This window comes from Vipera berus, assembly GCF_964194415.1.
Source record: "Vipera berus genome assembly, chromosome: 1".
Lineage (NCBI taxonomy): Eukaryota > Metazoa > Chordata > Lepidosauria > Squamata > Viperidae > Vipera > Vipera berus.
This window is the reverse complement of record NC_138202.1, coordinates 321529051-321601139: the sequence shown is the minus strand read 5'-3', so window position 1 is coordinate 321601139 and position 72089 is coordinate 321529051. Positions and strand designations below refer to the sequence as shown.

Here is a 72089-nt window from a genome sequence, read left to right as displayed (position 1 = left end):
ATGGAGAGGACCTCCGGGTTTAAATTAAATTTAATGGGGGGGGGCCTTGTACTTGCCCAATGTTCCATCGAATACGTCTACAAATTTTTTGCAAACGTATTCCAGGTTCTTGGGTTGAATTGAATTGATTCCCCCTAACCAGATTCCTAATGCCCCGAACCAATTAAGCCCTACCAGACTAGCTCTTCTGCCCTCAGTTACCGGTAGTTCCAATGGGCGTTTAAATCCCTTAAAACAAACTTCTATGGTGGCCTTGCTTTTTAATTTAATTGGGGCCCATTGGAAATCTGTTAACTGAATTGGGGTGGGTTTGAGGTGAATCCGGCGGCCGCTCTTTTCTGCAATAGCAGACAATGTTTCCCAAGAAATTATAGATACAACAGCCCCCAAATCGATCTCCATCTTGCAGGGAATTCCCTGCAATAGGACTTTGATTCTCACTTTAGGGCCTAGCATCTGATTTATTGTAGAGCGGCCCATGGATACTACCTCCTTTCTCCGGTTAGTGGTTAGTGCCTGGGGCCAAAGGAGCTCTGTGCCGCGAAGCGTAAAGGGTTTGGTACCTGGTGCTCACACTTCTAAGTCATGGAGGCTGTCCCAGACCCAGCTGCGGCAGAAGGCCTGGATGTGACCCATCTTGCCACAGGCGCGACACTTTCCACTGCGGAACCTGCACGACGCTCTTGAGTGGTTTCCCCCGCAGATTCCGCATTTCTGCTCCGCGTCTCTGCGACTGTTGTTTGTGTCCTTCTGTGATCTGGTTGTTGTTGTTGTTGCTGACCTTCTTTGCCTTCCTGCGGTGTCGCGGTGGTCATTTCTGATTGGTGTCCTCTCAAATCTTTTTTTTTATTGAAAAGTTTTAACATACATTTTATCTTTAACAATCCCCCCTCCCCCTCCCATACCCATCCCTCCCTACCCCTCCCCCCTTCCCCCCCTGACTTCCCAAAGCTAAGTACAGGGTATAAAAACAAATAAAAACAATCATAAGCATCCAAATGCTAACAACCACAAACTCTAAAATCTATCACTCTCTAGCTCATATAGGATAACTACAAACACTATTACTATTAAATATATAAAAAAAGAAAAAAGAAAAGAAAGGAAGACTTATTCAAATGCTACATGAAACTTTTTAGTCCCGTATTTGTTCTGGATATACTCAATCCATTTTCTCCACTCCATAATGTAACGTTCTTGCGAGTGATCTTTCAAATAAGCCGATATCTTTGCCATCTCTGCCAGGTCTGAAACCTTTAAAGTCCATTCTTCTATAGTCGGCAGTTCCTCCTTCTTCCAATACTGACCTATTAAGAGTCTTGCTGCCGTAATTAAGTTCAACATCAACTTAGTGTCCACAACAGTAGCTTCTGTAATTATACCCAACAGAAAGAATTGCGGACAAAACTTTATCTTTTGCTTGAAGATCTTCTGCATATTCCACCAAATTTTTATCCAAAAGGCCTTAACCTTTTTGCAGGTCCACCATATGTGAAAATATGTTGCATCTTCGTCACCACACCTCCAGCATTTGGGCTGATAGTTCGGATACATACTTGCAAGCTTTTTAGGATCTAAATGCCATCTATAAAACATTTTATAAAAGTTCTCTCTTAAGTTTTGAGCTTGTGTAAATTTTACGTTCCTCACCCAGATCTTTTCCCACGTGTCCATTGTAATAACTTCTTGGATATTTTGGGCCCATTTTATCATGCAATCTTTAACAAGTTCTGTTTCTGAGTCAATTTCTATCAATGCAAGATATATCCGTTTAATATGTGCAGGACCCTGATTTCTAATTTGCTTTATCAGATTCTCATCAGTCATTGTAAAACCAATTTTCAGATCTTCTTTCCACCTGGCCCGTAGCTGAATATATTGAAACCAAGTTTGAATAATCTTCTCATCTCGCAAGAGGTTATACGGCTTTAAACACCAGACATTTCTTTCCAGACTTAAAATCTCCTTATACGTAGTCACATCATGTTTAAAACCAACATTTATATTTTCTATTGCGTGTTTTGGAATTGCCCACAATGGTATCTTACAATCTAACTTATGTCTATACTTCTTCCAGACTCTCAACAATGCCTGTCTTAAAATATGCACTTTGAACACATTATCTACCTTCTTATCATACAACAAATATGCATGCCAGCCAAATAACAAGTCGTGGCCCTCAAGATTTAATAATCTCTCTTGCGTCAAATTAATCCAATCACTTATTCCTGCTAACGCAGCAGCTTCATAATATAATTTAAGATTGGGCATTTTAAGGCCACCTCTTTCACGAGTATCCTGCATAATCTTAAGTTTAACTCGTGGCCTTTTCCCTGCCCAAACAAATTTATTGATACCTCGCTGCCATTCCTCCAGATTAGCATCTTTCTTAAGAACCGGTATCATTTGAAATAAAAATAAAAATTTAGGCAGGACATTCATTTTCACTGCTGCAATTCTTCCCAGCAGAGACAATTGCAGTTTTTCCCAACTCTCCAATTCTTTTTGAATTTTTCCCCATAACTTTTCTTAGTTATTTTTATATAACTTTATATTAGAGGGTGACAAAAACACCCCCAAATATTTGACCCTTTTAACAATCTCAAATCCAGTTAATCCTTCTAAAAGGGCCTTTTGCGATACTGTCATATTTTTGGCCAGAATTTTAGTTTTTTGTACATTAACTTTAAATCCAGAAACCTTCCCATATTGTATTATTATCTCCATCAGGTCCACAACAGAGTTTTCCGGCTGGGTCACCGTAACAACCAGATCATCTGCGAACGCTCTCAATCTATAATCCTGATCTCTAATTTGTATACCCTTAATTCTTTCCGAGTTCCGTATTTTTACCAATAATATCTCCAATGTTAACACAAATAACAAAGGCGATAACGGACACCCTTGCCTTGTGCCCTTCTCAATATTACAAGCTATTGTTAACTATTATTCGGGCAGTTTGTTTTTGATATAATGCCCTAATTGGTTGCAAAAATTTATCCCCAAAATTCATTTTATCTAGAACTTTCATCAAAAATTGCCAATTCAATTGATCAAAAGCTTTTTCAGCATCTAAAAAAATTAGCGCCGCAGGGATCTGGTTGTTCCTTTCCAAAAACTCTAACACATCAACTATATGCCTCACATTATTTTTCATTTGCCTACCACTAATAAACCCAGTTTGATCCCCATGAATCACCTGTTGCAGAACCCTCATCAGTCTATTAGCCAACACCTTAGCAAATATCTTATAATCTGTATTTAGAAGTGATATCGGTCTATAGTTTTTAACTTGAGTAGCATCTTGATCTTCCTTCGGTATCAAAGAGATAAAAGCAGTTCTCCAAGACGGAGGCACCTTTCCCCCTCTCTGAATTATCTGAAACAGCTCCTTTAACGGCTTTATCAACTCCATTTGTAGATTTTTGTAGTAGACCGCAGTCAAACCATCCGTACCTGGTGCTTTATCCAACTTCAATTCCTTAATTGCTGTAAGAATTTCTTCTTCTGTTATCAATTGGTTAATCTGCTCTTTTTGTGCCTGCGTAAGTACCGGGATGCTAGCATTCTCCAAATATACATCAATATCTTTTTCATTAATCTTCTCCTTGGCATATAATTTAGAATAAAAGTCCAGAAAGGCCTCCTTAATAAGATCCTGTTGAAACACAACCTTTCCCTTATGTTCAATTTTATCTATATTAGAAGCCCTCTGCTTTTTCCTTAGTCTATAAGCTAGCCATCTACCTGGCTTGTTAGCATTGCAAAAAGTATTATGCCTAGCAAACCGCAAATTGGTTGCCACTTGGTCAGCCATTAATTTATCAAATTGTCCTCTTAATAGCTTGATAACCTCCTTAGTCTTCGCATCCAATGGATTCAAAATCAAGGCCTTTTCTTTTTCCCTAATTTCATTCTCCAATTCTTTCCTTCTGGCTTCCAAAGTACATCTGTGTTTATTATTCATATATATCAACACCCCTCTCATATAGGCCTTGCTAGCATCCCAAACCATGTCCATAGAAGTATCCTTATTCATATTAATTTCAAAAAAAATCCTTCATCCGCTGTTTACATTCTTCCACATTTCTCTGATTTCTAAACAAGTTCTCATTTACACGCCACGAGCGCCTATCTCTATTGTCCTTATTGATCTCTAACCAAACTGGACTATGGTCAGAAATAGCTCTTGCACAGATCTTTACCTTCTTAATCCTAGAAAAAAAGTCATTGGTCAACAGAATAAAATCAATCCTAGAAAAAGTTTGATGTCTATCAGAAAAAAAAGTATAATCCTTTTCATGCAGGTGAATGTCACGCCAAATATCTCGCAGTTCCAAATCATCCTTCATTTCAAAAAAAGATTTAGGCAATTTGGCATGACTCGGAGAGCGCTTAAAAAGACCAGCCTTATCCATCTGTACATCCAAAACACCATTCCAGTCCCCCATAAAAATAAATGATTTGTAATCCAATTGGGTAAGCTTTGTATGAAGTAAGCTAAAAAAATCAGCTTGCTGTTGATTAGGAGCATACAGTCCAACTAAAAGCGTTTTTTTGCCTTCTAGCAGCAAATCTATCATAAGATATCTACCATGTTTATCTGCTTCAATTAGTTCCGCTGATAAAGTAGTTTTAACATAAACAACCACTCCATTTTTCTTATTCATCGCAGAGGCAACAAATTGCGTGCCCAATCTTGAATTGGATAAATACTTTTGGTCCATAACCCTAATATGCGTTTCTTGCAAACATATAACATCAATCTTGAATTGTTTTAAATATTGAAAAACTTTCTCTTCTGTGGTGAATTTAGTCCATTAACGTTCCAGGTTAGAAATTTAGTCGCCATGCGTGGCATCCTGAAGCTGTTGGAGCAGATCTTTAATAGCCCCTCTGTCTTCTTTGGGCCGTGCTCCTCCCACTGCTTCGCTGTAAGTATGCTTTGAGAATTCCATAAACTTCTGTTGGTCTTGCTCTTTTGTTTGTTTTGCTCGTTTTAAAGCGGCCCGTGTCACCCTCTGCTCTCCAGCAACAGCCAACGAGGTTGTACTTTGATCCCCTCCAGCACCATTCTCCTCTTTCTGTCCACCTTCAGCCTCTTGAGATTTCCCTTCTCCAAATCCCTTTGCAGCTTCCAAAAGTGATAATGGGGTCGCTTTTAAAACATTATTGTAGAAATCACGCGCCTGTGTCACAGTAACCAGATGGTATCTTTTGCCTTCATGCATCACCACCAATCTGACAGGAATCTCCCATCTAAACTTTATTTCACGTTGCTTAAGTTCTTGCACAAGAAATGCAAAATCCTTCCTTCTCCTTAGAATCTTTGGAGGAATTTCTTTTAAAACCAAAACTTCTTGGTCAGCAATCACAACTTTAGTATCATAAGTGGCTTGAATAACTTCATCTCTGGTTTCTCTCTTTATAAAATAGACCACCACATCTCTAGGTAGCTTTCTCTGTCTAGCAATCCATGAGTTTACACGAAAAACTTTATCCATGCATCCCTTTATTTCAGATGCTGACTGATCCAATACTGCTTCCAACGCCTCAGAAATCAACTGCTTTAGGTCTTCTTTAGGATTCTCTTTTAAGCCTCTGATTCTGATAGCATGCTGCATCTGATGATACTGGACAAGACTCAATTCTCCGTCCATTCTATCCCTTAAATCTTCATTCTCCAGTACCTTTACTTCTAATATAGCATTCTTTTGACTCAAATCCTCCACTTTTTCATCCAAGCTTTGCACACATTCAGCCACGCTTTGCACTGTAGACAAAATGTCTACCCTCATCGCACTAAACTTCTCTTCCATCCTCTCCTCCATTACTTTAAACTTCTCTTCTATCCTCTCCTCCAATTTCTCCAATTTCTCCTCCACCTTTGCCAACTTGTCACCCAGCATTTCTGATATTACCTGGGATTGTTTTTCCAAGGCATCTACTAGCTCTTTCGATGTCAATGCAGCAGGAGGAAGGAAAGCTTGCAACGATGTCTGTTGCACCGGGGAAGTTCCCGCACTCCGAAGAGTTTTTGAGGGAGGTTTAGCCGCCATCTTTTCACTTTCACTTGTTGCGCACTTTCACTTTAGGTTTATAAAGTCCATTAAGCTAGAGAATAAGAATAAAAGTCCTCTTCACCTTGACCTCCTGTACCGCTCTGCCTGCTCCTTTTTATTCCAAGGTCTTTCCTTCTGGCAGGGGTGGTCGCAAACGCCTGGCTCTGCTCCAAAAATCCCGGAGCAGAGACGCTGAACAGCTGGGAGCAACCCAGGCTACGGGGGAGTTCAATCCTTCAGCCGCCCAAGCTTTAAGCTCAGGCGGCCCCGGAGAACTCAACCCCTACCTGGGGCCTCACCCCCTCCTCTTCTCCCGAGGAGGGGGCTTCAAATCCACCTGAACAGCTGATCGGCGCTGTTTCGGGTGAAAACAACTCAGCTGAGCAGCGGGCAGCCCGAAACGGCTGTCTCCGGCGCCGCGCCGCCACCGGAAGTCCGGTGTCCTCTCAAATCTTTGGCTTATTTCATCTATCTCGGTTTCAAATTGAAAGTCTCCCACTCCGCCGTCCACAAGGCTTTCTTGGTGAATAGAGCCACTCACGCCATTGCTATTACGGGCGGAGTCTCGTAGGTCAGTGTTCTCATGTGTCATTAAGTCATCCAGGACCTCTTGAAGGTCCCCGGTGGGCTTCGCGATCACCTTATTTTGTAATCGTTCATCCCTTAGCCCTAAGACTACTCTGTCCCGAATCCTCTCGTCCAGGTCGGCAAACTTGCATCAGCATGCAGCTTCTCGTACCGCTGCCACAAAGTCTGTAAGGGATTTGCCCGGTAACTGATTCCTACGCTCGAATTTCCTTCTCCAATAGAGCTCGGATCTTCTGGGCATAAAGTGTTGGCTCAGTCTTTTGTTCAATTCAGCGTACAAAACTGAAGCAACAGCGTCAGGGTGGCACAGTCCCACAGCTACCTTGTAAACCGCCGGTCCGCTGAGGGACAATAAAGCTGCCACTTTCTTGTAGTTGTCAGTAATGCCGTTGACTAGCAAGAATCCTTCTACTTGCCCCACATGATCTTCCCATTCTTCTGGGTGCCGAGGATCGAATTCCCTCATGCTGCCAAGCCATGACATTCTTCCGCCTTTGTTTGACGGCTTTTTAAATTTCCCACGGTGCGCTGCAGTCTCTCTGCTCTGTGCGGCAGATGCTGTCCGGCTTTCCTGGAGTACTGACTTACTGCGCTTCACGGAATCCCATCCTCGTCACCACTGTTGTAGTGTGGGTGACCATGTGGACACAGGAACGAGTCAACATAATATAAGATGCCTTTATTGATTACAAAATGGAACTGAGTCCCCAACCCCCCAGTGTCCTTTTATATCCGACTGATGCCCATGCCACCAGTCAACCCGGTTGCTCTAATTTCCCACCGGCCAGGTAACACCCAACCCGATGTTGTATATTTCCCGCCAGACAGGTTAACCAACCAGGACGCCCGGCCAGTACCACCTGGTGTTATGGTGGCAGTACTAGCCAGGCAGTTCTACATACACAACACAATGTAACTTTGTTTGCTTTCAATTTAGCAGATTGGGCAAACCCAGTCATCTGTGTCTCAAAGGTGCTTTTTCATGAGGCAACTGGACTTTCTTGTTTTTAATATGAAGACATTTCGCTTCTCATCCAAGAAGTTTCTTCAGCTCTGACTGGATGGTGGGGAATGGAAGGATTTATATTCCTTGCAGACAGCTGGCCATTTGCATTCTTTTAGAGAGTCGTTATATAAAGCCTTTCATTCCACACCATCCAGTCAGAGCTGAAGAAGCTTCTGAGACAACCATGACCTGGATGACTGAGAATCTTCCTAGACATCCACTCATCTGTGGTTTATTCAATAAGCTGTGGTTAATTGCAGTGTGTCCTTGATCCTATCAAAGGCTACTAGTATCAAGGAAATGTGCAAACTGTTTACATCAAGGCATATCAGAAGTGTTTTTGCATATTACACTGGAGAAGAATTTGGTATATCAATATCATTGATAGAGATAACTGATTTATAGTACATCCTCTGTTCAACTGGATAAAAGTAAATGTTTGTTAGCATCCATCAATTGGTGTTCTAATTTGATGAATTAGGACTAGGATACATCTATTTCTTAGTGTTGGCACAGTCTTAATTTCCATGGAAACAATCTAAGCAGCAAGCTTCCTTCCATAAAGATACAGCCTACGCTGCATAAACGTCATAGGAAGGAACAGTAGATAACCTTGACTTTCATTTTTCTTATTACAATGAATGTAAATAAAAGCCAGCCAGCTGCCATACAGATAGAAAAGACCTCAAAGGATAGAACTGTGAAGAATAACAAGTCAAGTACATGTATTAAGTCTTCCTTCTTATAAAAATAATTCATTACAAACACTAATGAATTAGATTAAAGGTCATAGTAGACTGAGTGCTCTGAAAAATGTGTAGGATTACTCCCACATGCCAACCCAATATTTCATTTAAAATGTTATAAATTGATACTGATTCAAAAGTAATAGGCAGAAGTGTAATTCAAGTGCAGTTTAGTGGTACTTAATGCTGGATAAATAAGTAGAGGATCCAGTTTTGTATTTACATTGGAAACAGCACTTAGGGAACTTCTTTTTCTTTTTTTGAGCTAGCACAGCCAACTCCTGGACTATTGCCCCACTAGTCAATTATCATTGTGCTTGCACATAATACACATAGAGGAGCTAGACTGAGGTCACACAATAATAACATCTTGGCTTTTCTGACTTTAGTGTCAACAGCCTTGGTCATATGACAGTAATGAAGACAGGCTATATATCACTCCACAATGGTTGAGTGGTATCAGAGAATGCTATAAATGACTTATGGGAAAATAATCTATAGGTCTGAGGGGAGATTATAGCTGAAGTAAAATAATCTAGAGTACCCTCCTTCTTCTATGAAAAAGAACTTGGGAAATATCAAAAATAATGAAGAAGCCAGAATAAGGAAAGGAAAGTAAGCTAAGTAAGCTGTTACAATAACAGATATGGGCTGCCATACATTGGGCTTCATAAATTGTTCCAGCTAACATTCTACAAACAAGATTTCCTTGGGGCTGATAAGAAATTTAAGTATTTTTCTCCATTTTCATATAGCCTTCCTCAGTTCCTTTAAAGAGAAACAGTAATTGGCCAAATTAATGAAATATGAAGCCATCAGTGGCTGTTAAATACAGAACCATTGAATTCAAAGTTTTCTGGAACCTATAGCAGGGGTGAGGGGGGTAACTGCCTTCAAAAATCAAACTTTAACAATGAAATAAAAATAAAACAAAACTTTTTAACCATAAATATTAAAATGCAAGCATTCATTGTGTAAGGAGATCATTGCAGAGCTATCCAGATCACATAATACAACAATTTGCAAATTAATTTTAAAAGTAAACTATTTAAAAAATACAATATATCTGGACAAATCACAAGGTGATTCTAAACTGCATGCCTGAAGAATCCTTTGACCAAAATAATACAAAATACAAAGAGGGAGTTCAAAATATTGTACATTACAAGAAAATTTTTTGAGAAGAAATGTCTTCATAAATATAACCTGAGATATTCAATTCCAAAATTTAGACAGAGAGAAAAAAATGAGACTATGCACAGCACAGAAATCAAAATGAAAATCTACTGCAAATTCCTGGCTATACATATTCCCCTATTTCTAGGGCGGTATATAAATCTAATAAAATAAATAAATAAAATAAATATTTCTACAGAAACAGATGATATCCTGAAGTAAAGGATTCTCTGCTTAAATTTTCTGGCCTTCTCCAGAGTTTTGGAGATTCCCACTTTAATCTGAAGTTTCTGGGTATGCCCATTCGTCACTCAGCCTCTCCCCACAGGTATATCCTGACCTTGGAAAAGAGCAAGCCTAGTGTTTCTCAGTCTTGGCAACTTTAGGATTTGTAGCCTTCAGCTCTCAGAATTTCCCAGCCAGCACAACTAAGCCTTTTCTATTTCCAACAGAGGAAAAAGCTGGGCTAATATGACTCTGCACATAGCGATGGACCATCTCTCACTTATAGTGACGGAGAAAGAGATACAGAATCTGAATCAACAGTGACTGAATGCTCAGAAAGTATTTTTCAGCCTAGTCAGGATAAGAAACTGAACTTTAAAATCTTTAAATTTAGGCTAGGTTGCCCAGTGTCAAAACTAAAAGGTAAAGGTAAAGGTTCCCCTGCACATGCGTGCTAGTCGTTTCCGACTCTAGGGGCCAGTGCTCATCTCCGTTTGAAAGCCGAAGAGCCAGCGCTTGTCCGAGGATGTCTCCCGTGGTCATGTGGCCGGCATGACTAGACGCCAAAGGCACACGGAACGCTATTACCTTCCCACCGTAGTGGTCCCTATTTTTCTACTTGCATTTTTACGTGCTTTTGAACTGCTAGGTTGGCAGAAGCTGGGACGAGTAACAGGCGCTCATTCTGTTACGCGGCACTCGGGATTCGACCCGCCAAACTGCCGACCTTCTGATCGACAAGCTCAGCGTCCTAACCCACTGAGCCACCGTGTCCCTGAGTCAAAACTAAAACACAACAATTATTGTCCTAACAAAGGAAAAGCAAAAAGTACACAACTTAACACTGAAGATGGAGTCAGGTTGGCAAGTGCTTAACGATCCACCTAATTTCTGCCTCCAGAGAAATCAGCAGGTAAATAAACTAAATAATATACCGTATATGAATCAGTAACAACAGAGGAGCTGAATGAACAGGCTAATTGCTGCAACTTTCTGTCTTCAAGCACAGCACTTTAAAAACAAGCAGCATAATTTTCATTATTTACAAGAGCTGAAGCAACTGACTGTAGCATTATTAAAATGATTCCACAATGTTCGTAATTCAAATAATTCTATAAGTCACAGAGGGATGCCAAGGTAAATTTACTTCAACTCAAAAGTGCATAGGAGACCAATAGGATATTTGCTCAAATGTTGTATTCTGAAAGAGCATGGCACGTGCTTCGGTCTTATTTTATGCTTTGAAAGGAAAAATAGAAAAATATATTTTTCTGTTTCTAGGGGCTGGAGAAGTATGAAGATTCCTAAAGTTGCACTTCCCCAACTCAATAGTTCTTTTTCAGCTGCCACCATGCTTAATCCATCTACTGTGGCCACTCCTTGCCAAGGCTTTTTCTGTTTCTGTTTTCTTTACCCACCTGTTTGGGCCCTGAGCAAGCAGAATAGGAGAATCCACTCTTGGACACCTGCACCTTGGAGAACTGTCAGAATTTCTGCACCCGTAAGAGCTCTCCTGTGCAATGAACTGCTGAACTGAATGGAAGACCTCAGCAAGACTCTGAATCTCAGCCACCATGGCTGGTATACATGGTTATGATTATTTTCATATTCCCCACCACCATCATAATGACTCTGGGCAGCTACAAATAACTCAAATTCCAAAATAACATAAATTACAGTGATGTTTATAATCATCGGCCAAGGCAAAACCATAAACATCATCAATATAATTATATCAATATATAATCCCATGGGTTCTGGCAAACATCCTGTCCACCATGCTTGGTGATACATCCACATCTTTAAGACCTTACACAAAGCCAACAAGGTCAGGGCCAGCCTAATCTCCAGGAGGAGGATGGTTGAAGGAGCAGGCAATACTACAGAAAAGTCTCTCCTCCAAGGTCCTGCCAGATGGCACTCTTTAATAGACAAAATCCTCTTTAATGCCTCTCCTGCAGGCAATCTCTCAAATAAATAGTTTAAGCAAGCTTCAAAACAGGTTTTTGTTTTTTTAAAAGATGCTGTTCTAACAAGAAAACACCTCCAGGCTAAGATTCATCATCCAGATTCAATCATGGTTTTAAAAAAATACTTTCAGCTTGGTTAGCCCGTGAGTTTTGTATCTCTTTCAATATAGTGTATAGTGGAGTTAATGACTTCTTAATAACTGAAACTCAAGTGATTTCTTTTCATTAGCAACCAAGCAGTGGTGGCCTTTATTATTGCTTCTACTGTGAATCTCTAAAGTGAGTCTCTGTGTACCAGAGACTCACTTTAAACGTCCCGAAGCAGATGCAGTACACAGGAAAAGCAAAAAGAAATAAAAGCTTTGAATACCTTAGCCTCCTAAATTACATATATTAAGCAATAACTCTGAGGACAAATAAACAAATGTGAGCTTTCAAGTACAGAAAAAACAATAATTTTGGCCAGAAAGAAGAAAATTAAGTTTTTTAGAACAGCAGCCAAAGAAGCCCTTGCATTTATTTAATTTAATTTAATTTAATTTAATAATATTTCTATACCACCCTTCTCCCGAAGGACTCAGGGCGGTGAACAGGGCAAGAATAAAAATACAAGATTACAAAAGTTAAAACAAGATTAAATAAATGCCCATATACTAAAATACATATTAAAAACCCAATAAAATAACAATAACAACCCCCCCAATCCCCTCATCAGGCCAGGCCAGCTTGTTCAAAAAAGTATGTTTTTAGCTCGCGGCGAAAGGAGCGAAGATCGGGCGCCGTCCGGAGCTCAACCGGTAGCTGATTCCATAGCTCCGGGGTGCCCACAGAGAAGGATCTCCCCCTGGGGGCCACCAGTCAACATTCTCTGACCGGTGGCACCCTGAGGAGGCCCTCTCTGTGGGAACGCACAGGGCGGAGGGAAGTCGATGCCGGCAGCAGGTGTTCCCTAAGGTACTCCGGACCCCTGCCATGCAGGGCTTTGAACACCATTACTAGTACCTTGAATCTCACCCGGAAGTCAACTGGCAACCAATGCAGCTCACGGAGCAAAGGTGTAACGTGGGAGTATCGGGAGACTCCCAACACAACTCTCGCGGCTGAATTCTGTACCAGTTGGAGCTTCCGGGTGGTCCTCAAGGGCAGCCCCATGTAGAGAGCGTTGCAGTAGTCTAGTCGAGAGGTCACGAGCGCGTGAGTGACCGTGCATAGATCATCCCGGCTTAGATAGAGCCGCAACTGGCGCACCAGGCGAACCTGGGCGAAAGCCCCCCTAGTCACAGCCCCTATGTGATCTTCCAAGGTGAGCCGTGAATCTAGGAGGACTCCCAAGTTGCGAGCCCTATCTACGGGGGGTAATAGTTCACCCCCCATAAAGAGAGGTGGAATATCCGAATCAACCCGGGATGAAGGTATGCAAAGCCACTCAGTCTTGTCGGGGTTGAGTTGAAGTCTGTTCCTCCCCATCCAGACCCGAACCGCCTCCAGGCAACGGGACATCACGTTGAGGGCATCACTGGGGTGGTTTGGGGTCGAAAGGAAAAGCTGGGTATCATCAGCATACTGATGATACCCAACTCCAAAACCACGAATGATCTCACCCAGCGGTTTCATATAGATGTTGAACAGGAGAGGCGAGAGGACCGACCCCTGAGGAACTCCACAAACGAGAGACCTCGCGGTCGACCTCTGCCCTCCTGCCAACACCGACTGCGAACGTCCCTGGAGATAGGAGGAGAACCACTGTAAGACCGTGCCTCCCACTCCCAATCCCCTGAGACGCCGCAGCAAGATACCATGGTCGATGGTATCGAAAGCCGCTGAGAGGTCTAATAGGACTAGAACAGAGGAATGTCCCCTGTCCCGAGCCCTCCAGAGATCATTCACCAGCGCGACCAATGCCGTCTCCGTGCTGTACCCGGGCCTGAAACCCGATTGGTACGGGTCTAGATAATCCGCTTCATCCAGGACCAGAGGGAGCTGATGCGCCACCACACTCTCAACAACCTTCGCAAGAAAGCGAAGGTTGGAGACAGGACGAAAGTTGTTCAATACAGCTGGGTCCAAGGCAGGCTTCTTGAGGAGAGGCCTCACCACCGCCTCTTTCAAGACGGCGGGGAAGCTACCCTCGTTCAAAGAAGCCGATATAACTGCCTGGAACCAGCTGCGTGTCCTCTCCCGGGCTGCATAGACCAGCCAGGAAGGGCACGGGTCCAATAAACATGTGGTGGTGCTCAGCCTCCCCATGATCCTGTCCACTTCCTCCGGAGTCACAGAATCAAACTCCTCCCAGGTAATATCGACAAGACCGCCCGCGTCCTGCTCGACAGACTCTGCCCAGTCAGAGTCCAGACCGGTCCGAATCTGAGCGATTTTGTCCGACAGATGCTGGTTAAACTCCTCGGCACGACCCTGCAAGGGTTCCTCCCTCACCCCTTGATTCAGGAGGGAGCGAGTCACCCTAAACAGGGCGGCCGGGCGATTATCTGCGGACGCGATAAGGGTGGCGAAGTGGTTAGACCTTGCCTCCCTTATCGCAGCGAGATAAGACCTAGTATAGGTTCTTAGTCGCAATCGGTCGGATTCGGATCGGCTGGATCTCCAACCGCTCTCTAGGCCCCATCTCCGACGCTTCATCTCCCGGAGCTCCGCGGAGAACCATGGAGCTCGACGGGATCTGCACCGGGTCAGGGGCTGCAGGGGTACAACTCGGTCAAGAGCCTCAGTGGCTGCCCTTTCCCAGGCTTCCACTAAAGCGTCTGCCGAGCTGTGAGCAAGGGAGGCAGGTGGGGACCCCAGCGCCGCCTGGAACTTCTGGGGATCCATTAAGCGTCTGGGGCGGTACCATTTAATTGGTTCCACACACCCACGGCAGGGGGTGGCAAAATGGAAGACCAGCCGCAGGAGATGATGATCGGTCCATGACAGGGGCATAACAATTGGGGAGCCCCCACCAAGATCATCTAACCACCGTCCAGATAAAAAAACTAAGTCAAAACTATAAGTTTCGGGAACTCAATCACCAACCCAGAGAGGACATCGAGAAGCTCAGGCAGGGCTGCTGCTATGTGACTAGGCAAAAGGTACACCAGCAGCAAGCCCAACTGCGCACCAGGGCCGCATCTCAAAAAGAGAGACTCACACCCGACTATCTGGGGAACGGTGGCCTCCCGCGGACACAAGGTCTCCCTCATGACAACAGCCACACCCCCACCCCTACCCTGAGCCCGAGGCCGGTGTAGCACCCGGAAACCTGGTGGGCAAAGGTCAACCAGAGGAATCCCTCCCTCTGGGCCCAACCAAGTCTCCGTGATGCAAGCCAGGTCCGCCTGCTCACCCTCGACCAAGTCACGGACGAGAGGAGCTTTATTAGCGACAGACCTGGCATTCAAGTACACCAGCCGGAGCTCAGGAGGCTGCACATCCTCACTCCCGGAACCTCAGGGCGGAGCCAGAGTGTCGGAGTGCCTCACTGCTTGTAAGCAGCGGAGAGGCCTTCCCTGAAAACGATACGGCCCTCTGCTCCTGCACCTGCTGCCATTCCCTAATGTCGTGGGAATAGGTATTCCCACGACCAGCCCTGGAGCCCCGGAGGCAACTGACCCCCGCTCCTCCCCCCCGCGATCTACCTTGGCACTGGCCTGAACAGAGGTTGTTGGACTGCCCCCCTTGTCCAAACAACCAAAAAGAGTACCCTCCCCCCTCCCTAGCCCCCTAAAAAATTTAGAAAGAAAACTAACCAGGGGCCTCCTGTTGGGTTTCCGTCGAAGGCCCCTACCCGTGCCCAGCCATCTCTCGGGGTCCCAATAGATGGGCCCTTCCTCGAGATCGTAAGCGGCTAGAAAGGCGGGTCGCACCCAGGAAGGGGGAGCACCCCTGAGGGCGAGCAAGTCCATGCAAGAATATTTAAGGAAATGCATAAGAAGTAGTCCAAATAGAAGGCAGTCCATAGTTGATGATCAGTCAGTAAGGAAGATCTAACAGAGGGTAAATAGGTGTCCCAGACCTCTGCCCAGCTGCTGCCACTCAGCTGGGTGAACCCCCCGGGCAGGCCGACCACCGTCCTCTCATGACGGCCACAGAGCCAATTCCCGGGGGGGGGATGGTGGTCTGAACAGCCACTCCGGTTATAGCATGCCCCCTAGAGCTCTCACCTCTAGGGGCAGCAGATGTATGTTCAAGCCACCCTCTCACGGTGGCTAATACCCAGGATCCTCTGAGTCCTTTGGGGATGATGTGTAAAGGGCAAGCCATCATAGTCTGGTCAGCTAACGGCGAGGTCCCCCGCTGCTCCGCCATTCCAGGAAGATGTACCTGACCACAACTCCATGGGCCCTCAGTTCTATAGTCATTGGGGCCTTCCAGAGTGTGATCAATAAAGTCTGATTCCCCCACGTCTACTGATTTCCCCGGAGCCCCCTCAAAATCCAGCAGCACCAACCAGATCCCAACAGGTGCAATGGAGAGCATAGATCTTCCAGGATCCTCAGGACTAACCAGGATCCACTGGGCTCCACTGGGCTCCACCGGGGTTAACCGGCTAACCCAGTAAATTTTGGGGCCACCAGGAACGATGGGGATGCCAGGCCATCTGGAGCATGCGGAACAGACAGAGGAGAAGGCAGGTCGGCCAGCACCCCCGCCGAGCCATCGGGGCCGCTGCCATTGCTGGAGTGCCGCTACAGACGCCACCGCCGCCATCACCGCTACCACCAGGGTGCCGCCAAGCCACAAGCGATCTAGAAGAGGCCATCGCCGCCGCGGATGGAAAGCGGGCCGAAAAGGCCCAGGCGGCTGCGGGACAAACGGCCCAAAGCCGGCCAAACCGCAGCAGTCGATGACAAAGTGGCCCAGAACGGCCCGGGAGCAATGCCGCCGCCGCCAGCGTCGCCGTCGCCATTGAAATGGGCCGAAGCGCCGTCGCCGACAAAGTCAAGAGCAGAGCCAGGCCAGACCAAGGAACGGCCCAAAGCAACTCGCAAATGTCTCCGTCGAAGCCAGCAACAGTCGGGAGCCATCCAAAGACGCCAGCTCCGTCGCCGCCGAAAAACACCGCCGCCGAAAAACACCGCCGCCGGCTGCCGAAAACGCCAAACGCCGCTGAAGGAAGCTCGGAGGCCGCCGACGCAGCGGAGAAACGCCGCGAGTATCCAGCCCGGCTAGTAGCAGGCCAGCAGCCCAGTGGAACGCCGACCAGGTTAGTAGGCAGCAAAAGCAGCAAAAAGCTTTTGTCCAGCTGCCTGAATCGCTGCCGAAACACTTCACCCCAACCCAGAGGGTATAAAACACCCCTGAGGGGCTCCTAGGATGCCTCTCTTTTTAGACTTACAGAGCTCAGCCTAACACGACCGCCTGCACGTCTGCACGTCCATTATGAATTCAGTGTATATATAATATTATTATGTTACTTAGCATTAGATTAACCCATAATTCACCATTTTGCTTACGCTCTACTTAATTAGCTAAAGAGGTATGCAATATATACATAGATTCTTCTTGCTGAAACAAAAAATTAAACAAATTTTAAATTGCCAATACACCCCAAGGTTTTGAAATCCGTAATGGGCCTGTTTAACAAACCAAAAAAGATTTGTTAAACACCTTGCATTATCTCTGCAGAAGAAAAAATCTCAAGGTCCCTAGAAATGAAGAAAAGCCCTTTGAATCAATTTAGCTGATTATACCACTGAATGCAAATACTTGTCAATACATGTTGAAGAAATGTCCCTTAACTTACCAATCTCATTACAACAAAAAGAAATTTACTGGTGTTTTTCACCTCTCTTCCCTTCCTTCCCCTCCAACTGTGGATAGATTCACACAATGATTTTGGTTAAGGAGGGAAATATACTGCATGATGATCATCACTGTATTATTGTATACAGAGATGAAACAAATATAATCCATCAGAAAAGAGGAGGAATTGAAATAAATGTTATATTTACATTACATACAGTAAGTCAGATTGCAGTTCTCCAGGAGGAATTTCTATAGCAGCCACTTTTCAGCAAGGAACATTAGTGACAGTAGCTATCATCTTCTCCTCCAGCATCTCATTTTATGCAATTTCTCAAAGCTTTCAAGAATTGAGAAGTTTTGCTGATAGTCATTTTAGAGCCTCTTTACTGAAAAGAGGTGATACTCAGATGTTTTAGCCCTATACAGTTGTCATGTTGTGTTGTTTTTAATAACATATAGACACCGACATGCATGCATATAAAGAAGCAAGTTGATTTATTTTGACATTTGGTGCTAAAGCTGGCCATTTTTTTTCCTCTTGATTGCTTTGCACTGAAGGCATGTGTGAACCCCTAAAAGGCTAAATCTGGGATACCTTTGGAACTATTTATTTGCAGAAAATTGCTTTGAACAAAACTGATCTTAGAGGCAGTTACGTATGTCCCTGTGCTGATTAGAAACCAGTGTGTGACTCAGAGCAAAATAAAGGGGGTCCGCATGACAGCATAATTGGTTGAGCTCAGGAGAAAGCTGTATATCTGAGATCAGAAAATTATAACTTCCAGATATTGCTCTATTACTGCCCAGAAGCTTCAGCCAACAGGTCTTCTGGCAGCCATATTTCAACAACATCTGAGGATTACAGGCTTTTTCCCTCTGCATTATTTCATTGCCACATGTTTCTACAATGACTGCAGTAATGGTCTTTATTCGATGTTCAAATTATTTATATATATATATATATATATATATATATATATATATATATATATATATATATATATATATATATATATATATATATATATATATATATATATAAAAACAGTTCTTGTTGCCATTTCACTGCTTTCAAGTTACAGACAAGCTTCCATGGGAGGGTCAAAATGGATGCAGGGCTTCCACTGTATGAGTGTGGCCACCATCTAGACTTTTTTGACTCCCCGACATTTGTCCCAATTTGCAAAGATGGTAGTTGCTTATTTTGTTTCTGTGAGATTTGGTATCTAATGATACACTTCCTCTGAATATGGAAAATCAATTCTTAACTATTATTGGTAATAATCACCTGGGCCATAGAATGAATGAACTAATAGTAGATAATAGAAGTAAGCCTAAGATAGAGCCAGTTGGGAAAGTCAGAAGAGCAATTCTCAAAGTGTGGTCTGGAGACCGCTGGGACATTCCACAGGAAGTCAGAAGTCACTCCTGATCCTATTGCTTTTTTGCCCACCTGTGGTCATTCTGTTTCTCTGTTTAGGTTTAAGTAAGGAAACATCTCTGAAATCATGATCCAGCAAGGCACAGGTTGTTTAATACATAACAAAAACAGTGGCTCACTCAGCCTGTCCCTTCCACATCTACAGAAAAACCATTGGCAATTCGGTTTGTGCCGGTAGATGATGCTAGGTGGGAATCCACCAATGACTGCCTGGATTGCATTCTTGATTGCATTGCGCTGAAGGCACCACTGACCAGCCTTGTTACAACAACACAGAAAAAGAAAGCAGTGCTTTTTCAGTATTGACAATATCCTCTTGAGTAAAGAAGAAGACACAGTCATACCACTGTGAGGAAGAGCCCTTCAGATGTTCCATCTGGCAAAACACTACTAGGCTATGAGTTGCATTTGGCAGTTTTTCCCCCCAATGTAATAACAGTCACAACACATTTTGTTTCCCTTCTAACCTGACCTTTAGAAAAATTAAGCAGTGGGACAACCCGTCTCCAGAAGCTGTGAATGCTCCAACACTGGAAGTTTTTAAGAAGAGACTGGACAGCCATTTGTCTGAAATGCTATATGGTTTCCTGCCTGAGCAGGGGGTTGGACTAGATAACCTCCAAGGTCCCTTCCAACATTATTATTATTATTATTATTATTATTATTATTATTATTATTATTATTATTATTATTTCAAGCTTTGTATGTTCTTCTCTCTTCCCTTGCAACAGCATCCCTCTTCTTCCCTGTCCTTCATTTCCTTCCCATTTCAGAATGGATTTCAGGTCAGGGGTGTGTGAAATCTGAAAACCAAAGTTAGCATTAATGAAGTCATTAAATAAAAACCATTCTTTTCTTAATCATCAATCAAGCCATGCCATTTTTAAATGATAGATTTGCTGAACAGGTTCTTGCTTAATTTTCTAATTTCCTGTGTTCTGGGTAAATTTTAAGCTGAGCAAAGGTGGTTAAGAAATAGGTGTTTTGTTTTTTAAACATACTAGACGGTGTGGAAATGGGCAGACTTACTTTAAGGTTGAAAGAAAAAGAAGAAACAGAACATTTTCAAACTTGGGACCTATTTTATCAATAGTTAGAGAAAAGACTTAGGGATTAAGAATTTAATTTATATTAGCGAATAAGATATTCAGACAACATATTTTGTTGAATGATTACTATTGAATTCTATAAAAAATTAATTAAGAAAACTTTATTTTAAAAAAGAAAGGTGTGTTTGGGGGTTTTATTTCTTTTTCCAAAACACTATATGGAAGAAAAAAGTACCTTGTTCTCTGCCAGAAGCATTGATCTCCGCTGTTATTTATTATCATCTAAATGCCAGCAACTCACAAAAGAAAGGTGACGCATTGAAGCTAAAATAAAAGCAGAAATAAACTAGAAAAGTGACAATAGGGATAAAGCTAGAATCATAAAACTCCTGGCAGCAGGAATATTTTTACCTGCCACTTAAAATGGGGGTACTTCTATTGAAAAACCAACTTGTTAGATCCCCCCACCTTTTGTCTACTACTATAAGCTGCTATACATATACATATAAAGGTAAAGGTAAAGGTTCCCCCGCAGATGCGTGCTAGTCGTTTCCAACTCTAGGGGCTGGTGCTCATCTCCGTTTCAAAGCCGAAGAGCCAGCACTTGTCCGAGGATGTCTCCGTGGTCATGTGGCTGGCATGACTAGATGCCAAAGGCGTACGGAACGCTGTTACCTTCCTACCATAGTGGTCCCTATTTTTCTACTTGCATTTTTACGTGCTTTCGAACTGCTAGGTTGGCAGGAGCTGGGACGAGTAACAGGCGCTCACTCTGTTACGCGGCACTCAGGATTCGACCCACCAAACTGCCGACCTTCTGATCGACAAGCTCAGCGTCCTAACCCACTGAGCCACCGCGTCCCCTGCATATACATATAGTACAAAACAAATCCTCAATCTCCAGGATTATCTTGATTTATAAAAATACCGCACATTTTTTTGTTATCAAAAAATTTAAATGGCCTAGTATTTTATTTAAAGTGTGTCCACCTATTCCCCCCCTCCCCCAAAGGCCATGATGAACATAGGTAGTAAAAGGATCTGGAAAGACAAGACAGGCTTGGAGCAACAGTTTGTCACCTGGTGACTGATTTGCAGCTATTTTGTGTTCACCAGTGCTTCTTTCTCTAGGGAAGGAATTCACTAATGTTGGAATTTCTATGATCACTTAAACAAAATATCTGAGAAGTACAGAGCCACCTTATATACTCTTGTTTTGCTGCTCCATAACAGGATAGATTGCCCTGAGAATTTTGATCGACTTGGATAACGGGAATAGGGTGGTATACAAATTCAATAAATAAAATAAAATAAAATAAAATAAAATAAAATAAAATAAATAACAAATCTTGGGATTCCAATAAGCTACTCCATCCTTAGCTGACATGAATTTTCTAGCTTGCAAAAATCACAGGCATCACATTCTGTATTCAGGGTTTCCTTGCCTTTAATCTGTGTGCAATTTACATAACACACAAATCTGGGAAATTATGACTTCTGTTCTAGCCTTATTACTGTTGCTTGATTTTCTAACTGCTTAAATCATTATGTAAAACACCATGTGCAAGCCATGACTGATTTCTTTAATTTTTTCCAGGGAAAGCCTCTCAGATGTACTTCAACTTGAAATGGCTTTTATAGAAACAAACACAAGAGACGAATAAATGTTTTCTTTGCCATTTGTAGAAGAAAGTAAGGATTATTTTTCTTGGTGTTTTTTTTAAAAAAGCCTTTTTTGTTAAAAAAAAAAATAGAGAAACAACAGTTATTTAAATGAGGCCTTCTAAAGGGTGTTTATATTAAAATTCACTTTCCCTTTGGTTGCTATAAGCTAAGAAAGTTTCCTCAATAGGATGTAATGGTCAACTACAACTTTCAAATTTGGTAATGGTGGAAGCAGGTAACTAATGGGAGTTGAAGTCCAAATATATGGAAGAAATGGTGGTGACCCTTTCAATACACCAATCTGGTGTCACTATTGCTGGACCTATGAAGAATTTTGCATTGTAGAACTCCCATACTGTGATGAATTATCAGTGCTATAACTTGGAGCAACTCAGTGGAATATGACCAGATCATGAAATGGCTCCTCCCATGTAAACTATTTTTGCCCGAAGGACTATAAAATATTTCAGTTTATAATGGTAATTCTTTTGCAAATTATATGACTTTCTTAGGTTGACAAGAATATATAAGTACATAGTAGAACTTTTATGCTACAGAAGAAATTTAATTGTACAATTATAAAGGGTACAGAATTAACCTCTGCAAGGTGATATGAACAATGGGAAGAAGCAAGACATCCCAGTACAGAAAAAGTTATTGGCTCTTTCTTAGATTGAAGAATGAAAGAAAATGGTGACTGATGGATGAGTATCCAGGTAGTAGTAGTAGCAGACTTTATTGTCATTTCAACAATATACAGTACAGTACACAGTGAAATGAAACAACGTTTTCCCAGGACCAAGGTGCTACATCAGACGACACGAATCAAAAAAAGAACAGAACACAAACTACACATAACTCTAAACTAAAAACTCCCGTCTCCTCCCGTGTTGCTGCTCCCGTCTCCTTATATCTTCAGGACTACCATTAAAAAAGGTGGAGAGGGAAATTGTGTCCACCAGGCCTTGCCTCCCCATTGGGCCAAGGGTCTCTCAGAGGGCAGGGTGGACTTGACAAATGCAAGTTATTTGTCTTTGCCACTGCGTTTACTCCTTCTGACTTGTGGTCAGCCTGGCTGACACGAGGTGAGCACACACGTTTTCCATGCTTCGCTGACACGGGTGAGCACTAGGCAGGAGTGCACATGGACTCTGCTTTTTTGGCAGGGCAGAATTAAGTGCTGCTCCCCACCTCCCACTCCTGGTCCTCTCTTACTTACAACTAGGAGATGGTGTAGTTGGGCAGCAGGGAGGGGTGCAAAGTTCCTGCCAACTCGCCTTCATTGCAGACAACTTACATGTGCAATGTTTGCCGGCCGGGTCTTTTGGCACACTCAGCAGCAATTCCTATTGGCTTTCGAAAGTGGCCAATAGAGGAAATAGCACAGCTTGTGCAAAAATTGAAAAAAATTATCAAAAAAAGGTGCCGGAACTCCGTTCTGAGCGTTCTATGAGGAAAAAAGCCCTGGGTGGAAGCAATGCATGCATGATAATGAGTTGGGAGTAAAACAAAGAAATGTAATGTTTCATTGATTGTTCAACGGCTTTATGGTTAAATGTAGAAGGAATGCTTGAGATGATATTAAAGATATGTTAGTTGGTAACATGAATCCGCATGTGCTCTTCAGCAACCGTTAGATTATATGATGCAATGAAAAGTATGGATCTGAAAATGAATACTTCAAAAACTAGGGTTTGATAATATTTGACAAGAAAAACAATATAATTTGTACATAAATGGTATCTAGAACAAATAAATGAATTAGTGTATCTTGGAAGAATCTATTAACATGGGGGAACAGATAAATGTTATGATATGCAAATCTTGCTAGGAAGTCTCTGGACACTGTATAGTCTGAATAGGTGCTAATTGACAAACCCAAAAGAGAGTGACCACTTTCAAAAAATTACATTGAGTTGGTTTGGTCACTTAGCAAAAGTTAAGGAGGACTGAATTGAAGAACAAATATATGAAAGAATGAAGATAGGGAAAAGGGAAAATAAAAAAACTGTGGTTGGGTGGAGTTGAGAGCGTCAAGAAAAGCAAGTTAGAAGTTTAAAAAACAAAGGGTAATACATGAATTGGTGTATGGATATGGTAGAAGGAAAGATTATTTGAATGTTAAGAAGATATGAAAAAAAGTGAATCCTGCTGGTGTAAACTCATTTTCATTATGTTTTCTCTCATACCTTTAATTTCTTTGGCTTACTATTTCTTATTCCTTTTCTGTACTCTGCTTATCCCACACCATGATTGGTATGAAGGTATGTGTGATTTGACATACATTATTCCCCATTAAAAATTACACACATAGTCACAACTACAAATTCAAACAATTATTAATACCTTAAGACATTTGATACCATCATAATACAAAACAAAATCAGTTAAGATCAACATTAAAACAATGAGAAAGTAAAAGCAGCAATAAACTACAGTAGCTGCACAGCAATACAGTAGTAACATATTATTAAAAGGCCCCAAAGGGTAAAATTGTGTTTGCCTGGTGCCAAAAAGAAAACAAGGATGACTTTTCCCCAAGTGCTGGGATAAGATTGGATAATTGCACTTTAGAAGTTGACTTGGTGCCAGATCTTTATTTTTAATGTTTTAACCTGTTCAGTTTTATAGTTTTACTATGATTTTGTACGTTGTTTTAATTTTTTATTAGGAGCTGCCTAGAGTTGGTTAGAAGATTAGTATTATTAATAATAATAATTTTATTTGTATACCGCCCTTCTCCCAGAGGACTCAGGGCGGCGAACAGGGCAATACATAATAAAAAACAAGATACAAAAATTAAAAACGATTAAACAAATGCCCATGAATAAGTTAAAACACATTAAAAATAGATTAAAACAGATTAATACAACCCAACCCCATCCCATCAGGCCAGGCCAGCTTGTTCAAAAAGGTAGGTTTTGAGATCGCGCCGGAAGGAGCGGAGGTCAGGCACCATCCGGAGCTCGACCGGAAGATGGTTCCATAAATCCGGCGCGCCCACAGAGAACGCCCTCCCCCTGGGGGCCACCAGTTGACATTCTTTGACCGGTGGCACCCTGAGGAGGCCCTCTCTGTGGGAGCGTACTGGGCAGAAGGAAGTTGACGCCGGCCGCAGGTGCTCCCCAAGGTATTCCAGACCCATGCCATGTAGGGCTTTGTAGGTCATTACCAACACCTTGAATCTCACCCGGAAGACAACTGGAAGCCAATGCAGCTCGCGGAGCAGAGGTGTAACATGGGAGTGTCGGGAAACTCCCAACACAACTCTCGCGGCTGTATTCTGTACCAGCTGGAGCCTCCGAGTGGTCTTCAAGGGTAGCCCCATGTAGAGAGCATTGCAGTAGTCCAGACGAGAGGTCACGAAGGCGTGAGTGACCGTACGTAAGGCATCCCGGTCTAGATAGGGCCGCAACTGGCGCACCAGGCGAACCTAGTCACAGCTACTATATGGTCTTCTAGAGAAAGCTGTGAATCTAGGAGGACTCCCAAGTTGCGAGCCCTATCTACGGGGGGTAATAACTCACCCCCCATAGAGAGAGATGGGATATCCTGAATATCCCGAGATGCCGGTACGCACAGCCACTCAGTCTTGTCAGGGTTGAGTCGAAGCCTGTTCCTCCCCATCCAGACCCGAACCGCCTCCAGGCAGCGGGACATCACGTCGAGGGCATCACTGGGGTGGTTTGGGGTCGAAATGAAAAGCTGGGTATCATCAGCATACTGATGATACCCAACTCCAAAACCACGAATGATCTCACCCAGTGGTTTCATATAGATGTTGAACAGGAGAGGCGAGAGGACCGACCCCTGAGGGACTCCACAAGCGAGAGGCCTCGAGGTCGACCTCTGCCCCCCTGCCAACACCGACTCCCAGGAGATAGGAGGAGAACCACTGAAGGACCGTGCCTCCCACTCCCAATCCCCTGAGACGCTGCAGCAAGATACCATGGTCAATGGTATCGAAAGCCGCTGAGAGGTCTAATAGGACTAGGACAGAGGAATATCAGATGGGCGTCTATACAAATGTTTTAAATAAATAAATAACCTTACCTCACATAATTTGTGTTAGGCAAATGAAGGAGGGAATAGCCACTTTTCATTATAGAGGTTAGATATATTTAGCATTAGGACTGAGGTTACTTGAAGGAATACATGTAATCATTCAGTGACCGTTCAAATTACAATAGCACTGAATGAATGCTCCTTAGGACAAGTCCTCAAGTTATGGCCATCAGAGCACCCCTCCTGTCATGCAATCATGATTTAGGTTCTTGACAATCAACTTGCACTTACGACAGTTGCAGCCTCCCACAGTCATGTGATCACCATTTGCAACCCTCCTTGCCAGCTTCCCATAAGCAAAACCAATGGAGAAGCGAGAAGGAAGATTCTTCTTAAAAACCTCCATTGTTGAGCACCCACAACCTCTGGAGATGTTCCTCTAAATAATTGTTCTAACTGTCAGGACATTTCTCCTTAGTTCTAGGTTGGTTTTCTCCTTGATTAGTTTCTATCCATTGCTTCTTGTCCTGTCCTCAGCTGCTTTGGAGAATAGCTTGATTCCCTCTTTTTTGTGGCAGCTCCCAAGATATTGGAACACAGCTATCATGTACCCCTAGTCCTTCTTTTCATTAAACTACACTTTAAGTTACTCCCAACACTTTTTCTCCTGAGGACCCCTGCTGTAAAGTATAGGTTTCCAGGGACCTTGTACAATGTACACTATAGTAGCCCCTGCCAGCCCTCCAAGGTGTGCACCTACTCACAGCACTCCCCAATCACGCTCCATAGTGCACCCACCCATAACACAACCTCTGTTAGACTGCCCATGCTCTGTAGCATCCATCCATGGTCCCCGCTGGCCCACTTGCAGCCTCCACCACCACTCTGTAGCACTTACCTCCAGCCCCCACCAGCCTCCCCATAGTCCCCACCAATCTATCTGGACTCCATAGTGCCAGCCTGTGATACCCCAGCCCACCCATGTCATCTGTCCTTCACTCCTGGCCTGGGACTCCTGCATCTTGCATAAATAAGAACATTGAAAGGTAACAAAAAGCAGAATTGGGGAAGTACCATGCAAACTGGAAGATCCACATTCTTATGTTAGCTCCGATATCCACAAATGGAAGATCACGCTTGTTGTGTAGTGACCTTGTTGCTCAGGAATGAAGTCGAGGCGAGTGAGTTCAGCACTGGTCATGTTTATTTGCTTGCAGGATCTGAACTGAGGAACTGAGCTGCAGCCTGCAGCAATTTATAGCCTGGCCCCTAGGTGGCAGCCAATAGGTTTAAAGCAACCCATTGCCGCCTAGGAGCAGCCAATAGCAGCACCGGAGACGGGGTGTCTGAGTTGCTGGGAGTTAGCTAGCTCCAGCTTACCACCTGGTATTACACTTCAGCCCAATACATAACACCCCTCCCCTCTTAGAACGAACATCATAGCAACAATAAGCATAACAATACAATTTACAAGATTTAACACCAGTATGAATGTGCTCCCATTATCAGTACAATAAGACAATTAACAACATTATAGCTCCATCATTGTTTCAGTACAGTATCAAAGTCAACAATTTAACACAAGTACATACAACATTATAGTTCAGGGGTGTCAAACTCAATTTCATTGAGGGCCGCATCAGCATTGCGGTTGCCCTCAGGGGGCCAGGTGGGTATGGCCAGGGTGGGCGTGGCCTACTGGGTGGACGTGGCTAGAGTGCGTATGGCCTACTGGGTAGGCATGGCCAGCTCTACATCGTTTGCATCAAGGGTGCCTATGGGGGCCTGGGCAGGAGTGGGACAGATCTGAGGGTCTCTGGCAGAAGGAGGGTCTCTGGGCCAGGGCCAAGGCAGTGGGGGCCGTTCCCTCACTGTTTCCAGGATGGCTTCGCGGGCTGCATGAAACCACTTCGTGGGCCAGATCTGGCCCCTGGGCCTTGTGTTTGACATATCTGTTATAGTTCTTTATTTTACTATGTAATCTGCTAAATAAGCAGGAGGCTTGCATGCCCTTGTAGAATGCCTAAGGGGTTCAGTCACTTTCTGGTCTACCAGCTTACCCACTGGGCCAGGCAGACCAGTGTCTTTTGATGCACTTGAGCCAGAAGGATTTGGTGCTCTCTGGCTGGCCTCTCCAGGTTGGCCCACCCGAGTCAACTTGTTCAGCACAGTTAGCACAGCGGCTGTGGAAATCAGGTTGGCTTGCTCCGTCAGGGGATCCATGTTGCACTTCCGGACCGCCCTCCTCTACGGCCAACTCCTCATTGCTTATGCTGTGATAGCCTTCTGAGTCTATGCAAGGGCCGGCTTGGTTGCCAGTTTGGGGACCTTGGGAGGGACTTATGATGCAGTCCTCGCTTAGTGGCTGTTCTGGAAATCGCTTTCTAAGTTAATCAATGTGGTGTCTGACAACTCGCCCTCCCCCCAGCCCCACTTCGTAAGAGAGGGGACCAGATGATTTAGTTATTTTTCCAGGAACCCACAGATTCCCATGCCCATAGTTCCTAGCCCACACCCCATCACCCACTTGCAGCCTCCTTGGGGGTTTTGGTCAAGAGGCTTCTGCTGCCACTCTATCTGGATGCAATCTGTCCAGTTTCATGATCAGGCGTCTCCCCCAACATAGTTTTGCAGAGCTCTTCCCAGTGGCAGTGCAGGGCATGGAATGCTGGCAAAGTAAAAAATCTGCCAGTCTGTGATGCCAGTCTCCAGTTACTATGCCTTTAAGTGACTCCTTTGTGCTCCTTACCATACGTTCAGCTTGACTGTTACTGGATGGATGAAAGGGGGCAGACATTGCGTGTCTGATGAGGTTTGCCCTTAGGAAAGCTTGAAATTCAACAGCAGTGAATTGAGCCCCATTGTCTGAAACTAGGACATCTGGCAGTCCATGTGTGGCAAAGAGTTTTCTCAGCACCTAGATGGTCCTAGCAGTAGTCATGTTTGCAACCAGGATTACTTCAAGCCATTTAGAATGGCTGTCTACCACTATCAGGAAGAGCTGTCCCTGAAAGGGCCCAGAGAAGTCTATGTGAATTCTAGACCAGGGGGTATGCGTTTCCTCCCACCTGTGAACTGGAGTGTGTGACATTTCAGGCCTTGACTGCTGGCGTGTATAACATCCATGCACCTGTGCCTCGATGGCCTTGTCTAGGCCTGGCCACCATAGGTAGCTTCTTGTTAAAGCTTTCATACAGACAATGCCTGGATGGCCTTCATGTAGTGACTGTAAAACTCTATCTCTCAGTGAAGTGGGAACTATGACCCTGTTTCCCCATAGGATACAACCCTTATGAGCTGATAGCTCATGTCTTCTAACAAAATAACTCTGGAATTCAGAGCCTGGGCTTTTATCTAACCACCCTGTGTGCACCCATGAAAGCACTCCAATTAGACTCATTCTCTGGCCCCCTACTACTACGACATCCAGGTGCCCAAAAAATCCCTTAAATTTAATGGCCAAGGTAGCTTCATCCTTGACTGTGACTTTCGTGTCTTGAAAATCTGTTAAAATCATGTCAGAGGGCCTTAGCTTGGCCCATTTTCTACTGCGACTGCACACGAAATTAAATGTGTCCAGAGAAATAATGAAAACGGCTGAGCCTGTGTCCAACTCCATTTTACAGGGGACGCCTCGTAGCTCCACCTGAAGTTTACATTTGGGTCTGTGGGGGCGTCGGGCCCCGGTGCGGCATACACTTCTGCGGCTTGCACAAAACCCCAAGTTAAACGGCCCCTGGGCCCCGGTACCAATCCTGGTTGGATCTTCAGACTGGTGCTTCGATGGCCGGTCCCTCTGACGAGCTCTGCATACTGCTGCGATGTGGCCGGTTTTGCCACAGCACGTGGCTGGCCGGAATCTGCAGTCTGCGCGTTGGTGGCGGCCGCCACAACCTTTACATCTAGGTAAGAGATCTGCCTTGTGTTAGAGATTAAACTTGATTTGGGTGACAATATTATATAATGGAGTAAAAGCACCTTTAAGGAGTTAAACGGCCTAAGGGTGTGGTTGTAATTATTCCACATAAAAGAGAGTTAGATGTTACACGTAGTTGCTCTTGTATATGTGTTTGATGTTAGTGTTTGGATACCTCTTGTTCTCTTGTTTGCTAACTTGATATTTATTCTCTCAAGAATCAACTGCTTGCTACAGTGTATATTGTTTTTGATATTGGTAAGCAGCTTTTGTATTTTGATACTATGTTTTTTATGGACTGACTTTTATGTGCATGATACTGGATTGATACTTGGACTATTTCTTACTGTGTTTCTTTTTGTTGTCTGAGTAAAAATAAGTTATAAAACTCGTGTTAGTGCATTACTGTTTGCCTAAAAGTCCCAGTACAACTTCCACTGTGTATTAATAATACTCTGTTAAACAAACCATTTTTTCAACAACATATTCTAACAATGGTTATGGGCCCAGATCCAGTGTGGTGCTGAGGACAGGCACAGTATTGTATTTATATTTCCTAACTGAGTTTTCAAATTCAGACAATGGCACAAGGACTATTCAATCCATTCTGCATTACCCGGCTTAATGGGTCAAACTACGTATCCTGGTCTACACAATGTAGTTTGCTATTACAAAATCAAGGTCTTTGGAAAATAGTCCATAATCCTCCTGATGTAACTGCCTGGGATCCAACTAATGAAGAAGATAACAAGAAGATTGTAGACTTCAATAAAGACAATGATAAGGCTTTATCTATCATTGGGCTAACATTAGGAGACCAACAGCTAGTCCATGTGCGTGGAGAAGAGTCTGCTGCTAAATGTTGGGCTAAGTTGAAAAAGATTTTTGTTCGGGACAGTGTTGGTGCTCATATAAATCTTACCAGAAAGCTATTTAGAGCTAGACTGGAAAAGAATGGCGATATGTTAGCTCACCTTAACTTTATAAAAGCAACTTTGTTGGAACTGCAAGAAAAAGAACTTATTTTCTCAGAGCTTCACCAGGTTTACATCATTTTATCATCATTGGATGAGAGCTACGATGCCTTTGTATCGTCCTTGGAGGTTTTGTCCAAAGAAGACCTAACTGTTTCTTCAATAACTGGAAGGTTGTTGGAAGAATCAAGATGTCGTATGGAGAGAAAACAGTTGAGAGAGCCATTGCAACAAGAAATAAAGAAGACTGAATCTGCTTATATTTTAAGGAAATGCTTTAATTGTGGGTTAAAGGGACATATTGCTAAGTTTTGTCAGAATAGTAATTGTCAGAGAAAGGAAAGCCATAGAAAGAATAAAAAGCTGATTAATGTAGCTGTAGCTAATAGAACTACTAATAACCACAATTGGTGGGTGGTAGATAGTGGAGCTACACACTGTATTTCAAAAATAAAAAGGGATTTTGAGAATATAAGGTCTAGTAAAAAATATATTTCTATGGCTAATGGCTGGAGAGTCAAGGTCTCTGGAGAGGGTAAGGTTTACTGTTCATTTTTAAAACAAAATTTGGAAATGCTATATGTTCCCAGATGTGATTATAATCTATTATCAGTTAAGGCATTATTGGAAGCAGGTTTTAAAGTTACTTTCCAAGGGGAGGAATGTCTTATTCAAAAGAATGAAGTGAACTTAATAGCTAATATAAAAGACGGTTTGTTTGTAATTAGCAATGATCCTATTATAATGGCTACTACTTGTACAAATCAAAAACCACATGATGAATGTATTCATTTATTACATAGAAGATTGGGTCATGTGAATTTTAATACACTAAAAAGAACTGTAGCTTTGTCTAATGGGTTTAAGTTAAAGGCTTGTAAGAAATATCTGCAGTGTAACGTATGTGGTAGAGAAAAGAGCAGGGCAGCACCAGCTAATAGGTTAGATGGATTTAAAACCACAACTCCATTAGAACTGGTATTTATGGATTTGATAGGTCCTATGAAACCCAGTTTAGGGGGTGCTTGCTACATATTAAATATTCTAGACCATTATAGCAGATATGGGTTCTGTTATCTCCTTACGTCAAAAACTGAAACTATACAAACAATATCTAATTGGCTCAAGTTTGTACAAAGGAAAACTCAGTTAAATGTAAAAACCATAATAACAGACAATGGAACTGAGTTTGTTAATAAACAGTTCAATGAGCTGTTAGTTTCAGAGGGAATAGAGCATAGACGTACAGCTCCTTATAGACCTCAGCATAATGCATTTGTTGAACGGAGGGGCCAAACATTGCAAGCTATGATTAGATCTATGATTGAAGATTCTGGTTTACCTGATAGCTTATGGGGAGAAGCAGCAAAATGTGCTAATCATATTTTAAACAATGTGGTTAGTTCAGCTACAGGTAAAATTCCTTATACCTTATGGTATAAGAGAAAACCAAATCTTAGTTATATTCACACATTTGGGACACCTGCTTGGGTACATATTCCAAGTTCAATAAGAAATAAAGGAGAACATAGAGCTAAACAATTATTTTTTGTTGGCTATGAGTTAAACCATAAGTCTTATCGGTTCTGGGAGAAAGGTACTAAAAACATTTATTGTAGTTCTAGCGCTGTTTTTCAAGAACAGTCAGGCTGGGAAAGGGTAGAAGATATTGTATATATTCCTCAACAAGATTTAACTAACTCCTCAAATGAAAGTGATAAAGAAGAGGAGGAACCTGCTAGAGAGATCAAACAAGAACCACTGATAGTGGAGACAGGAGAGGAAGAAGATAATAATGTAAATGTACCTATAAGTCCAATAATTCTCAGAAGGTCTAACAGGGAAAGACGACAGCCTGATCGTTTCGAGGCAGGTTTAATTTGTCAAATAGACATTGAACCTTCTAATGTTGAAGAAATAAAAATGTATCCTGAGAATGAAAGAAAGAATTGGAAAGTAGCTATGGATAAAGAAATAAAGTCTTTGCAAGATCTTAATGTTTATCAAGAGGTTAAAATACCTAAAACAGAAAAGTTAATTGGATGTAAATGGGTTTTTAAACTGAAAGAAAGTGTTACAGGAGAGGTAATACATAAAGCAAGATTAGTTGCTCAAGGATTTGCACAGAATAATAGTGACTATGATGAAGTATTTTCCCCAACGTTAAGAGCTTCCACTCTTAGGGCTGCTTTAGTTTGGGCAGCAAATAAGAATTATAGTATAAAACATGTAGATATTGAAACTGCTTATTTGCATGCAACATTAAACCATGATATATATATGAAAGTTCCATCAGGAATAGAAAGTAAGGTAGGGTACTGTTGGAAACTGAATAAGAGTTTGTATGGTTTAAAACAGTCAGGTTATGAGTGGAATAGATGTTTAGTAAAAGAGTTAAATAGTTTGGGATTTAAAGCTAGTATTGCAGATCCTTGTTTATTTATAAAACAGCAAAATAGTGAATTATCATTGTTATTATTATTCACTGATGATATTGCTATTATAGCAAAAGATGAAACAGAAACTGAAAGAATAATTTCAGGGTTAAAAAGAAAATTTAGAGTAAAAGATCTAGGAGCTATTAGTCATTATCTAGGGCTGGATATTGTCAGGACTAGTAAAGGATTTAAATTGTCTCAAGCTAAGAAAATTAATGGTTTGCTGAAACGTTATAATATGGAAAACTGTAAACCAGTAAAAACACCTATGGTTCAAGGTTTTGAGAGTTCAGCAGATAACAGCAATGTCTTTGATAAAAAGATATATCAATCATTAATAGGCAGCTTGATGTATTTATGTAACTGGTCAAGACCTGATATAGCATTTACAGTTAATCATTTAGCTAGATATTGTGAGAATCCTACAACCAGATGTTGGCAAGGTGCGAAAAGAGTTTTAAGATATTTGAAGCACACCATACATTATTCTCTATATCTAGAGCCAACAAAGGAATTGGAACTAAAAGCATTTGCAGATGCTAGTTTTGCATCTGATACTGTAACCAGGAAATCCACTTCAGGATTGGTTGTATTATTGGGAAACGCTTTAGTAGGATGGAGGTCTAACAGACAGAAGCATATAAGCTTATCAACAACTGAATCCGAATTTTCTTGTTTATCTTTATTATGTACTGAGCTATTGGTATGGAAACAATTATTGTTTGATATGGGTTTAAATTGTAATGAACCAATAAAAGTGTATGAAGACAATCAAGCAGCTATAAAATTAGCAACTAATGCTGCAGTGAAAACTAGATCAAAACATACGGATTTACGGTATCTAAATGTCAGACAATGTGTTAAAGATAATTTGATTAAACTGGAATATTGTGCAACTGAAGATAATATTGCTGACCAGTTTACTAAGGCTCAGTGTGCTATAAAGCATAAATCTGTTTGTGATATGTGTAATTTGAGATTGTAAAAATATATGTATAATATGCCACCCAAAAGGGGAGATTGTTAGAGATTAAACTTGATTTGGGTGACAATATTATATAATGGAGTAAAAGCACCTTTAAGGAGTTAAACGGCCTAAGGGTGTTGTTGTAATTATTCCACATAAAAGAGAGTTAGATGTTACACGTAGTTGCTCTTGTATATGTGTTTGATGTTAGTGTTTGGATACCTCTTGTTCTCTTGTTTGCTAACTTGATATTTATTCTCTCAAGAATCAACTGCTTGCTACAGTGTATATTGTTTTTGATATTGGTAAGCAGCTTTTGTATTTTGATACTATGTTTTTTATGGACTGACTTTTATGTGCATGATACTGGATTGATACTTGGACTATTTCTTACTGTGTTTCTTTTTGTTGTCTGAGTAAAAATAAGTTATAAAACTCGTGTTAGTGCATTACTGTTTGCCTAAAAGTCCCAGTACAACTTCCACTGTGTATTAATAATACTCTGTTAAACAAACCATTTTTTCAACAACATATTCTAACACCTTGTATGGAGTCTCTTGTTGCTTGCTGCTGCGGTGCTGTGTGTCGGACTGTCTGTACAGTTTGTCGACTTCAGTATCTTCTTTATCTTCTGATTCCTCTGTTCGTTCGGCGTCCTCGTGGTGGACTGTTTCTTCGCGTTGCATTGTTTTGGCGGGCTGGATTGTTCGGACGGCTCCCCCAGCGGCTTTGTCTGCCATGACTTCGTCCTGGGCTTCAGTGAACGACAGATTGGGTCTAGCAAAAAGTTTTTGCTGCAGCTCTCAATTTCGTAGGCCGCAGACGAGCCGGTCTCGAAGTTGCTCTTTGACGTTTGAAAATTTACACAGGCGTGCAGCCTGCTTCAAGGCCGCGATGTACTCCAACGCAGTCTCACCGGGCTGCTGCATTCCTTGTTCGAAGGCGTAGCGCCAAGCAATCACCATCTTTGGTTGGAAGTGTTCTCCGAGCTTCTTCTTTAGATCAGCGTAGGAGACCGATTCCAGCGGCGTTGGTGCAAACAGGTTTTCAGCCAAATCGAATGTTGCTGGGCCGCACACACAGAGCAGTGTGGCGGCCTTCAGTCCATCCTCTGCAACCTGGTTCACCCAGAGGTAGTTTTCAACCTGGGACAGGTATGATGGCCATCCTTCTGGTTGCTTGATGTCGAACTCTCGCAGCCGTCCGACCTTGGGCATTCTTCTGGTCTTCTCGGCTGGTTCCTGCATCTTCTGATCCTGCTTCTCCAATGCCCAGGGACTGATCCACTGAGCACGTGGTCGCTAGCATGTCTGGCTAGCCGACCGTGGGGGGGGGGGAGAATGCCTTTCCCACCAGGCGTGCACTGCCTCTCCCCTAGTGACTTTCAGCTCCTTCGGAGAAGCAGGATCCCACCTTCGTTGCCAGTGTTGGGTAGTGAGTTCGTTGCACAGGAATGAATATGAGGCGAGTGAGTTCAGCACTGGTCATGTTTATTTGTTTGCAGGATCTGAACTGAGGAACTGAGTTGCAGCCTGCAGCAATTTATAGCCTGGCCCCTAGGCGGCAGCCAATAGGTTTAAAGCAACCCATTGCTGCCTAGGGACAGCAAATAACAGCACTAGAGACAGGGTGTCTGAGTTGCTGGGAGCCTTAGGTACCTCCAGCTTACCATGTGGTGTTACACTTAAGCCCAATACATAACAACTCTGGTGGATTGTCTACTTTTGTAGATTTCAAGTTTGTGCAATTTACTTGGAACTTTATTTTCCTAGGGTAGTTTCACTAACTAGAAAAAAGAAAGGGGGGGAGCAAGTTAGATACGCCACTGAACAATCTCCATATACCAACATCAAATCTGTGCTCAACATATCACTGAACATGAATCAAAACTCATGTGAGCCAGCTTGGTACGATTAAGACACCAAGCTAGAAGAGATCCCGAGTTCTAATCCTACTTAGGCACAAAAGGCAGCTGAGTGATTCTGGACCAGTACACACTCTCAGCCCTAGGAAGCAGGCAATTAGATAAACAGTTCTGAAATCTTGCCACCAGAAGTCAAGTGATTTTTAAAGGCTTTTTTTTTTAAAAAAAAATGGCCAGTAATATTTTTTTTAGTTTGTTTGTCGCTTATGCTTGCAACTGCACTGCAAAACATGCAGGAATATCCTTTATATCATCCCCAGCAGAAACAGAGGCAGGCAGGGAGAAAGAAAGAGAAGTAGATTTAAGTCAGCGCCGCGCCAGGCATCTGCTTCTCCTCGCGTTTGTTGAGCCTGTCTGGAAATGTACCATCGAAAACCGGAGTGGGGGTATATTAACCAGGCTCACTGGCAGAGAACGAGGTGCTACTTCCCGTGTAGACAGACAACTGTGACGCTGGGCACTAGTACAATACAAATAGTAATCGATTTATTGGTTAACGCGCCCTTCCTATTGGAAGCTTCAGTTATTTCTTACAGCGCCGCACGTGGAAGCGGATAGTGATTTCTCGCTACTTTTGCAAGAAACCAGGATGTGACGACAAAACCTCAGTGTGTGAATCTGCTCAGCCCTGGCGAGGGAATTCTGGGAGTTGAAGTCCACATATCTTAGAAATGCTGGCTTTTAGGACCTGGAGGCTGCGTACTAACGATAATCCCTTCGAGGGGAAAAAAAGCTGCCTTCAACACTGCCTGTCATTCTGATTAACTTCATGTGATTTACTGCGCTGGGAAACCAAAATCATACTTTTACGCGCTCAAATTTTAGACCCGGAAGAAGGTGTCAGTCCGCAAGAACTACGGGAGCTGCCCAGGATCTTTGGAAACATGGCGGCCGCCGTAGTTGTCGCGGCCCAGAGAGTCTGTAATGTCGGCATCCTCAGGACCGCGTGGAGAGGTGAACTCTTTTCTTGCTTTGGCCTGGGCTGAGAAGATTTCCGTGCACAGGCTGGATCAGGGGCTTCCTCACGTTAGCCTTTCTCCTTCTGGGCGATTCTAGTCTGCCCTTGTATATGATCATTTGTATTTGATTGGAGCCATTTATAGCCGCTGAAGTTTCGGTTGCATTTTTAAGAGTAGCAGACCTGCTAATAAAAAAAATGAGAAGACGGGCTCTGAATTTAATATTTCCTCACAGAAAGTTTATCCACCTTACTTAACTGGGAATAAATCCAATTGTACATAGGGAAGTCAGTTTCTGAATAAATACACATAAACTGTTCACAAATAGCACCCGTGATTAACTTAACCAATTCTAAGGCTTTGTATGGCCTACTAAGCCACAAAATAACTACATAAATTGGCTTGCATAACCCATTTGACAAACATGATTGGCTAATTTCATTTTAGTCTATCATGAAAAGACAACGGTGGGATTACATTGTAAATTTGCAAATTTACGTATTAGGAATCAAATAAAATCACTTCAGAATTGTTGCATAATTTTGTATTTTACCATGCAATGTTTGTTTGCATTGCCAGACCAAGCTAAATTAGAATATCGGACATAGGGACTGGTTAAGATGGATTGCTTTCAGAATTTAATGCAGATATAGTTGAACCAATAGTGCTTAGAATAATCACCTTGGATGGGACATAAATTTAGTAATAATAAATAAAAATAAAAACATTTCAAATGCAGAGAGTTTAGCCTTTTCTTGTCTTTTTGTTCTTTTCTGAAATTGTGAATCCACTTCAGTTGATACTGATTACTGATTCCATCTCATACTTCTCAATAAGTACTGCAGCATTCATTTGTCTCACAGTCATTGCTTTCTATGACATTCCCCTAAAGCAAAGTGTTAGTGGGTAAAACACAAAAATGATAATCTGTAATAGAATTTTGTTGGGTGGGTGTGTTTTGTATGAATTATACCCATTGCTGCACATCCCAACTTTGAGGAGTAAGAGATGATACTTGAGAATGGGCTCCAATTCTTATTCACAGGTAGAAAATGAAAAGTAATAAGAGATAAGGAAGCTTCTGCTCTCAAGGTTTTTCTTTTTCTGTTCAAAATCATCTGCTTCTTGCAGCGAAGAAAATGCAGAGCTTATGCCAGGGGTCTTCAAACTTGGCCCTTTTATGACTTGTGGACTTCAACTCCCAGAATTCCTCAGCCAGCCACCCTAGCTAGGGAATTCTGGGAGTTGAAGTCCACAAGTCCTAAAAGGGCCAAGTTTGAAAACCCCTGGCTTATGCTCTCAATAAGAGATGCTGAAGGAAATTATTTTCTGTCTAGAGCAGAGGTGGACAACTATGGCAACTTTATGATCTGTGGACATGCTACCTCAGGATTTCTGGGAATTGAAGTCCACAGGTCGTAACATTGCCATATTTGGCCACCCTTGTTTCTTAACCTTGCATAGCTTACATTGGATAGTATAGCTGGGGAATTCTCAGAGTTGAAGTGCACCCATCTTAAATTTCCCCAACATTGAGAAACACAGGTCTAGAGAATTGTCTAGAAAACTGGGGCTGGGGATATAATATTAAGCAACCAACTATTCTGTAAACTGGCTAGAGAAATGTAGACTCTGTGTTGCTTTTCTTGAGTTAATGCTTTATATGCAAATTGGGGAAATTTGCTTTAAGATTGGAATATGATTAAGTTAATGCATTTAAAATATTTTAATAGGTAAAAGATGTGTTTGAAAAGATGGTGAGCAAAAGTCTAAAGTTATATTTACAAGTATCTACAAAAATTATTGATGGCTGAATCATCTTAAGAAAGGCATCTGTCTTTCTCTTATACACTGTACATACTTATTATCCAAGAAATGTATCCAAATATATCAATAATTCTTGAGATGTAGTGTCTTATTCATAAGTTAATATTTTCAACATTTCAATAATTGGGATAGTAACATATAATTTTTCCCCACAGGTTATGCTTTGACTTCAAACCATGGAATCAGTTGCCAGCATGCTGCCTTGGCATGGACTTTTCAGACACATTGCAACATTTCTGCATCATATAATGTGACAGTGCAACAGAGAAGGCAGAGAAGCTTTTTCAATAAATGTAAGTATTTGGAAGCTTCTAATCCAGGGCTTTTCAACCAGTGGTATGGGTACCACCTGTGGTACATTGGCACCTGGCAGGTGGTACACGACCATCCTAGAAAAGTGGTAGTGGGGGAGGGGAATGGGCTGAACCGGTGGCAGCACTGCACAAGCCTGAGCAGCAGGACTGTCAGGGCTCAGCAGAAGCGCCAGGATCAGCGCTTCTTCAGAGCTGTCAGGGCTCAGTGGAAGTGCCAGGATGAGTGCCAGGCTCCAGCTGCAGCTCGGTGCTGATCCTGGCACTTCTGAGCCCAGAAGAAGTGCCGATCAGCTGGAATGTTGCAACATCTCCAGGGTCTTGTGATTTACATTCAGATGCTTGGCAACTGATTCATATGTATGACGGTCACAGTGTCCCAGAGTCATGTGAAGTAACCAAAACCTGCTGCAACCACCCAGCAGATGGGAATAAAAACCAATACCCCTCCACCCCACCCCCGCTGCCAATCCTCATCAGAAATGCTCACAACAATGAAAACCTTCGAAAGGAGGAAAAGCTCTGTCTTGCTCAGCTGTGGCTTGGGGGGCACTTTTTTCAGTGCCATTTTGACTTCGAACAGTCACTAAGCGAACTGTTGTAAGTCGAGGACTACCTGTACTTCATCACTTTCTTCTTCTTTCTTTTTTTTTGGTCATCAAGTTTTTGACACCTTGCTAGGAGACTGGTGGTACTCAGATGTTGCCATATCCTAAAAGTGGTACAATGGGTGAAAAGGTTGAAAAGCCCTGTTCTAATCAACCCTGCAGCCTATAATTTTACTGTTATGTCAATTAGATTCACACCCGATCTTTCTACTTTTATAAACATTGAAGGCAGCTTACCACATTTAAAACCAAAATATAAAGTGAAATTAAAGTCTGTTAATAATGAAAATCTTGGTGAAAACTTTTGATTCCATAGCCTTGAAGCTACACAAAAGAGAAGGCCTTTTTCCACATGTCAGATAAATAAAGCTTCTGATAGCAGACACATCTCTTGTTAATCTAACTTATTAGTCAGGTTCATAGCAGGTAAGACATTTACTTGGTAAGGCAACTAGCCCATAAGTTGTTTAGGGCTATAAAATCACCGTTGTTGCCTTAAATTTTAGATGATAGCCAGGTAATTCGAGCACAGTTTTAATTTGCTGTAGTTATATTTTTGGACACTTTGCAAGGGTGTATCAAGACAGCTGTTCACTAAAGTGTGTATAACTTCCATTAAAGCTGCCTGGCTCAAGAAAGCTTATAGCTGACACGTTAGCCATATTGTGCAAATATGCCACTCACTATATCACCTGTAAATTTAGTGAGAGCAGGGGATCGAGCAACACACTCTGGACTGGAGTGAATTGAAACCCTGCTTATGCAAAGAGAGTGCAGCCCTCTGACCTTCTGTGGAAACTTTCAGAATGGAAAAGTGGGCCTGTTTGACCATCCTTACTGCCATAGTGTAGGCTCAAATTCTTTCATAGAGAATTAGACTGCTGAAGAGTTTACATGATTCCTCAGTTGGCTAAGGAATTGAAATAGTCCTGTGGTCCCCTAAAGTTCTCACAATCAGAGCTAATCAATGTTGATTTGTCCAATCTTACCAGGGCAAAGATGGACATTGAGATCCTCCAGATAATTACTCAGCTTCAACCATCAGCAACTCCAGTTAAAATAGCAAATAGTATTTGATCTGGAAATTGTACTTCGATAATCAAAACTACTTTGTGGATATTAGGAATTTTTTTCCCTAAGCTGTCATTGGGCTATGCTACACGATGTGAAGTCTCTTGCATCAGAATAAACAGTTTTATTTTTTTTCCTTAGCACTCATATTTCAGATAAAATGAAATATGTAGTAGAACATCTGATTGAGAGGTGGACATTAGAGGACCCAGTAGTCTTGAGTTATATGTATATATGCATTGTATGTATTTATATATTTATAGCTGCCAATCTCACAGACGTGACTCTGGGCAATTTACAAGGACTACAGACACAGCAAAACCCACAACATATAACCCCAAGGGCCCAAAGATGAACAATGACTCCTCATACCAGGAAAAAAAAACACATATTGACAGTAGGAGAGCCACCTAACCACCTGACCCATATGACTGAGAAAATAGCAGTTTTCAGTTCAGGGTTTGGGCCATCTGAATCTGTGAAGGATACTATTCCATTGGGCAGGTTCTGTCATTGGGAAGACATGACTCCAAGGCTCAGAAAGATAACATTGTTTGATAGAAAGGACCTGGATCTCTCTAGACCTGAAGGGATCAAGGAGATGATAGGAAAAAGATAGCCCCACAAATTAGCCTGGTCCTCTCCAATATAGGGCTTTGTAAGTTGATAATCAGTACCTTGAATCACACCTTACTGGGACCAGTGCACTTGCACAACCGCATTGTTTTATGGGCATTAACAGAAATGCTAAAAACTACCTGTACCGATAAATTTTGTATCAGTTGCAGTCTCTTGAGTGCTTCTCAAGAGCAACTCCATGTAGAGCACATTGCAATAATCCAAAATGAATCACTGAGTGTAAAGCTGTTCTGGGAATGAGAACAATTGATACATAAGACAAGTCTGTGCAAAAACCCTTTCGAACAGGAGCCAAGAGTGCAGGAGGACCCACAAATTGTGCACCAACTCTTACCAAATCTCCATGTGGAATTAAAGATGGAAACCCCCAGAGCCCTTAAAGTCATGACCATTCAGTTTTGCCAGGGTTGGAGTGCAGCCTGTTCTCCCCTAACCAGACCCTCGTAGCCTCCAGACAATAAGAAAGGACTTTGACAGCATTGCCTGGTCAGACCAGGTATAGCGATGTACAAGTATGAATGAATGTATTAGTTTCCTGATGAACGTTTGACAGTCTTTGTTGTACCTAGGACTAGTTAAGTGCTATAAGTTTCCATATTTTGAAAATTATTTGAAGTATTACTTCCTTTTACATTGGTGATTCACTATCACCACTGGAAATTCTACAGAATATTTTAAGTAGCACTTAGCAGTATTGTCACCACTAGCTGTGAATTGATTCTCCTCTGTTCCATATTGACTGTGGAAGAGGAGTAGAGAATTGATTTTTTTAGATGTGATGATTCATGTGGTTGATGGGAAGAAAAGAGTATGGAATACAGAATGGCAAGAGAGAAGACAATAAAAACAGAATATTGGGGTAAATTGAGGATCAAAATGGAAACAAGACTCTGAAATATTCCTAAATCCCTTTTGTTCTAGAGACTAATCTCAGTGTACTCATCCTGAGGCCACAGTTAAACAATTCCTCTGTAGTCACCATCTGTAATGTATTCTTTATGACTCTGAACAAAAAAAAAATCAGAGTTCTAGCATGAACTTGGTAAGATATTATTAGCTTGGCCTTTTATCAGTTATAATCTTGATTAATCTAATTTCATATTAAAGATCAGCATCTCCTTTACAGTTTGTAAGTCCCACTAAAAACTTTCCGAAGCCCTGGTCTAATCCCACTGGCCCACCCATCCCGGCCATTAGGAATTTAATCAGCAGATAGCCAAGAAATACTTTTTTGAATATGAAAACCATAGGTGTCTTATCCTTTTGTTTTGTTTTTTTAATATGAAGAAATGCTGCTTTTAAAAAACTTTTAAAAATCTGTTTTAACTTGTGCGTAATATCTGTTGCTATGGTATTTATATATTTATTATTTGAATAATGTTTATACCTGAAAGGTAGAATAAAATTGTCGATAATCATATATTTTTTTAGATAACCTTTATTGTCATTTTATGCGTGTCACATGTAATTATATGATATAAACCATATAGATTCAAATCAGTAAATAAATGCAAGAGTTATTTGAGAGTGGTAGAATGGAGGAATATGGACCTAATCTTAAAAAAAGGAATGGGGGAGGGATTATATAAATACCAGCTCACCCCTGAGAAACAGGAAAGAAAAGGTAAGGATTACCCCACCTTGATTCTCTTTAGGGGTAAGAAGGGACAGATGAAAACTCAAGGTTTCAAAATGTTATTATTATATCCTGCAATAATGGAATTCCATTAGTTTCCTGCCCTAGCTAACTCAAACAGCTGGCCTGTATTTAGCCTTACACATAATCCTCATCCAACAACACTAATTGGGACTAGAAAATCCATCATTAAAAGACAAGCCCAACCCCAGATCCTCTCGCTGCTCCAGAACCCCAGTCACCCTCACTCCACTGCCCCAGTTGACCTTCATTGTTTTCTTCTGCTGCTGATGAGGCAGGCCCAGCCTGACTCTTCATGAGGCAGCTGTTTGGCCACGCAAGGCCTTCTTCACCAGGTCTTGCAAGGAAGCTGCTGTTCACGACCTTGTGAAGAAAGCCTTGTGCAGCTAGCAGCTGCCTTGCAAAGGGCCAGGCTGGTCAACAGCGGGAGCAAGAAGGCAAAGCTCAGTCTGGGTTTGCAGAGCCTGGGGCAGCAGGTGCCGGGAGCAAAAAGGCCAAAGATGGGGGATATGGATTGTTGAGGGGAGTTGAAGCACCTACGTGGTCGTAAGTATGAGTGGACTGCCAAGCACCCAAATTTGGATCACATGACCACAGAGCATTCCAGTGTCATATCTGCAAGGACCAGGGATATGTACCATTAACAGATGCCGCCATTATTTTTAATGTTAAGTGAATGTACAGTGGCACAGAATGAATGGTATTTGTGACATGTCCTCATAGTTCTGATCATTGCAGCATTCCTGCAGTCATGTGATTGTGATTTGTGGCTTTCCATGTCAGCTTCTCACAAGCAAAGTCAATGGAGAAGCTGTCAGGAAGTCTGAAGCTGTAGTTATTAAGGTCCTTGCAGAATGACCCATGCAGTCCTTGTTTAGCTATGGCAATTGAGATGACTGGAATTAACATCGTATCCCAAAGACTACCTGTAGTCCTATGGCTATATACATTTTCATATACATTTCGGAAGGCCCTTGGCAATGGAAATAACTATTTGATATTCTTGTGAAAGTAAAAACAGTTATGTAAATTGATGAATGGTTAGGTCATGATGTTGATGACAGTTCTCAGACTGAAGAAGTTACTTGGATAAGCAGCAAAATATTTCAAACCAAAAAGAAAAGAAGTCCCATTGCCATGACTCAATTTCCAGACAATAGGTCAGGATGTTTCTATGTTATCCTATACATTTGGTGTTAACTCCAGTAAATACTTTACTGCAAACAAATTAAGTGCAAGCCCATCTCAGCAGCTGTTTGATACTTTCTGCTTGCTGGCAAATAGCATGCACTTTTTTCTTCATTTGAACTGTTATTAAAATCCATTATGATTTGGATAACCTATACATGTCTGTTTCATAACAGTGACAGCCAGTGAACTCTGGAAAGGAGTTGCAGCAGAGAATACTGCAGGTGGAAGGAAGGGGCGAGGCAAGCGAGGCAAGAGGAAAAAAACAAGGGATCTCAATAGAGGCCAGGCCCTTGGAGAAGGTAAATTCATGAGATAATCAAAGAGTCCAGAAGGGATTCAAATCAGTCCAACTAATACTGATGTTGATAGGATACACAGTATGAGTTAAGTCACGGCTCTTAAGAAATGAGAAGGAACAGGGGTTACATTTTTTGCTATTACATGTCTCTTTAGTGTAACCTTAATGTATACACTGCCCTTACAAATCAAAATACCAAAATTAACACAAATGAACAATAAAAATAATGCAGTGAAACTCTCCCAAGGCTGGATTTTTTTAAAATAATAATGTAAAGGAGGTAGCAACATAAGGGATTATAATATAACAATAGAACAATGTAAAAGAGCCAGTTTGGTGTAGTGATTAAGGCACCAGGCTAAAAATCAGAAAACTCTTGAGTTCTAATCCCACTTTAGGCATGAAAACCAGTTGGGTGACTTTGGGTCAGTCACTCTTTCTTAGCCCAACTCACAAAGTTGTTGTTTGGGGGAAATAGAAGGAGAAGGGAGCATTAGGTATATTCGCTGCCTTGAATTATTTATAAAAATAATAAAGATGGGATAAAAAAAATCTTCCAAAAAAAGAGATATACTTCACAGTTTGGGAAATCTTGTTTTAAAGAATCTTGAAAAGTACAAATGCCCAGAGCAGATTAATCAAATTCCATCCCTGTTTATTGCCAGATGTTAATTAATTGGAAAAGAAAATCCCCCAAATAGTAAGGTGGTAGTTTAGGAGATAAAGATAGCTTACATAAGGGAGATAGCTGTCTCTTTGAAGTGGGAAGGTCCTGGTATGTCTGGGAAACAATAATGGTATGGGGAAGCTATCATTACCATCTTCTCCAGACTCTCTAGCATCTGCTGCCTAAGGTAAATAGTGGCCTCACTCCACCTAATACTGTGATAGAGTCGACCATGTGTGAAAGAAATTACTGCTGAATCCCAGCAGAAAGACTTCTCTTGGGAGATGAGGATATATTGCCATTTCTTATTGCAGAATCTACATAATAACAGTGCATTTATAAGCATTTCCTTGGGGTGGTGAATATAGCCAGAGAGAGTAATAATCAGAATATATTTCAGGAAATATGTTTTCTACCTGAAAAGAATTGATTCCAAGTTGGAAGAGAGGGAGATACTGTATGTGAAAATATTGACTCCCTTTCAGTCATAAATTCAGTCATATGTCCTAGACCAGCGGTCCCCAACCTTTGTGGCTTTGGGGGGGGGGCAGAGGAGAACTGGGCTGTGCAAGCAGCAGACTAGTTCACACATGCGTAGCTTGATTCGTGTGAGCGACGGGCTGGTGGCATTTGTGCAAGTGCTGGCCAGCCCGCCACTCATGTAAGTTGAGCCGTATGCACGCTCTAGCCAGCCACACGTGTGGCCCAATTCCAAATAGGCCACGGCAGCCCAGAAGTTGGGGACCCCTGTTCTAGACAGTTGGATTCTCTCTGTATCTTATTAAAAACAGTTGAACTTTTGGAGGTTCGGGTTAGCCAAAATTCTCTGACACTTTTTAAAGTTTTAATCTTCCTCCACTGAATAAGATGCTATGATAAGCTGTACATATAAAATAAATGAGTGCAAAAAAATGGATATTTGCTCTGGCTGTGTAGGTTGGTAGGATGCTAAATAATATCCATGGCAGGAATATTTCTCTAAGTTATAATTGTTTTTGTGTTGATGTGTTCAGGAAAAATTGGTTTTCTTTGGCCTGGCCTCAATGCTCCATTGATGGTATCTGGAAAAGTTCAAAGCATTACTCAGAGAGATGAAGAAGAGCAGAAGGCATTGCAATTAGCAAAAGCTGAGGAAATAAAAGAACTAGACAAAAGAAGGAGAATACGGATTAAGAAGGAGAGAGGTTGGACTGGACGATCCTGGGGAGGTGTCAGTTTAGGACCTCCTGATCCTGGTCCCAATGGAGGTGAGATAATTTTGGAAACAATTGTTCTCTAGAAACAAGATTTTTTGGTGGTTTCATATTCTGTTGTATTCTGCTAATACCGAGTTACCTTCATAAATGGAAGGCCATGTAGAAGAATAGATATCACACAAACAAACAGACAAAAACCCCTAGTTTTGAGGAGAATTTTTTTCCTTGCTAATATTATCTTAAGAGGAAAGGATGGGAAATGAAATATTCCACACTATTATTTCAGGCTACATACGCTGAACTTGTCGATCAGATGGTCGGCAGTTTGGCGGGTCGAATCCCAAGTGCCACGTAACAAGAGTGAGCGCCTGTTACTCGTCCCAGCTTCTGCCAACCTAGCAGTTCAAAAGCACGGAAAAATGCAAGTAGAAAAATAGGGACCACTACGGTGGGAAGGTAACGGCGTTCCGTGCGCCTTTGGCGTCTAGTCATGCCGGCCACATGACCACAGAGATGTCCTCGGACAAGCGCTGGCTCTTCGGCATGGAAACGGAGATGAGCACCAGCCCCTAGAGTTGGAAACGACTAGCACACATGTGCGGGGGAACCTTTACCTTTACCTTTAATAACTGCAAACATTTATTAAAACACAGATTATAGCTCAATTGCCATATTCTTCCAAATTGTTATGGGAATTTAAAGTTGTGAACTGTCCAGAAATTCAAATTTGTGTCTTGTAATGTTAATGAATTCTGGCTACAAATTCACTACTGCTCCAGTGACTGTGGGAAGAATTGAATAACTGAAGCAGAGAGAATTCCAGAGAAATGGGCTCAATATAATTTGTTGTTGGCTTCCTTGGAAAATGAACTTACTGGAGAAACCAGAATTCAGTTAGAAATATTGTTTTACTCATTTCTGAACAATTACCCTATTGTAGTGTTGGCACAGTAAAAGTAAGCATTTGTAGCCTGGCTGTTTCTCTTTACTTTAAACACCCTCTGACCTGTGCATGACTGCTTACTCAGGTAATGCTTGGATAGGTGAATAAGACATTTCAAAATTAATTTTAAGTAAAACAGTTGTCATCTGTTTGTTTTACAATTTGGTGCTGCCTACTTAATTATATTTTGTCACTTTAAAAATTAAAAAGGGCAAAACAAAATGTAGTCCTATTCCTTCTCTCCATACTTCCATTTGCATTTCAAAAATGGCTATTGTTCTTGAGGCACTTTCATCCCTTACGGAATAGATGTTCCAGTTCATTAATGTCCTATTATTGCTGCATGGACTAGTTCACATTTGTCCTAAGTTAAAGGAAGAGCAGCATTCACATGGAACACAGGGCATTGATGTACCACTATGGGCAGGTCATCAAATGATTCTTTGAAGGCCAGTTCCAACATCTATATAATTTAGTGTACTTCACATGACTTGATCCCACAGAGGTCTGATTGTGATGAGATGCATTTTAATTGCTCTTGGAAAATAATATGGATATTGTATGTGCAGCATAACACTGATACATATCTCCTTAACTGACAGAAACATTTGAAGATTTTGATAGCAGAATACTTGAGGTAAGAGATTTTTTTTATTAATAATATAAACTTAAGTGTCTTTAAATATAAAAAGCAATGTTTAGCATCCAATGTGAATGTTATCCCTTTCATATTGTGTTTGACCGAAAATAAAACCTATCCTGAAAATGAACCCTAGCTTGATTTTTACGCCTAATATAAACCCTACACCAAAATAACCCCTGGTTAAGGCCCCGCCCACTCCGTCCCGCCATCTGGTTGTTCGAGGATGCACCATGTGGTATCCTGCCACAAGCAGCTGAGAGCAGACGCAGAAGTTGGGCAGTGGCGGTTTCGGGGCGCGGGAAGCCAGGCTGTGGCAGTCCTGAGGTAACTGGGTAAGACTTTCCCCCAAAATAAGATCTAGTGACTCTCTTAGAGGCAAAAAAATATAAGACTGAGTCTTATTTTGGGGGGAACATGATAGTAGCTCTGTAGCAGGCCTCTTCAACTTGTAGAGGAGAAAGGATCCCATTAATAAATTAAAAATCATTACAGGCCACAAAGGAACATCTCGTGTACCAATCAGCTGTTTGACAGCTAGCAAAATGACCGTGAAGCCTAGAGACATTGGAGGTGCTTGTCAGTGTGTCTTTTGGCGCAATGGCAGTGAATGTATTGACTTTTTAAAAACTACCAGCAGGTTGTAAAAGGCTGTTGGTGAGCCACATGTTGTGTGGGCCTGGTCTATAGAACAGGAATTTGTCAGACCAATGGATTCTGAAATAATGTATAACAAACTCGAAGTAAACTGTGCTGTTTTTTAAAAAATTCTTGACTGCATCAAGATCAATAAAAACTAAGATCATAATTTGAAGATGTTATTTTTTAAATTGAGGATATTTCTGATCAGTTTTGAAAAACTAATAAAGTTAAATGTTATTTGCATGAAAGTGAAATAGACATAGAAGCAGACTCTTCTCCAATTAATCTGTATTCTATCTAAACCAAAAGAATTCCAGAATAAAATTATATAAAAGGGGGTCAAGATCATTTTTTGTCTTTCTGCTTTGAAAAACATTAGACTCATTGCTTTTTTCCGCTTAAGAGTACCGTATTTTTCGGACCATAAGACGCACTTTTTTCCCCAAAAGTGGGGGGGAAAATGAGGGTGCGTCTTATGGTCCGAAGGTGATCCGTATGGCCAGCCCCAACCTCTGCAAGTGGAGCACGAATCGGCACGTGCTGAGAAACGCCGATCTCACGCTCCTGCACTCTCCCTCGCTCGGTTTCAGCTTCCCTTGCTACAAGAGAAAGCAGGCTGAAACGGAGTGAGGAGATTGCCAGGAATGCGAATCGGCTGATCTCGCGCTGCTGCAATCTGCCTCGTTTCAGCTTGCTTTCTCTTGTAGCAAGGGAAGCTGAAACCGAGCGAGGGAGTTTGCAGGAGCGTGAGATCGGCCGATTCGCATTTCTGGCAATCTCCCTCACTCCGTTTCAGCTTGCTTTCTGCAAGAGAAAGCCGGGCTGCAGGGCCGCCTCCGCGGGTACTGCTCTAATGCAGAGAGGGAAGGACAAAGAGGGAGGGAAGGAAGGAAGGAAGGGACAATGGGAGAGGGAGGGAGAGAGAGAGAGAGAGAAGGAGAAATAATTTTTTTTCTTGTTTTCCTGCTCTAAAAACTGGGTGCGTCTTATGGTCCGGTGCGTCTTATGGTCCGAAAAATACGGTACTTTTTTATTCATTAGATATATTAAGTGTGATATGGTACTGACTGAATTTGGATTTGGGATTATGTTCTTGCATTTCTGATTTCCTGTTCTTTTCTTAAATGTGTTGCATAGTCACTCTTTACCAGTGGCTTTAACTCATACTCCCATTGTAGCATTCTCTCTCATCCTTCACATAATTCAAATTTCTACTAAACAAGAAGCAAATGCCCAGCAAAATTTCCCTGTAAATTCCTCACACATCCCAGCATTACAACAACCAGAGTTTTAGAAATGACCACATCTTATCTTTTCCAGCAGTCCTATTATTTTGTCTGATGTTAGAATCTTGACTATTTATAACCTTAGTATATAATCATTCATGGATTGTTGTTTACATAGCCTTACTAACACAGGTAATCCTCGAGTTACGAATGTAATGGAGCCTGCCAATTACATTCGTAACCCAAGGATTTATAAAAGTGAATCACATAACTTGAACATGATCACTCCCTGCTTTCACCCACGCATTCGCTAATCAAATGTGTGAGTCGTTGAGTGCACGAGGTGTCTAAGGGTGGTGATGCTATAGGGCAGGGGTCCCCAACCCCATGTCTGTAGACCAATACTGGGCCGGAGCATGCCAGCAACCGGTCCACACAAACAAGCAAAGCCCCATCCGTGAGATGCAGGTAGCACACAAAACCACGCACCCTCCAGTCCACAAAAAAAAATCTCCACAGAACCGGTCCCTGGTGCCCAAAAGGTTGGGGACCTCTGCCATAGGGGTCTCTCCCGAGCCACTGAGATATCTCATGCTTTCCCCTCCCCCATTCTTCCCAACCAGTCCACTTACCTTACGTAGATCTCAGTGATCAAGAGAGCTGTCTCCTCTCCAGCCTCTCTGCCACAGTTTTGCCTTGAGCAAAGGCTTGCTGAGGCCTGCAGGGATGAGAGACTGGATCTCTATAGGCTCCAGTCGTCTTTGCAAAAAGCCTTTGCCGCCGAGAATGGAGGCCGGGAGAGGGAGCGCATTCCTCCGGGTCTCCATTTACATCAGCAAAGACCGTTCCTCAGGGCTTTGCCACTGAGGCCCAGGGTGACGTGTGCACCCCTCTCGGCCTCCATTCTTGGCAGCAAAGGCTTTTTACAAAGATGGCAAAAGGCTTTGTAAATGGAGGAAAGACTTCAGTGCTTTAGGCCTTCCCTCCATTTGCAAAGCCTTTTGCCACAGATCTCCAGGTCTCCGTTTGCATAGAACAGAGACCTAAATACCTTGAGAGCACGTGAGAACAGTAGCACTAGATCTTGCCCTACTGATCTCATGTGATCTGAAGATACTTTAGGCCTCCATTCTCTGCGAACACACTGAAGGCCTGAAGCACCAAATCAGGCCAAGAAACCGAAAGCTCGCTAGATCTTTGCAAGGTGAGTATCCACAGGTCTAGTGCCTGTGGAGACCCAGGAGTGGGGGGGGAAATAGGCAGGGGCCTCTGCAGTCATTTGTAAGGGTGAACAAATGCCAAATGTTCGTAACTTCAGGACTTGTCGTAAGTACTTGGGGGGTTATGTCATAACGTTGGTCACTCAGTGAACTGTGGTAACTGAATTGCCTGTTCTTTACATATTCCTCAAGACAAGCAAATATACCTATTTGGGCTTACACAAGAAGAACTGCAATATAAAATTCAGAGAATTGTAAAGACTGAAGTAGAATTGCATTCTAATTTACATATTATTCTGAGAAGTACAGATTAGATGGATAACATGTTCAAAAGTAAATCTAACAAATTTCCTTTTACCCCTACTCATCCATGTTAGATATTTTCTGCATGTAAAACCACAGTAGTCTAAATCATTTTTAGAATTTTTGAGCATTATATATTACACTGAATAATTCCCTATCTTGTCGATCTATTTAAGTTACTAAAATAGAAGTTTATGAGCCACTTCATGTTGAGGCCAACCCAAGATCATTATTAAGAGGAATATTGCAATCAGACATGCCTCCTTTCTAATGCCCACACAGTATCCAGAGACTTCCACATGCCCATAAAAGTGAAGTGCTCTTGCTAGAAAAAAGAACAAGGCTTATGCATCAGAATTTATCAAACATAATGCAACTTTCCTAAACCTTTCTTAAATATTTGCTGGGATTTTTTTCTCTGCCATCTAGACCCAGTCTTAATTGTATATATGTAATTAACCATGCACGATATTAGCAAACAGCTGGATCCAATGTTAAAACTTTTCCACTAGCATTTCAATTTGATTTCTTGTTACTTGGTAGAATTATTTATTCTAGTAAATTAAATTATAATTCTGTGTATTGTTTTTTTAAACTAAATTTTAAAACAGTGTGAGGATTTTTTTACCAGCTGTATAAATGTACTTGATATTCAAGAGAATGTAACAATTTAAGTCCTTCATTCTGAAGAAACATAATTATTATGACTAATAATATTCAAGATTCAGGCTTCAAGAAGTGCCCTGGAGCATGTGGAAGCATAAATACATCGCCTGTTTGCAATTCCTTAAAGCAGCCACATCTTTTCCTAGGATCCTACAGTTTCAATCCCGATTATGCAGGCTAGTAGTTAATAGTCTGATTATGATTTCTTTGCAGTTGACACCATTTTCTCTTCTTGACCATTTGTCTTATGGTCAAGTGTTAAGTAGATGAAATAAAATTGATAAAAGTACCAAGATATGCTGCCTTGAAGCGATGAGAGAAGAAAAGAAATTCCTACCTCACTTTTTATTTTTCCCCTCCAGTGCCACAAAGGGAATAAAAGCATGAGCTTTCAATTTTTTTGTAAAAGAAATAGAATAGAAAATGAAGAATAGAATAAAGTGCCATAAAAAGGCAAGAATAGCCTTGGTGGAACAGGCCAAAGACCTTCATAGACTATTGGTTTAGTTTTAACAATAGCCGGGGGAAGGTGGGGTGAAGAGGGTAGGCTCAGAAGCAGGAGTTGGGGGGGAAAACTCTTCTTGTTTTTCCCATAATTGGTTTTTAATTTCATGCTAGATAGCTCTATCCTTTGTGAATGGATCCAATTTCCTTCCAGACCTAACCAAATCAATGGCCATCAACATATTCTGTGGTAATGAATTTTATAGCTTAAATATGTAGTATTAAAAGGAATGGTTCTGTCCTAAATCTTCCAGTTAGCTTTATTGGAGAACCTATTGAGAAGGGAGAAAAATATAGTTTTAACCCTATACCCTATAACTCTACCATTAAAATAGCTTAAAAGCTTTGCATGGCTCAGGTCTAAATCAAGTATTGAAAGTGTCTTTGGTCTGACCATCAGTATTACATATGAATGAACCTTTATTATCAAAGTACAACATCACTAAGATTGGCTGAGCCTCCCTTCGTGCCCACCACCACCACCACAACTCAGTGACAACAAACCCACCATCTTGTTACACCATGTGAGCTACTTCCACAACACACTGGCCTCGCAAGTCAATCATACATAAGAGTTATTTCCCATTCAGGAGCCTGACAGCCCATGGATAGAAGCTGTTCTTCAGCCTGTTGGTGCAGCTGGCTATACTTGTATATCTCCTACCCGATGGTAGGAGAGTCAAGAGGTACCGACCAGGGTGTGAGCCCTTTTGTTGTGTTAGCAAAGTATATCTGTGAATCTGCTGCTCAGAAAGGAAAGAAAGAAAGGAATCCACCAAGTCCTTTGTAAGGTATAGAGCTGCTGCTTTGAGGCCTTCTAATATCATCTGGCCATGTACATGTAGGTACAAGTAGATGTATACAAGTAATAACACAAGCAGTGTTCTGCTGCAGCAGATACCTGGCCCATCTAATCCAGTAGCTTGATCACATAGTGGTCAGCCAACTGCACAAGGCAGCCCACAGGTCTCCCAGCAGATGGTCTTCAGAGGCAATTACACTGCCAATATGGTTAATGGCCATTGATCCCCTTAATGTATGTTAATTGGTAAACCTTTTGAAGCCAGCAAGCACCATATCTCACAGTGAATTCCCAAATTTAATTTCACACTATATAAAATAAAATCTCTTTGTCCTGATTGTTCCAGGATTCAATTTCATTGGGTGATCTCTGGTTCTAATAGTTTCTCCTTCTCCACTTTGTCCACACTTTTTATAATTTTGTACACCTCAGTCACGTCTTGATTCCCTTCTTGGGAGCAAGTGCTCGGCTTCGGTATCTCCCTGATTTTTTTTCTGTGAAGATAGAACTAAGGAAATCATTCTTTTGTTTTCCTGTTAGGATTGCCACCAAAATAAAGGTGCTTCTCCTTTCCACAGCCTTGTGGAGCATGAAAGAACAAAGGAATCTTGTTGCACTACACCAGAACTTTGATCTATTGCATCTAGAAATTAATTGATTAATAGTAGCAGTGGGGCTCCTTTTTTAATCGAAAAAGCCAAGGATTAAACTTGAGATATCTGAATGCAAAGCATGTGCTCTGTCATTGAGATTTTTGAGCATATGTTCAAGTGGTGGCAGACACACGCTATATACAGCTTGAGGCAACTTGCTATTTCAAAAGTAGATAGAATCCAGGCACAGATCATAGCAAAGCATCTGTCAGATTTTCAAGACTATCTCCATGGTCACAAGGCCTAGGAAATGTTATGAGACAAAAATTCAGATTCTTAAGAGAGTGACTAGAAAACTCATCCATTCTTTTGATGCCATTCATAATTTGAATGAATAGGTTTCTACTAGCCAAATTGTGAAAGCAGGGCTTGGGAATGTCTTGGCAAGATGATTAGAGAAAATTAGGGCAAAGAATTTCGTGTTAAGCCCTTAAATGCCACTGGCAACTCAGAAGCTCCTTCGTTTCCATCCAAAGATTTTAGAGTGCCAAAAAGCTCACAGCAAAATACAGGCCAAGCCATTAAGACAAATAGATGAAAATGGGTCACAAACACATTTGAACAGACTATTTGAGGTGCTTTCGGACTAAATTAATTGTAATGCACTATGAAATGTAATTTTTATAGGAAAGAGCATCATAGTTTTGGTTCTATTTTAAAATTGTATCTTGATTTCTCTCCTAAGAGAGAACCTACTTCAGTTTTTAAATGAATCTGTTACAGGTAGTGCTGAACTTAACAACGGTAATTGAGCCCTAAATTAAAGTTGTAAGTCATGGCATCATTAAGGGGATCATGATGTGATCATGCCTGGTTGTACAACATTTTGTGCAGTGGTTGTAAGCTAACACCACAGTTGTTAAACAAATTTTGTTTTTTTGCCAGAAAGCAGAAGTAAATGGTGGAAACCAGCAAAAAAAAATGTTGGAAATTATGGGCACATGACTGTAGGACCCTGCAAACATCCATAAATGCAAGCCAGTTGCCAAGCACCCAACATGTGATCACGTGACTGCAGTGGTGTTGCAACCCATTGTAACTTGGAACTGTCATTAAGCAACTGATCACTAATCAGTACACTACCTGTATTCATTCCCAAAAAATAAAGAGGCATTAGTAATAGAAGGATGATTTCTAAATATAATAGAAGCAAGGTGCTATTTACAACAATGTAAAGGATCTAAACAAAGATGCTTAATATTTAATAATATTAAATAAATAATAACAAAAACAAATCAAGCAGGTTACATTGGGAGAAAGAGTCTGAAATTGTACTAGAAAACATGCCCCGTCTTACAGTATCTTGATTCAGAGTTACCTAAGTCTAGATTTATTAGTGTTGTCAGATAGCACATGAACAAGGCTTTTGAAAACTACTGCTGAGCTTTTTGTCAGTTAAGACAAATGGATTGTTCTCACAAAAATCTTAAAATCTGTTAACTAATGATTTAAATACTGAGTCATTCTTATACAGTTGGTAGGGGCCAGCAAACACTTCAGAATATAACAGTTAAGCTTATGTTTTTTATTGAAGAGGAAGCTTTAAATTATAAGCACTTTAACAATTATTATAATTTTGTGTCCTCCCCTTCCCTCTTTCATAGTGTTCTGCAATCATTTCGTTAGATGCAAATGTGTGTTTACTTTTGAGAGCAGCAGTATTAAAGCACAAAATAATAACTTAGCACTATAGCAAGTGATTAGGAAACCAGACACTTTCATAAGATATCAAGGAACGCTACAGTATTGTAATATATGCATATTCTCATTAATATTTTTGATCTATCTATTTAAACATTTGCTTAGCCATCCAACTCAACCAAAGACATTCTGGGCAAGTTACAGAAAATTTGCCAGAACCTAACAGACATAATTCAATAAACAATTGTATATTTCAACTCTATACCGTATATCAAATTGTATCAAAAATATACACATTATGTCAACATGTAATGATATAATAACAGAATAGTAATTCAAACAGAAATGGCACCATGGTATAATTAATGGTGGGGGGGGGCTTATATATGATTACCGTATATAGTTCCCTTTGTTACTTTTGTTTCCATTTCTGTTAATAAGGGGAATGGTTCTACAGAATGCTTGACTGTTGGCCTACGCTAATCAGCATTTTCCTGAAAATTAATTATACTGTAGAAGAAACTGCTTTTTGAACAAAGATGCCAAAGCAGCATTACTAGTATTTTATGAACAATGAATCCTAATGGTACCCTTCTGAAAACACTGATTAATCTGTCTTGCTGATACAACAGGATAGTAAATATCTGCATATTGGATGTTGTATTTGTTAATAGCTTTCTAGCTTTTGTCTAAGACTACACCATCAGGCTGTTCTTTGCAGAGAAGTAATTTGTGGTGAAGGGTATTTGGCCTGCCATTAAGTCCAGCATTAAGAGATATTGTTTTGACCTTAAGCTTGTGCCATAAAAGCAATGCTTAAGGGTTCCCTTGGGATTTTGTTCAAAGGTAAATTAAAAGTTTCCTAAAGATGTGGAATGGTATATACTAAAGTCAACACATCCCTTCCAGTATTGCTGAGCACCAGAGCTGGAAATCTTCTAAATGTAGTACAGTGGTTCAGGAGTTCAATTTCTGGTTTGAAACCCATAAAATAAGATTTAGGTACATACTTCTGCCAAGTCCCATACAGTATAGAATGAAACTGGTTGTATACTGCCTACTGATGATCTGTATAAGTATATAGATTTTGCTATGCTTTCAGTGATTACTTTCTTAACAGGGATAGTCCTTCAGCTGAGATTCCTTAGCATTTTGACTTCTTTTGCTGCTCTATGATAGCATAGAGTAACTCACGTTATTTCTGTTCTAACAGCTATATTTTGAGAGTACAGATTTTGTCTATAATTACGTTTATCTTATACTGAGCATATTTTATATCTCTCGATATATATATATATATTTTGATCCTCCCAGGTCACAATTAGTGCACATGATTTAAGGCTACAGTTCCACAGTACCTGAAAGAGACAAATATACAAACACGATATTCATTTTATGGGTTTTTCCCTGATCTCTCTTTACTATGTAATACTAATGTTATTAAAGTTTCTTATAATGAGCTTTGAGAAATTTACAATATGAAGTGATGTTTGTCATTATTGAAATAACTTTTCCTTTGACTGACAAATTAGCAGTTGTAGAGGGATTAAATATGTCTATTAGTATGTTTTACGTTTCTAGTTACCAACAGTGTAGAACATTCTTTAAAAAGAAAACACAGTACAGTAGTTTTATTGTTCTGTCCTTTGTGTAGGAAAGTGTTGGCTGGGGAATTCTGGGAGTTGAAATCCACACATCTTAAAGTTGCTGAGGTTGAAAAATGCTGTTCTGTAGCAACCTGGTTATAACCTGTGTACTTGTGATTCTCCTTCACCTTTACATATACTGTATATACTTGAGTATAAGCCGAATTTTTCAGCCCACTTTTTGGGCTGAAAAATTCCACTTCGGCTTATACTCCAGTCAACAAAAAAAACTTACCGAGGACTTGTGCGCGGCCGAGGCTTTGGTGCTTCCGGGATCGCGCGCACCTCTCCCAAGCCACCGCCATCCGGAGACCTGCCGAAGTTTGGGGAGGTTTGGGGAGGTGCGCGCGCACCTCCCCAAACCTCCCCAAACTTCGGCAGGTCTCCGGACGGCGGCGGCTTGGGAGAGGTGCGCGCGATCCTGGAAGCACCGAAGCCTCGGCCGCGCGCAAGTCCTCGGTAAGCTCCGGGCGGTCACTTGCTTCGCGTCTCCTGAGGGAAGGGGGGGCGACTGGAGCGGGTGTGTTTCCTCGCCTGCTGGGTGCCGCGATTTGCCCGGGGAACGCGCGGGCCCCGAATGGCAGCGTGGAGCGAGGAAGCGGACAGCCAGGGCTTCCCCGAGAGCCGCGGCCACACAGGGTATTCCTGTGTATTCAGGCTTGCAAAATGGCGGATCGAGCCTCTGCTGGCGGCAGAGGCTTGCAGAGCGCGGATCCAGCCTCCGCTGGCGGCGGAGGCTTGCAGAACGGCGGATCGGCTTATACTCGAGTCAATAACTTTTTCCAGTTTTTGGGGGTGAAATTGGGGGTCTCGGCTTATACTCGAGTCGGCTTATACTCAAGTATATACGGTACATCTGTGCAAGCATGCTCTTTTTTATCATCCATTCCTTAAAGTGTGTATTCTAAACAAATTTGCTGAGTAAAAAATCTTGTTGAACGGAGGGTATTAGACTCCTGAGTGATTATGTTTAGCACGAAGTTACCTGCATCCTCAAGGACATGGTAGCACTGAAGCCAAAGTAAAGGCTTTTTTTCATATCTGTAAGAATGATAAATTCCTTAGCAAAGCAATTATGCACCGAGCTATTTTCTTTTCCTACAAAGCGGAGGGAAGCAAACAAATTGCCACAGTGCTCCATGAATGGAAAAAAGTAGTGCCAGTCCATGGCTGTCTGTACGTGTGACCAAGCTTGAAAAGTCTCTATGGAATTTTGAGAGAGATGTGATAGCTGTGATTGTGATGGGTGACCGGGCACATTTTCTTTTCAGTGCTGCACAAAAACAGCTGACATGGGTATTTTTTTTAAGACAGCCACTTTTTAGCTGACTTTTTTGTCTGTGTGCTGCTTTTGCCATCTGCTGGAAAAGGAAGAAAGGAGCCTTGCTCTCCTGCCTTTTCATTCCCCGGTTTGTCTGCAGTCTTAATACAAATGCAACATTTTAAGAAATACCGAGTAGTCCATGGAATTGTGTTCTCTCAGTCCATAGCAGCCCTATCTACTTCTAGTTAGAATGTGCTAATCTTTCAATCCTGATTTAATAAGAAGTCTTGGTTAACATTATTCATGGTCAACATTGTTTCCAGATTTGTTTAAGGAACACATGCTGCTCTGACATTTAATCCAGAGTTGGGAAGTTGGAGCTGTTCTGTACTTGTGCAGACTTTGCACAATCTTAGAGCAGTGGTTCTTAAAGCAGGAGCAATTACCCCTAAGGCATATTCTGGGGTAGTTTGTTATGGCTAGTTTGTGACTCAAGGATCCAAACACTCGGACAAAACTACAGATAAAACTGTTTGTGTGAGGAAAATGACATTATTTGAGACTAGAAAGGGGCAATTGGATCAAACAATTTAAGAGCCAATGCCATAGAGGGATTCAGACAACATCTTTTCTGATAATATGAAAGCCTTACATTTTCCTCCCATAAATCAGTCTATGATCTTAAGAAACATGCTAGTAAAGTTCTGTTGACACAAGTTTTGCTTTACAATAGATTTTAGTGTTACCACAGAGGGCATATCTTGCAAATTGTCCATATGTGGATCTTTTTTCCTTTTTTAAATATCCCCTTTTTCCATAAAAATGCATATACAAGCTCTACTTTATTCAGGTTAACATTTAGATATTGTACAAAATGTTGGTGACTCCAAGCACCATAAAACATAAGGCTACAATAGCACATCACACTGATATCTTAAACCTGTTGGTCACTTGCTTACACAGGTAGACTTAGGACCACAATTTTTGTTGCTAAGCAAAACAGTTAAGTGATTTTTGTCCCATTTCACAACCTTTCTTGCAACAGTTTTTAAATGAAGCACTGCAATTGTTAACAACCCAGTTGTTAAGTGAATCTGGGTTCCCCATTGACTTTACTTGTCAGAAGGTTGCATAAGATGATCGTAGGACCCTGAGACACTGCAGCCATCATAACTGTGAGCCAGTTGCTAACTAGCCAAATTCTGATTACGTGACCATGGGGATGCTGCAACAGTCATAATTGTGAAAATTGGTCATAAGTCGCTCTTTTCAATACCATTGTAATTTGGGACGATCATTAAACGGATGGTTGTAAGTCAAGGACTACCTGTAAAAAAAATATCTAAAACATATATATGGTCCAGTAGTGCAAAGAGTTTCAAACCTTTTCAGGTTGTGGTAGTTTTTTTAAGTCCCCAGAACACCTGATTAAGAGGCAAAAACTAGTGATAGAAAAATTAACTGCATTTGGATGGGGGGGTTTTTACCTTTACTTTCCCATGGAACCCAGTCAAGGTCTTGTGGAAGGGCAGGCTTCTGGGGAACACAGTGTGAAAAACCTTCTACTGTATTAGATGATGTTAATACAAGTTATATCTAATAGCAGTGCCATTCCAATAGAGACAGGCAGCATTTTGATACCTGGAATTGATTTTTCTTACCATTACTTTCCTTGGTGGTTGAGGCACTTGGCCATTATGGCAATTAGTCATTGGGGACCAGTGGGATTTTTGTTGTTGTTAGTTGCGAAGTCGTGTCCGACCCATCGCGACCCTATGGACAATGTTCCTCCAGCCCTTCCTGTCCTCTACCATCTTTTGGAGTCCATCTAAGCTCACACCTACTGCTTCAATGACTCCATCCAGCCACCTCATTCTCTGTCGTCCCCTTCTTCTATTGCCCTCAACCTTTCCCAGCATTAGGCTCTTCTCCAGTGAGTCCTTCCTTCTCATTAGGTGGCCAAAGTATTTGAGTTTTAGCTTCAGGATCTGGCCTTCTAAAGAGTAGTCAGGGTTGATCTCCTCTAGGACTGACCGGTTTGATCGCCTTGCAGTCCAAGGAACTCGCAGGAGTCTTCTCCAGCACCATAGTTCAAAGGCTTCAATTCTTTGGCGCTCAGCCTTTCTTATGGTCCAGCTTTCACTGCCATACATTGCAACTGGGAAGACCATAGCCTTGACTATACGCACTTTTGTTGACAGGGTGATGTCTCTGCTTTTTAGTGTGCTGTCTAGATTTGTCATGGCTTTCCTCCCGAGGAGCAAGAGTCTTTTAATTTCTTGGCTACAGTCCCCATCTTCAGTGATCTTGGAGCCCAGGAAAATAAAATCTGTCACTACCTCCATTTCTTCCCCATCTATTTGCCAGGAATTGAGAGGGCCAGATGCCATGATCTTGGTTTTCTTAATGTTTAGTTTCAACCCAAGTTTTGCACTCTCCTTCTTCACCCGCAACAAAAGGCTCTTTAGTTCTTCTTCACTTTCTGTCATTAGAGTGGTATCATCTGCATATCTTAGTTTGTTGATGTTTCTTCCGGCAATCTTAATTCCAACTTTTGATTCATCTAGCCCTACCTTTCTCATGATGTGCTCTGCATATAAGTTAAATAGGCCGGGCGACAGTATACAGCCTTGCCGGACTCCTTTCCCAATTTTGAACCAATCAGTGGTTCCGTGTCCAGTTCTCACTGTTGCTTCTTGGCCCGCATATAGGTTTCTCAAGAGACAAATAAGATGGTCTGGTATGCCCATGTCTTTAAGGACTTGCCAGAGTTTGTTATGATCCACACAATCAAAGGCTTTAGCATAGTCAATGAAGCAGAAGTAGATGTTTTTCTGGAACTCTCTAGCTTTCTCCATGATCCAGCGTATGTTAGCAATTTGATCTCTAGTTCCTCTGCCTCTTCGAAATCCTGCCTGTACTTCTGGTAGTTCTCAATCCACATACTGCTGCAGTCGATCCACATACTGCTGGATTTTTAAACTATTATTATTAGAGCTTTTAATCAGGTCTGTGTTGTACTTCTTTTTTCTGTGTGTGTGACTAAATGCCCTGCCTAGAGTCTGTCAGTTAGAGCAGCCTATAAATTTTCTTGCAGATGTTTCATTAGTTACCTAGTTTGGGTAATGAAACTCTGCAAGAGAATAAACACGTTCAGAGAGCACCAAAGATCCCAGATCTCATCTCTACCTCAGAAAAAGAGTATAATAATTCTTGCAGGCATTTGCTTCTCAAATGAGTAACTTCCCTCCAAACCCAAATCATTGGGAGAGGGGGGGAAAATAACAAATTACTATAGTGTTTGTGTTTAAAAAATAAGAATATATGTTACTGAGTCAATCTAAATAAATTGAATAAATTAATGGCTATCTTTTCATTCAGGTAAGATCCGTATTTAACATGACTGCAAATGAAGGCCGAAAAAGGTCTATGAGGGCCCTTGTGGCTGTTGGCAATGGAAAAGGATCGGCTGGTAAGTAACTCCTCCAGTAAATGACTCAAAGCATGGAAGCTATAGATAATCCCTTCCAGTAGAGGTAGAAACTTCCTTTTGTTGAATGTACTAACGTTTGGGAGATATTGCTTCAGGCAAGCATCTTTTAGAATTAGAGAAGAGCACAAATAACTTGTGTGTCTGCTCTAACTTTCCAGACTTATGCCGAGGTGCAGAAGATCCCAATAAATTTAAGGTTTGTGAAACGATAGCGTTGGGTGTGGTTGAGCAGGCACCCTGAACCTTGAACGTATATTGCAATGGACTTGCTATGAATATTATTCTGTAGGAAGATGGAGAATGACCAGGGGGGCTTTTGCCCAGGTTCGCCTGGTGCACCAGTTGCGACCCTATCTGGACCGAGATGCCCTACGCACAGTCACTCATGCACTCATGACCTCCCGTTTAGACTACTGCAACGCTCTCTACATGGGGCTGCCCTTGAGGACCACTCGGAGGCTTCAACTGGTGCAGAATGCGGCCGCGCGAGTTGTGATGGGGGCTTCCCGATACTCCCATGTAACACCTCTACTCCGCGAGCTGCATTGGCTTCCGGTTGCCCTTCGGGTGAGATTCAAGATGCTGGTGATGACCTATAAAGCCCTAAATGGCTTGGGTCCGGGTTATCTGAGGGAACACCTGTTGCCGGCATCAAGCTCCCTTCGTCCCGCGCGCTCCCACAGGGAGGGCCTTGTCAGGATACCGCCGGTTAGGGAATGCCGGCGGGTTATTCCCAGGGGAAGAGCGTTCTCTGTGGGCGCGCCGGCCCTATGGAACCAGCTCCCCATGGAACTTAGGACTGCCCCCGACCTTCGCTCATTCCGCAGGGACCTGAAAACTTGGCTCTTTGAGCTGTCTGGCCCAGGCTGAGGGGTTTTAATTTTATTAGGCTTTAGTTTTAAATTTCGGGGACTTTATTTAATTAATTGTTTTAATCTGATTTTAATTTTTGTATGTTTGTTTTAATCTTCCCTGTACACCGCCCTGAGTCCTCCGGGAATAGGGCGGTATATAAATTTAATAAAATAAAATAAAATAAAATAAATAAAATAGAATCACATCAAGCCTGTGTTAATGCTGTTTCCTTGTATGTAATAAGGTTGTTCTTGCTCCCGTTAAACAAGTTTGATTGAAAATGGATGCTGTTCATAGCAGCATGGAAGATTGTTCTCTATTAACCCCAGCACTTCAGATATAAGAACATACTGAAGGATAGAGAAATGAATGAGCTTTTAACTATCTTTACTTTGTGGTATCAGGCCAGCAGCAGCCTCTTCAGATTTTCTCCCCCCCCCCTCTATTTTTTGAAGTTATCTCCGGCTTTCATCTCACCTGTGATGCTGTTTTCATTATTTCTTACCATTTGGTTTCATATAGCCCCATTATTTGCTTTTGCCCCATTTTTCCTTGTAGAATTGAAATGTGTGCAATGTATGTCATATATGAGTTAGTCACCCAGGAAATAAAAGAGAGAGGTTTTCTGTTAGGACAGAAATGTAGAAACAACACAGCATTGTCTAAATCTGGCAAAGACTGAAGAAACAGTCTTTCTAAATCTTGTCAGCAGTCTTCTTGGAAATAATCTGTTTTGTAGCAGCAGCATAACCCAGATTTTAAAGCTCAGCATCAGGGGCCTATTTACGTTCAGAACAAAAATACCGCCCAGCAACAAAGCCAATAAAATTAGCCACATTCGTCTGTTAGATTCCCTTACTATTTATAATTTTTTACATGCTAACAATCATTTATTATAAATATAATTAAAAATCCTTATGACACTCAGACTTTTGCTGAATAAAAACTGGACCTTAGATTAATCAAGGAGCATATTTATTGGGGTAGTGGAAGGGGGATTGGTACTGTATGTAATGTATGTCTGTATTAAATTTCTGTGCTGCCCATCTTACTAATACAGAAACTCTGGGTGACATACAATTAAATAAAAAATTAAAAAGTACTTAAAACAATTAAAATTAGAATAAAAAGTATAAAAGTTAAGAACCAAGATGATGGGCAGCCTGAGGGTGAGAATAAAAAACATTGGCACTATATATAGGAGGGTTTTTTGCAAGCTTTCATTTGTGGTGATTGTTTCCTAACAGCCCATTTGTATTTATCAGGTTTTGCTCTAGGAAAAGCATCTCACATGAAGAATGCACTAAGAAAAGTATGTAATGTAAAATCTTAACACCATCTCTTGTTATTAAAGTCTATATTTCCATGGTTTTGGTATATAAAGGTACAATTCTGTGTTTATATTCTTCTGTGAAAATGTTAAATACCTCTGATCATGGTTTCCGATAAACAACCATTCCTATCACGTTCTATTTGCTGCTTTTATCTACACTTGGCAGACACTGAACTTGGATGCAAAATACTCTGTCCTTCAGGTGACCTTTTCATTATGAATTCCATAAACATCTTTCATAAAGACTATGAACTGACATGTGCAAGATGGATACAATGGTGTGGATGGGAACCCCTTGTTAGTCAAGAAAATGTTCTTATTCACTGCTGCCACTTGTGGCAAAGATTCACTCAATTCCTGTTGCTGCACATAGGCTGATACTCAAGAGATAGATAGACCGAAATTATTAAAATGTCATCTTATAAGAAATAATCTGGAAGAATTTGTTACATGTAGTAGATTTTATTTATTTAGCAAATGTACATAATCACCCATTTCACAAAAAACTGACTCCTAAATGGTGTACAGCAATTAAATAAAAAATAAATGTTGTAAAACAAGCATTATTAAAAATATAAAAAAGTTATTGAAAGTACTGCACAGGAGAGAGTATATATTAACAATAACAATATTAACAATAAGAATATTAACAACAGTAGGTGGTACTTCCAGCTATCATTTTGATTCTTTTAATTGAATTAAGTACTAGATTGTAGTTTATAATTGGCCCAGAAGCAAGTTTAATATTTTCTTTTATCATTCCTGTAACTTAGTTTTAAAATTGAGTTCGTACATTTTCTTAATGATTTTTAATTTTTAAAAATAATGTTCTTTCCCCAGGCAAAGAACAAAGCTATTCGCCATTTACAGTATGTTGAAAGATATGAAGATCATACAAGTAAGTATTAGAAATATATTTTAATTGAAATTTTAAAAGTGAGCTAGTTACAGTATTTCCCCCCCAGATATTGTAAAGCTATTTATATCTTCCATTTGTCTCAAAATCCAAATTTCATGAACTTGCAAAATTAGACTGCTTAATACGCCCCATCTGAAATTTTTCTTTTGGCCACATGTATGAATAGCTGTATTATTCAATCTCATACCCATTCATTCTTTTGCACGAATTTATCCAAATTCATTAGAAAATGTCAGGGATGCCTGCAGTTGTTCCCTAGGCACACTCCTCTCCCATCCCTGAGATTATCAACATCCGACTAGCTTTAGCAAGATTATTTTGCCTTTTCTTTCAGAATATGCCTTGATATTCTGAAAGATATACACACAAACATAAATTAATTGCACCAATTTGTGGATTGGTCCAAACTGTCTTCTTAGTTATATTACCCTAGCAGTAGAAAAGCAAAAGCTTTGTATTTTCTTAAGATTTAGAACCAGAAAAGCAATACTTGGTTTTTATTCTGATGCCATATTGTTAAAGATCTAAATACTGTACAAATTGCTCTTCAGACAAGTTTCAAAGCAGTGTGCACTCAACAAATGAAAATGTTTCTATTTCCAGTGCTGTGGTACTTTCTGTCTAAGAAGTAGATTTTCTGTGAACAAACATTAAACATGCTTAAAATTATGCATTGAGATCAGAGGGGATTCAAAATACTTATTTAGCAATATTTTGTTTTTATTTTAGTTTACCATGATGTTGCAACCACTTTTAAGAAAACGACAATTCGGATGAAGAAGCAAAACAAAGGTGAGTAAAAGAAAATTTGCATAGAAATTGGGAATTTCTATTATGGGGAAAAATTCATAGTATTATCTGTATCAGAGTCAGCTAATATTTATCCAGTTTGGACTCCAGAGTGATCTACTCAATTAAATGGCTTTAATTTTCTTTTAAACACTTTGATAGCAGCTTGGATTAAGTCTGTTATAGCCACAAAGTAACATACAGCACAAAATTTGTGGAAGAATCAATGATAAAAATATTCATAAAGATATTTCAGTGGAGTGTTCTTATTTAATAAATTGCACATCTACTATTGTCAGGAGAAATGGACAGTTCTCCAATTGCTGTGACAATTTGCACTGCAATTCGAATAACCACAAAGAGCTATATTTGTAGCTTTTTAATAAAATACATTTGATCAGACATGGATTTTTAAAAACTATAAGTGTAATCACATGAAACAGGTTTCTGTTGGAAAATATAAGAGGACTATTATTCTCAATGAAAGAGACAGTAGAATAATTGCATCAAAAATAAGTATAAGTCTATGAAGAAAATGATTCTACATTCCATTTTACAACCAACATGCCACTAGGCTTCCAGTATTAAGAATATTTCATTGATCACATTTAAGCAGCCTTCTTATGTAGACATTTTTATAATAAATAACCACATTAAACAAATATACCTATTTTGTTTGATCTCATAGTAATATAATTACTAATATCAAACAAAATATTAGGAAAAATATGAATAATCAAGGTCTTAAAAATACATTTACTTTTTACAGATGATATGTCTGTCAAAAATTGAATTAAATAATTTCATGAAGTAGCAAATTTAACAGATAAACCTGTTAATTAACATTAATTAATAAACATAGAAAATGTTTATTTGAAAGACAAAGGAGGAACAAAGGGAAGGCATGTGAATAATATCTGAAGGAGATTTAATTCAGCTCTGCTGTTTCAAGTGAATTGCAACAAACCAGACACTTCTTGTATTGGGAAGAAACTCATCACCTTTTTGGAGCACTTAGCCAACCTGCTTCCAAGAATACATTATAGATAGTCCCAAATAATAAATTCCTCAGATAAGTTGAAAAACTTGTTATAATAGCTACTGTTTATAATATTGCAATTTTTATTTAAATCTTACTAAATCGTTTTTCACAGGGTATGGTCTTCGTTGTCACCGTGCTATCATCACACTCTGCAAACTGATTGGGATTAAAGACATGTATGCCAGGGTTTATGGATCCAATAATATACTGAATCTCACTACATGTCTCTTTAAGGGATTAGCTAATCAGGTAAAAATTGAGTGACTAGCACATGCTTCTCAGTATGTTAAAAATATTAACTTGGACCTGTATTTTAATGATATTTTATGAACTGTTCCTTCCCATAGTGCAGTGGGGAGGTACAGGGAGGAAATTAATTAATAAATAAATAAATTTAAAGTGAATACCAGAAAATAGTTTCTCAATCTCCTAAACATAGTTTGTGGAGTATGATAATTTTCTCCAATTTTGATTAAAAATGAATTTATCACAATCCAAAGATGGATTGTATTTGTTCTTAAAAATACTGCCATGGCTGAGACTTGAAGCAGGCACAGAACAAGGGCAACATTGATACAATCTAAATGTGAATGAAATTAAATCAATTAAGAGTTTTGCCCAGGTATGACAATCAGAATCCAAGTAAAAAAGTTGTGTTCCTTATTGTAGCCTAATGTTAACTGCTTGAGTGACAGTCTGTCTTGGATATTGGACAAGTAGAGGTTTTCTCATCATCTGCTGTCTGATCTATTATTGTTGAAATGTGCCATGTATTAACTTGAGTCCTTCTATATGGAATATATTGACTTTTACCATACCATTCCCTTTTTGACTAAATTTTGTTTGGGGGGGGACTGCTTTCATTTCATTCATAACTTGAGGGATTTTCAAACAAACAAGTTTCAGCTTTATAATTTTGCTGTATTTTCTTCAGCCTCATTTGTGCTTTGTAGGGCTTGCTTTCTGACTGGGTTGCTTTCTTTCATTATTGTCATATGTCTCTGAAATCATCTCAGTTAATCCGACCTCCAGTCAATTTTTATCCCAGGAAAATCTGTAAAGGTAGAAATCAATCTGTGGATCTCATTTGTTAGTAAAAATGCCAGTGATGACAGATATCACTAAACTGAATTTTCACACTTCATTTCAGGCTTTCCTTAAACAAAGGCTGTTGTGTCCATCTTTCCTGTTATAGTAAAATATTGAGATTAAAGCTGAGGCTAAGGTATACTATGTCTGATACTAAAAACAGTAAAGAGGAGTTAGAACTAGCAGCTAAGGATAGCTTTTACCTTCCATGAAACTATTGGTTTACTAAATTATGAAAATTGATGAATTGGTATTTCTTAGATTAGAATTTTCTCTTTGAATTATCCCAACAGGAAACTCATCAAAACCTAGCAAACAAGAAGAAGCTCTATGTGGTAGAATTCCGTGAAGAATGTGGCCCACTGCCCATTGTTGTAGCAAAGCCTAATGGACCAGTCAGAGAAGATCCTGAATCAGAAGAAGCAGCTCTTGATGTCAAACTGGAATGGAAAGAAGTGAAGGCAGCACAAGGAATAAGGAGTAGATGGGCTGATGTCAAAAGAGCGGTTTGGTAGATTTGGGCGGTATTTAGATATCAAAATGAAGAAGATCCGGCATAATCTTATAATAAGGCAATATTTGTTTCCATAAGGCAATATTTGTTTCCACATGAAGTGAAAAAAATCATATAAATTCCCTTGATTATTGCTGTCCGTGTAATTTAGTCATTCCAAACACTGTAGCCAACTTTCTTCAGTTGATATCTCTATTTAAAATGCAATCATTTTGTGGCATGCAAACTGTAAAGGAAAGTGGGAATTTACAAAATCTCTTGACAAGAAAATATTTTCCCAAATAACTGGAGAAGGTAACAGCAGTATGGAAAAATAAAGTTGTAATTGAATTTCATTTCGCCTCACTTATCTCTATATGTTCAAGTAAGAAACGGGCTTTTAATGAATGAGGTAACTTCATGCATTTTGCTTTTAATACTACTTGGACAATACTGAACCAAAACAAACAGTTGGAAGAAGTCCCAGTAATATTAACTTTTGGATAACTCTTCGTTGCCACATTCATCATTATGTTAGAAGATGTATATTGGTTGCAGAAAGCTCCAAGTCCAATTTCAGGGCTGAGAAAAAATATAATTGAAACCTTAAAGAGTTGTTTTAAACAATGTAGGAAGCTCTGATATAATAAAAGATATCATATCAGCATGCAATCTTAAGACTTAATCCACCACTCCAAATGTGTAAAAACATTGCATCCTTTTTTGGTGATGGAGAAAAAAGTTGTCTAGGTCTAGGTTGATTGTAGGATAGAACTTGTTGAAGTCTTGATTGAAAAGTGATTCTTTTCTGAGAATTCAGAAAATGAAAATGCCATCACTGAATATCAGGTAAAGGAAGGATTTAAGAGAGTCAAAGGTAAGAAAGCGCCTAAGTCAATATGACAATGATGACATACTGTGGAGCTAGTCTGTGTGCATAGCTGTAGCCTGATTTCCTAGTATATGGTGTTGCCAAAGATAAAATAGTTATGAGTTCAGTGCAAAATCAAAAGAACTGGTGGATGGTATGCTTTATGGACAGCCCTGAGTATATTCCTAATGGCTTGAAAGGGAGATTGCTGTACAATAGGTCAGCATCCATAGTAGCTAAAATGATCAAAGAAGATTGCTAATGAATTCAGTGTTTTTTTAGGAAGTCTGTGGTATCTTCTATGTAGCTGAGAGTGCTTCTGGCATAAAGTGACTCCTTTTCTGTATAAATGTGACTAAAGTATTTAATGTTAATGTTATATCCTGAATAAATGTCAAACATTTGGTTATCTTTTTAGTACAACCAAGTTAGCTCCTATTGCATAGCTACCTGGGTGATGACGCATTTTTAAAAACTGCATTGAGAAGGTATTTTCTGGTTAAGGAAAGAATATTGATGTTCTGAGCAGATAAATGAATAATAATTTACCATTAGCTAACATTATAAAACTCATTTGCATAATTTAATTATATATATCAAAGGAATTCTAAAGATTTGCTTTATATATAAAAGAGCAAGCAGATATATACTTTCACTTTTAATAACAACGATTTGATTGAGAATTCTCTTCCTTTAGCCCAATAAAAAGTCATGTTTTCTTAGAGGATGCAGTATATATGCTTGTAATGGTTTAGCTGGCTTTAAAAGCTAACATCAACAGTTTCCTCCTTCCTCTTTCCCCATTTATTTTAGCTGAAACAAAGCTGTTTTAAATGTGTCATTCAAACAATAAATGCTTTAGTGTGTCACTTGGAAAATACAAAGCTTTGTATAGTTTTGGAAATAAATTCATCAAAATTACCAGTCTGTCCAAATTCATTAGTCTTCGGTAAAACAAGCAGAGACAAACTCCAGTTCTCTTGCTACATTCTGCGATATTTCTTTGCTAGTCTCAGAAGAGATGACTTTTGCTGCTTCTTCAGCATTCATGCAGAAGCTTCAGGCTTATGATCAGCATTTACCCCAACATTTTGGTGTTCTCTATGAAGATTTGGGAGGTACAGTAGAGATGCTGATAAACACATTCTCCCCCCCCCTTACACACACACTCTTGGTTTTTCCTATTTTGTTTTTGAAGAATACCTGTTACAAACCAGTGCTTCCTCTAGTATCAGATGTGCATACCCTGAGCCTCAGGTACTACATGAAAGACTTGGGTGCAACCACCCCCTGCAAATTGATCCTTTTAATACAAGAGGAATTCGTTCATACATGAATGAACAGTAACTATATTGAATTAAAATTCAGTCTCTCTCTCTCTCCCTCCCTCTCTCTCTCTCTCTCTCTCTCTCTCTCTCTCTCTGTGTGTGTGTGTGTGTGTGTGTGTGTGTGTGTGTGTGTGTAAAATTTAGTTCTGGCCCTTAATGTGATTCGACTGTTTTACTCACATTAGAGAATATTCAGGCATACTATTTCTCTACCTCTCATCTAACCCAGTTCAATCCATCTTTGAGTGAAAGTAAGTGTACCTATGTTAATTATAATTCAAATTTGTGTGCTTGGCATTTTTGGTTGCAGAAGATATTTATATTTAAATATTCAGTTTTCTTTTACTGTAAGTTGCCAAGATGACTTTGATTGTAAGATGTCATATAAACATAATAAAATAAGTAAACTTTTAAAAATACAACTGCTAACACATTTCAAGTTGCCATAATTGCTTTCATTACACAATTTATTGCAAGTGCTTTCATACTTTTTTTAGTGGTAGGGGAAGGCAATTCCCATTGTGCTCACAACACACAGGCAGAAGAATTTTAACTCTTTCTTCCTGCTGGATCCTGAGAAAAAGTGCCCTTTCCAGGAGCTGCCACGAATTGAGGAAAAGAACACTCATTTTGCTCCACATTTAGATGGCATGAAAAAAACTAATTTTGTAAATTATAAAAAAAAACCAGGAAATTGTGTTGGTTCACAGACAAAATGAAAGGCATGACTTCCTCAATTTTCAATTTGGTTAATCTTGAAGACGATCTTAATTACAGGAAAGGGGTTAAAATGCTTTTATGGATGCACGTCTTTTCCATGTTCCAGACTAGAAATTCTGTAAAGAAACATATTGTTACAAATCTAGAAAACCAAAAAGTCACCAATCTACATCTGACCCTTTAATTCATATTAGTGGTTATCTGGATATTCTTAGAATGCTGCTCCCATCAGCTCCAGCCAACATGGGTTAAGGTCTCTACTGGAATCCAACACACTAGAAATCTACAAGTCTCTACCAACTCAGCTGTAGCACAACTGTGTCCAGAAGGTGTCAGCCTACCTTTTCTCAAAATTGTGGACAAGAAAATGAAGCACACTGAAACACTTTTTTATCTTTTCTTTCCCAAACTAGAATCCTTAAATTATTTATTTATTTATTTTTATTTTAATTCTATTTATTTATTCGAAGACTAAATTTATTTAGTCTTCCATTTATTTAGTCTTCCATTTATTCTCCGAAGACTCAGGGCGGCTTACAAGCTTAGCAGTAGCCTTCATTCTATGTATATGCCTGCTTATTAGGGCTTCCACACACCCCCCCAAGCGGCATTATTACAAAGTCAGCTTAATTGCCCCCAACAATCTGGGTCCTCATTTTACCTACCTCGGAAGGATGGAAGGCTGAGTCAAC

The 72089-nt window shown here is 40.7% G+C and overlaps 1 protein-coding gene across 2 annotated transcripts; it reads left to right on the top strand.

Annotated features, from left to right (window-relative positions):
* The first annotated feature begins 36548 nt into the window (after nucleotides 1–36548).
* Nucleotides 36549–71104, top strand: MRPS5 (mitochondrial ribosomal protein S5). 2 transcript variants are annotated; one of them, XR_014024565.1, is made up of 12 exons: nucleotides 36549–36845; nucleotides 38833–38970; nucleotides 44328–44453; nucleotides 46133–46366; nucleotides 47861–47895; nucleotides 61847–61937; nucleotides 64079–64125; nucleotides 64987–65044; nucleotides 65795–65857; nucleotides 67009–67145; nucleotides 68279–70467; nucleotides 70822–71104. XR_014024565.1 is itself a non-coding variant. In XM_081313335.1 (11 exons), exons 1-11 carry the CDS (start codon nucleotides 36776–36778, stop codon nucleotides 68498–68500), a joined length of 1221 nt encoding a protein of 406 aa, XP_081169461.1. In that variant the 5' UTR covers nucleotides 36549–36775; the 3' UTR covers nucleotides 68501–71104. The 2 variants fall into 2 exon arrangements, 1 of the variants encoding a protein (XP_081169461.1); XM_081313335.1 differs by having other exon boundaries at nucleotides 68279–71104.
* Nucleotides 71105–72089: the final 985 nt, after the last annotated feature.

Coding starts and splice junctions, on each gene's coding strand:
- MRPS5 (XM_081313335.1), top strand. CDS start 36,776: ATGGCGGCCGCCGTAGTTGTCGCGGCCCAGAGAGTCTGTAATGTCGGC. Junction 38,971..44,327: donor GAGAAGCTTTTTCAATAAAT/GTAAGTATTTGG, acceptor GTTTCATAACAG/TGACAGCCAGTGAACTCTGG. Junction 67,146..68,278: donor TTAAGGGATTAGCTAATCAG/GTAAAAATTGAG, acceptor TTATCCCAACAG/GAAACTCATCAAAACCTAGC.